The 72,089-nt window shown below is 36.0% G+C and overlaps 1 protein-coding gene and 1 non-coding gene across 5 annotated transcripts; both read right to left on the bottom strand.

Moving 5' to 3' along the window:
* Positions 1–8,043: 8,043 nt before the first annotated feature.
* On the bottom strand, positions 8,044–8,148 carry LOC111767370 (U6 spliceosomal RNA). The gene has a single exon (XR_002799208.1). It is a non-coding gene; the product is annotated as a U6 spliceosomal RNA (small nuclear RNA).
* Positions 8,149–14,354: 6,206 nt separating this feature from the next.
* On the bottom strand, positions 14,355–60,976 carry RAB11FIP2 (RAB11 family interacting protein 2). Of its 4 annotated transcripts, none has more exons than XM_058298301.2 (6): positions 60,159–60,976; positions 52,394–52,836; positions 51,240–51,708; positions 27,536–27,581; positions 21,602–21,751; positions 14,355–17,097 (listed from the first exon to the last, which is right to left on the bottom strand). In XM_058298301.2, the coding sequence occupies exons 1-6, from the start codon at positions 60,509–60,511 to the stop codon at positions 16,990–16,992; spliced, it is 1,569 nt and encodes a 522-aa protein (XP_058154284.1). In that variant the 5' UTR covers positions 60,512–60,976; the 3' UTR covers positions 14,355–16,989. The 4 variants fall into 4 exon arrangements, with proteins under 4 accessions (XP_058154284.1, XP_004471593.1, XP_004471594.1 ...); XM_004471536.4 differs by lacking the exon at positions 14,355–17,097 and adding an exon at positions 17,513–20,916 and having other exon boundaries at positions 60,159–60,975; XM_004471537.5 differs by lacking the exon at positions 14,355–17,097 and having other exon boundaries at positions 21,313–21,751; positions 60,159–60,972.
* Between the last annotated feature and the right edge of the window lie 11,113 nt (positions 60,977–72,089).

Below are 72,089 nucleotides of genomic sequence, written 5' to 3'. Positions count from 1 at the left end.
CACAAAGCAATTTACAGATTCAATGCAATCCCAATCAAAATTCCAACATCTTTCTTTGCAGAAATGTGAAAGCCAATCATCAAATTTATATGGATGGGTAAGATCCCCAAATAGCCAAAGCTACCTTGAAAAAGAGGACTGAAGTTTGAGGATTCACACTTCCTGACTTTAAAACTTACTGCAAAGCCTCAATAATCAAAACAGCATGGTACTGGCATTAGGACAGACATAGACTGGTGAAGTCAGGGCAGAACCCAAGTCTGACTCCAAGGTTGTTCTTTTTCTAAGCCCCAAATTACTGAATAACCACTCCCCCAACATTTGAAGATTCTCCTAGCAGAAAATGGGATATTGATTGGGGAAGGACATGAAGTGAATAGGAGTGAGGTTTTCTGGGATGTGAAAAGTCATTCAAGGATGCTACACAACACATGGCTGTGGGCGGGACTTTGGAATATAGGAGATAATTCTAGGATCAGGGATGGCAAACCCTACCAGGTCCATAGGGTTGGACGGTGGTGGAAATGAGTAAAGCACCAAGCACAAGGCCTCTGCAGAAGGGTAGCAAAGTGACACACCCATTTAAGGGGACAGGTGCTTCTTGGCTTCCACATTTTTACAAAGTGGATATGGGTGTCCAAAGTGGCCAAATCTATCAATTTTTTAAGATAAGCTATGTGGCCAGTGGCAAAAATGGCCACAAATTCTTCCCTCCCACCCAGAGGTGGAGTCCATTTCTTCACCCCTTGAATCTGGGCTGGCTCTGCAACTTGCTTTGGTTTACACAATGCAGTGGAAGTGACAGGGTGTGATTTCTGAGCCCAGGCCTCAAGTGGCCTCCCGTATGCTTTTTCTCTTGCTCTTAGCACCCATGATATTACAGGTGAACAAGCCCAGGCTAGTATGCCGGAGGGTGAGACCAAGTGGTACAGAACGAGTCATCCCAGCCAAGGCATCCTAGACCAACCAGCCTCAGCTGGTCCAGCTGTTGCCCATGAACACATGATCAGAGCCAGCCAAGATGAACTGAGCCAGCCCAGATCAGCAGTACCGCCCAAGCCCAGCCAAGCTGTTGAACCACAGGCTCATGAGCTAGTAAATGGTTGTTAGACAGAAAATGTTACCTGATTCAAGCTGGATATCTGGATTTAAAGATTATAAAATCTCCTGTTTTTAAATGTTAGCAGTGTATTTTAAAAAAGAACAAAACACCTCTGCAGGAGAAACTAAATGATTCTTAGTTCTAGATGGGTCCCAGAAATCACCAGTTTGGAAACAATGCTCTCAAGCCCTTGGAATGAAAAAGAATCTTGTTTGCTGCTTACAACAATCTTAGCACATGGAAATCTTAGTAAACCTAAATATTAATTGAATGTTAGAGTTTAGAGATGATTTACTAGGACTACTGTCAAAAGTCATCAGTATATTTGGGTTTCCTCTTGGGATATGGGGTTTCAACTTTTGTATCTGTGGGATTCTTTGTTCAAGATTAGCTCAGGTTCTGTTTAAAACTAGATTCTTTATGCATCGGTAAAACAAACACTTTTTTTAAAAAAGAAGATAAAAAAATGGCCAAAAAGCACATGAAAAGATGCTCAACATAGCCATTAGGGAAATGCAAATCAAAACCACAATGAGATATCATTTCATATCTACTATTTAAAAAAAGGAAAACAACAAATGTTGGAGAGGATGTGGAGAAATAGGAACACTCGTTCAATGTTGGTGGGAATATAAAATGATGTAGCCATTCTGAAAGACAGTTGGGTATTTCCTTAGAAAGCTAAGTATGGAATTACCATATTCCACTTTTAGGTATATGCTCAAAAGGATTGAGAGCAGGGACTCAAACAGATATTTGCATACTGGTGTTCATAGCAGCATTACTCACAATTGCCCAAAGATGGAAGCAGCCTAAGTGTCCATCAACAGATGAATGGATAAACAAAATATGGTATATATACACAATGGGGTATTCAGTCATAAAGAGGAATGAAGTTCTGATACATGTGACAACATGGATGAACCTTGAAGACATCATGTTGTATGAAATAAGCCAGACACAAAGGACAAATACTGTATGACCTCACTGATATGAAATAATTAGAATAAGCAAACTCATAGAGTCAGACACTAGAATACAAGTTATCAGGGGCTGTGGTGGGAGTAGAGAACGGGAAGTTAATGGTTAATTGGTAGAGATTCTATGGGGTTTATGGGAAAGTTTTGATAACAGATGGTGGAGATGGTAGCACAACTTTTTAAATATGATTAACACCACTGAATTGTATATTTGAATGTAGTTAAAATGGGGAAGTTTTAGATTGTGTATGTATTATTAGAATACAAATTTAAAACAACCATAGGACTGAATGCAAACAGTGAATCCTATTGTAACCCATGGATTATAGTTAATAGTATAGTTAAAATAATATTGTTTCATCAATAGGTAACAAAGGTACCATACTAATGCAAAGTGTTAATAGTAAGGAAAACAATGTGTGTGAGGGGATATATGTAATCTCTGCATGATTTTTATGTAAACTTACATCTTCTCTAATTAAAAGAAAAAATTTCATATATTTCTATTTCTGTCAGTATGGTAGAAGAGGGTCAAAAATGACAGGAAGCATGAATCCAGGCATTTTTTTCTGCATTAGGTGCTGACCTCTGATGATCTAGACCTTTGGTTTTAAAGGGTTGGGCACAATGTGAACAGAAGACAAAGCCTGGTGCGCATCCAAATTGAAGCTTGATCAGAGAGAGACCTCTGCAGAAAGCCAGAACCCCAAAACAGTAACACACCATGTACATAAATTATGAAAAACCCCCACCACAAAATGCAAACAATAGAGAAATTTGCTTCTCTCGATTTGGTTCTGGGTAGGGAGAAATTGTTCCTTAAGGATTCCTAGCTATGTAGCCCATGGATTTGGACAGGATTTATATTCATATCTTGTCCAGTACACCCTCCACCAAAATTTCATTTAAAGTAGTTCAGGTTGGTAGTATTCCAAGGTGGCAGACAGAAGAAAATACAATTTTTTTTTTTCTGGATAAAAGTCCACAATTTTTTAAAAAAATCACAAAACACACAGAAACATGCACCATGAGAAAGACTGAGCAGAAATATCATAATGCAGAATCAGATTACAAAGACTGCACATATTTGCAATTATTCACTATAGAATATAAAATAAATATTATAAAAATGTTTAAGGCAGTATAAAACTACAACAGAGGAACAAGACCAACAACAACAAAAAAAGCCAAGACAATTAAAATTGAAGTTCTAAAAAATGAAAAATGTTATACTGAAAGTAGAAACTCAAGGGAGATACTAAAGAACTAGTTAGACACAGCTAAAAAGAGAATTAGTGGAGTGGAATAAAGCCATGAGGAAATTACACAGAATATAGCATAGCCAGTTAAAATATAAGAAAAAGAGGTTGTGGGATATAGAAATATAGTGAAAAGTTCTAAGATATACCTAATCAGAATTGCAGAAGAAGACACTAGAGAAAATGAGGAAGAGATAATATTTGGAGAGATCATGACTAAAATTGTCCTAGAAAAAGTGTGCTGAAAAATAAAAATTCTTGTTTTCAGGATGCCTGATGAATGCCAAGCAAGATAAATAAAACAAAATATATAATAGCAGAGTTAAAATTCCCAACACTAAGCACAAAGAGCAAATGATTAATGACCCAGAGAGAAATCACAATTAGACTGACAGGAGATGACTTAATATCAATAATGGAACTGAGAAGGCATTGAAATGATGTTTCCCAAAGGCTGTAGAAAAGTAACTGGCATAATGGACTTGTATACTTAGTGCAACTATCTTTAAGAATCAGGATGAAATATAGACAAGTTCAGCTAACAAACAAACAAAAAAAAAACCTTAAGGATTACAACAAACAGACTTTCAGTAAAATAAATTATTTTGGATATACTTCAGTGAAAGAGAAAATAATCCCAAGGGAGAGACAATGCTTCTAATATGTTAGGTTAAAAAGACAGCTGAACAGAAATTGGACAATAGTTTTTAAAGTGATAGAGGGATGACCAGGGTTAACTTATTCTAAAGTCTTCATATTGTTTGAGAAGAGGACAATTTATATTATATCTAGCTTTTAATAAGTTAAATATGCATGATAAAAATTCAAGAGTAATTACAAGAATAAGACTAGAATGTATAATTTCCAACTCTGTAGAGGGGGCATAAAGTAATAAGGGGAAAAATAAAATTTAGTCTAAAAGAAAGAAAGTAAAATATGTGGAAAAGTAAAGAAACATTTAAAAAAAGACATTTAATAAAATGGTAGAAGTAAATCCAAATACATCAGTGGATCTATATACATAAATATTCTAAACTATTCATTCAAAAGGCAAAATTGTCAGACAGGATTTAATAAATTCTGGTTAGAAGAATATGGGCACCCAAAACCATTCTCCCCTAGTATCATAGAAATTAATTGGAGCTAGACCCATAGCTGCTAGGTTTCACTGTATTTCCCAGCCTCTCTTGCAGCATGGATTGGCCATGTGACTGTTTTTGCTATTAAAAGTGATATTGATTTGTGCCTCCTCCACAGTTCCTTGGCTCCACTGTCATTTGGACAATGAAAGCAGTCCAAGGCATGGCAAAGTAATGTCCTGGATGGTGACACTGTACCCTTCAAATATAATTGTTCATCTTTTGCTGTTATATTGGAGAGAAACTTCTTTAATCCACTGGCTTATTATCAGGTCTAATCTTACACAGATTCTTTCAGAATATCAGATAAAGCCAAAGAAGGTCAAGAAAACGTATGTACAGAGAAATTCTATTCAATATTTAAGAAACTGATTATTCCAGAAATGCAAAATCGAACAAATGGAGTGGATAGAATTGAATAAGAATACTAAAGAATACTATAACATTAAGATATCAACTCTCCCTAACTTGATCCGTAGCAATAAATCAAATCAAAATTCCAAAAGGGTGTTCATGGAATATCACAAGTTGAAATTCAAAGGTCCACAAACAGCCAAGATTCTCCTGAAGAAAAATGAGGTGAAGATTTCAAACTCCCTAATGGTTGACCAACTTATTTTAAAACTATGGTAATTAACTATCGTACTGGCACAAGGATAAACAAGCAGATGAATGAAAACCACCGTAACAAAAGAGCCCAGGAAAAGACCCATACAAATATAGGTCAGAGCTAGCAATGAAGACCAGTGGGTACTGGAACAGTTGTTTATTTATATGGGAAAAATTAAATTGAATATGTACCTCACCTCATATTTAAGAATCAGTTTTAGATAGGTCTAATATTTATATGCAAAAGATAAAACTTTAAAACTATTAATAGAAAATATAGAATAACTTTTAGAATAAAATACAGAATAACTATCTTGAGGTAGGGAATTTCATAAATAAGATGAAGAAAATATAGAAGAGCAAAGAAGATATTGATAAATTCAACCTTAAAAAATTGTTAAAAGCACCATAGAGTAAAAACACAAGCCCAAAATAAGGAAACATATTTGCAATGTATGTAATTGACAAATTACTATACAGAATTAAATCTATTACAACAAGAATAAAAAACAAAACAAGAGTCAAATAGACAAAAGACATGGGCAGCCCTTCACAATGGAGGAAATGTGAAAGAACAATACAATGAAAAAAATCCTCATCCTCATCAGTAAAAAACAAAAGTGTAAATTAAAACCACAATGACCTGTCATCTAATATCTATCAGATTGACAAAAATTTTAAAGTCTTGCAAGACTTTTGGCAAGAATGGAACAATGTGAAATTCTGCTGGTGGGAGGGTAAATTAATTCAACTTTAGAAAAGAATTTGGCATTATCTAGAAAAATAAAAACTGTATATACCCCACATTCCTTGTATATACTCCAGCACGTGTGTACCAGGAAATAAGAAAATGTGTGCAAAAAATTCATTCCAGCATTGTTTGCAATGGCAAAATCTTGAAACAGCATCATAACTGTTCATTCATAGGTTAGTAGATAAATTACCTGTATATTCCTGCAATGGAATACTACGCAGTAGTGAATAGGAGCTACAGCCACAAACTTCAGTATTGATGAGGTTTACATAATACTAAGCAAAAAAGTCATGCAAAAATATGGATATCATTATTCAATTTACAAAAAGTCAAAATCAGGAAAAACTAAACAATATATTGTTTAGGGATAAGCATTACAGTAAAAAGATAAAGATTTAAAAGGAAATATTCAACACAAAATTAGAGAGTGGTTATCTGTGGGGAGAGGGAGGGAAGCAATTAAGAAGGGGGCATGGAGGGCTTTCAAAGTACTGCTAATGTTCAGTGTCTTAAGCTAGGTGGCACCTGTACAAGTATCTGTTTTTATTATTATTACTCAAACTGTATTTATGTACTGTATAAATGTTTTATATGTTCTATCCAACTTGCATACTTTTTCCCAACAAAAAGTATCATCTGCTTTTAATTATTAATGGTTTTTATCAGAAATGGGCATTAAATTTTACCAAATTCACCATCTTTGGAGATCATCCTATGACTTTTCTCCATTGGCTTTTTAATATGGCCAGTGTAATACAGTTCCTAATATTGAACCATCCTTGTATTGCTGGAATTATCTCTGTTGGCACAGGTATTTAAGAAACTATTGACTTATTTTGCAATTGTCTTAATTTAGCATTTTCCCATTTACACTAAATGAGAATGGTCTACGGTTTTGCATTTTCTTTTAAAGGATAGGCTTTAACCTCCATTACTTGATTTATCAGTTTTAAACATTATCAGTTGTTTCCTCAGTAAAAAGAAAAATCAACACAACCATATTCCTTTCAACTTCCTCTTCTCCCCTCAATGTATAATTAATTACATGCTGTTGTGCTACTTTACCTACAATTTCCTTAGTTGCTTAAGTAGATTTTTATATTTAAGTAGATTCTGTGCCCACCCCTGCATCAAAATATAACGAAACATCTCTCAGAACTTTGTGTAGATAATGTTAACAATATCTGGCAACTGATGTCAACATCAGATATCTAGGTTCTATACTTTAATTTTAACAAATATATTGAATATTAATATATATACTAAAAGCGGGATATTAGTTCATGTTTGAGCATTGCCTGTTTGTAGATAGTATCACTATTACTTTTGTAATTGTATGTATTTATTTGCATTCATTCTGTAAACATCTCAGTGAATCTTAAAGTTGTGATGTTAAGTATTAGTCTTAACTTCTCTTACTCTTCTATTAACAGTTTCACATACTATTCAAGATTCTCACTGATATTAATGGTTTTTTGTTTTTTTTTTAAGATTTTATTTATTTTTATTTATTTAATTCCCCTCCCCTCCCCAGGTTGTCTGCCTTCTGTGTCTTTTTTGCTGCGTCTTGTTTCTTGTTTCTTTGTCCGCTTCTGTTGTCGTCAGCGGCACGGGAAGTGTGGGCGGCACCATTCCTCCGGCAGGCTGCAGTTCCTTTCGCGCTGGGCGACTCTCCTTACGGGGTGCACTCCTTGCGCGTGGGGCTCCCCTACGCGGGGGACACCCCTGGGTGGTGCAGCACTCCTTGCGCGCATCAGCACTGCGCATGGGCCAGCTCCACACGGGTCAAGGAGGCCCGGGGTTTGAACCGCGGACCTCCCATGTGGTAGACGGACGCCCTAACCACTGGGCCAAAGTCCGCCTCCCCTGATATTAATGGGTTTTTAAAAAATGTTTTATTTTGAAATATTTTCTAACTTACATGCCAGTTGCAAAAGTAATGCAAAACCCAGAGAACCTCAACATACCTCACCCCTCCCTGCCCCAGCCCAGATACAAAGATTGATCAGCTTTTAACGTTACCACACTTGCTGTATCATTCTAACAATCTATTCCTCTATCTATCCATCCATTCCATTTTCTAAACATTTGAAAATAGGTGGTATATATCATGCTCCTTGAACACTTTGTACATTTTCTAAGATAAGGATATTAACTTACATTTAACATTACAATTAACTTTAATTGTAGTTCAGGTGGTTATGTAAGTGAACACTTTACGAATTTGTATGTCATCCCTGAGCAGGGACCATGTTAATCTTCTGGATTGTTCCAATTTTAGTACACGTGCTGCCAAAGCGAGCACCATCAATGTGTTTTCTTAATGCAATTCCTTGTATTGAGAGCATTTGCCCAGTACATGTTATTTGGAGAAAGATTCCTGACTTTTAAAATCCTATCTCCCTTCATGTCTACCCTTAATTTTTAGAAACCAAACTGAAAAATGTCAAGGACATAGGGTTTTCCAAATGCAGTTGAAGTATTATTACTTGTTTTCTCAAAAGAGAAAAAGCAAGTTATTTATATTTTAATCCAATCTATTTGTATGTGGAACTGTGATGATTACATTATCCCTTTCAAGGGTTGAGAGAAGCTACGTATTCAGAAATTTGCTGCAGTATTAAATTTCATCCCAAATGCAACTAAGTTATTCAAGTGTTTATGAGTTATTTCCTGCCATGCCTATCTAGAAGCAATCATCATATAAAATCTCACCAATAATAAAACATTACATATAATGTTTTCTAGTGATAATAGGTAAGAATTCAGTTAGGTCAATAGGTTTCTGAGCACTGCCTTGCTACTATAGAAGATGCTTTTCATCTTCTTAAGTTTATTTTCAATAAAATGGCCAAATTAGACATTAGATAATAGGGATACAATTTTTTTAGTTTAGAAGCTAATGAAAAAAAAATTCCTTTTATATATAACTCTTAATCCACACAGCTATTTGGTACTTATTTTTCTACAAATGAACAAACCCATGGGCCATGGATGTTGATGGTGTGTTTCTTACAACGCATTTTCATTCCTCTTTCATTTCTAAATGATATTGTTGCAATTCCAAGTGGAGAATGATAGTGAGTTCTCTGTAGTACAGAAAAGAATCACAGTAGTCCAATTGTATCATTACTTTTAATTCAAAAATTGTCCTATATTGGGAATATATTTTTTTCAAGCTTGACTTGGAAACATCTACCAGGTTTCAACAACATTTGTTCAAAATTAAACTCACAGGTTAACTAATAAAATCATGAATGAATTCCATGTGAGCTCAAAATCAGTTCTTTATGCTATGGGGTGCATCTATCATTAACTCATTGCCTTGAATCGGCACTGCTTGAATGACATGAAGTTCCATTCTCACAAGAAGATAACACTCAAGTTCTATGAGCTGAGTTCTGATTAACTCAATAGTTCTTAATGTTACTTTAGCTTGCGTAGGCCTTAAAAGATTAAAATGCTTCCCTTCAAAAATGGAAGAAGAAACATGGACTTCATCAGCTCTTAGTGACACTACTAACTAAACGTGACACTACTTTCCTTGGTCCATCTCGTTCAACTCTGTATCATTAGTGTTTAGAATAGTGCTGTGCACATAGCAAGTACATAGTTGCTGAGTAGAAGAAAGGATGAATGGAATATATTGGATGGGATGGGTGAGTGGAGGGGAGAGCCTAAATGAGGCTCACCAACCTCTACAAAATAGCAGCAACTGCTGATGGGTCAATCAGCATTCAAGACGAAAGCTCCCTTCCTGGGCTGAGGTTTCATCCTGGACTCATCCTTTCTGGCTTTTCAGTGGAAGATATGTATATTAAATAAAGCACTTCGATCAATAAAGCCTATCTTGCTCAATGTTCTCATCAAAATGATTTATTTTTGCATTGTGATATAAACGGAAAAACTTTTTTGTATCTAAGTTTCTGTAAGACCCCTAAACAAACAAAGGAGATCAATGAACAGCCTGTTTCAATTAGGGGCCACTCAAGATTTCTTTCTTTCTGATTAATTACAAATATAAGTCAAATGAAAATGGGAGCTCCTCCCTGCATCAAGGACCATAGAAATTGTATTAGAATTATGTTGTAATATTTGAAAGTGCAGATAATTAAAATCTCAGCATGCTGCCATCCAAATCACATGCAACAAACAGGAAAAACACCTTATTTCAAAGAACCAGCCACTAAACTCCTTCCTCCCCTCCTTTCTTTCTCTAACATGCCTTTATTGAGGACCTGGAATGTGACATGTCCTCTGTACACAGTGGGGAAGAAAAGGTGAGCAGATAATTTATGTTCAATATGCATACAGATGAGAAGGGCACATAGACAAGTAAACAGGTATCTACAGTAGAATATGACAAGCCCTCACTAAAACAAAGGAATCTTGCTTATAAAATTTTAGTAGCTGCCAATAATTTGAGAAAAACATTTATTTCTGCCTGGTTCCAGTTTACTCTGGCAATGTTTTTGTGGTAATCCTTTTTCCTCTAGATTCAACTCCTACTGCCTGATTTTAAAAAAAGCTTATTTTTATTCATTTCAAAGGGGTTTCCCTTAGAGATAACACCACTCTCTATAAAAGGTTTTCATAATGATCCTATGGGTCTAAATAAAAAAAATTTGACCACCCATTCTAAAAATATTTACAGAGTTCCAATTATCCAGGCACTGTGCTAGGGGTCAATGTCATTGCTACCATGACCACAGAGGCTCAAACCCTTTCCCAGGAGTTCTTAGTATATATTTTTAAAATCGCTATTAGACACAGAAAAATTAATGTGCAACGTTAGAGTTTGCTGGAGGTCAGCAGAGATCAGATGGGGCACTCTGCTTGCACTGGAAAAAGCAGGACTGGAAGAAATGCCAGATGAAAAATTTATCCACATGATGCCCCATCCCACAAAAGATTTGAGGTGGTTTACCAAAATATATACAATTCATAATGATGAAATAAATAATTGATGGAGTCAATATAGAGAAATACGGATATGAAAATAAACATAGGAATAAATTTATCAATTAGAGATGCATACTGAAATTCATTTATAGTTACAAGAGAATGCCAAACAAAAATGAAGACTAACTCAGGTGAATCTTGTTCACCATACCTGATTCATTCAACAAGAAGGAAGAGCTCCGTTTAAAGTCAATTGAAAGGCATTCATACAATGACTGACTAACCTGTGGGAATCAAGAGAAAGGAGAGTCCTAAATTCTTTTAGGTGGATAACAATAAACAATTATGGAGCCTGCAATAATGATGAAAGAGCAAGGATGGGACAAAAGGTTGGAATAATATGCCAATATCACCATATAGTGATGTATAGGGACTAGTCAATCAGAAATGAAGATGTGGTACACTGTTGTGGTCTTATGGCTTTTGACAAGGCAATGTGCTTTGGGAGCTTGAGGGACAACTCAAACTCTCACTTAAATATTGTGAGACCAATAAGAAACAGGCACTAAAAAAATAGGAAACTTTAATTCCAAAGGGGTTCTGGTATAAGAATCAAACACAGTGCTTCCTTAGGGAAGGCACAATTAAAGAGCGTTTACCAGGAGTAAGACTTACAATGGGTCAGACATTCCCTTGTCCTAGTAGGAATCAGATTTTGCCCCAGCTGTATACCACTTTGGCACATTCTTGGACAAGGCATTACGACAGACATATAGTTTACAGTGCATTGAGTGGTGCAACCCTGAAATAACATGTCTATCAGGAGTAGGTGAGGCTCCTTAGGGTCACTCACAGCTAAAAGATAGGTGGATCGAAGAATCCAGGAGCCTCCAGGCAGTTGAGTGAACCAAGAAACCTCAGTTTTCAATCTTTCACAAGGTCCCTTGCTCTGGGAGCAGGAAGACATAGTTAGAGGACCACACATGGTATCAATCTGCCACCAATTCAGAGGAAAGAAGTAAACAGTCTCAGCTGCCAACAGAATTAGAGTATCCTTCAAGGCCTAGGATTCAGTGGTGGGGCACTACACACAGCGCTGTGTGTCCAATACTACCAAAAATTGAACCTGGTGCTCCCCCAAGCCACTGCCTCCAGGGATGACTCCAGGACACCTAAGTTGTCCCCTAGTCCCCTAGTAGACCCCTCCTGGATCTGCCTCACAAAGCATACTCATTACTCACTGTTCCCATGCAACTGCTGCAATTACTCTGCAATATCTTCTCACACTGATGAAATAATTAAGAGTTCCAATAAGCAAAATTCTAATTAGCATTCATTCCAATATTTTATTTAAATATTCTCACTTAAAGTCAAAATGACATCTTAATGTCATCTCAGCACAGCAATATGCCCATAATAAAAGCTTCATTTTTGGAAAGATTTACTGCTAGTTTTCAGACCCTGTATTTATTTTTAAAATTAAAATACATGGATTGTCTTCATCACAAACTCTTCCTGAATATTTTATGTTTTGTGATTTATTTGCTGTACATATCTTGATAGCACGCATATTATTCAAATATTCTCAACAGATGGTCTCAAGTGCTACATATAATATAGCATTAAGTGACTAACTTGGTAAACAAATGAGTCAAGGATTAAAATATTTTATAGCTTATAAATCACAAAAGATGTTCAACAACAGTGCGTTAATTTTTTTAAAATCTTTAATAAAGGTAAAGATAAAAACATTAAATGATACTATTAGATCAGTCAAAATTATTTATGATAAATGTTATTTATTAGAGAGGTATTTGTCCAGTACGGTCTCACAGGGTATAACCTAAATAAATCCAAGGCTGACAATTCAGTTGCCAGTGAGCCTGGCCTCCTACTTCCTTTCTCCAGCCAATTCCTAAGGTATTCCTGCCATTTTCCCCCTAAAGGAAATGAAACTCATAAGCCAATTTAGTTACTCTTTAAACTATCTTTAGCAAAACTTTGCTGAAAGAGGTTAAACTACAGGTTCAAAGTGAGGATTCTCAATTAACTGTGGCAATAAACTGTTTTTGCTAGCTCCCTAACATTAGGTTTCTATGACAGACTAATGTCTGGCATTGACATTTTCATCGAGGGTATGCATGATTTTAAAAAAACCCAAAAACATCCAAACAACTTTTGTCAGTGTTCAGATATCTCTGAACCCATTTCATATTATTAATGTATAAATGTTTCAGGCTTTATCTCATTGAGAAAAAAATATTCTCCTTTTGGATGTTCTCTCTCACACTACCCTTATTTTGAATTATATCATTTAACCTAATAGGTAATGACCTTTTCCATATCATTTGGTGTTCTGATCTTTGATGTAAGACCTAACAAGACTTTCATATTTCATTCCAGATCCCCTAAGTTGCTGCTACCTAGCCAAAGGTCTCAACGCAAATCAAAGTAAGAACCTGACCCACTTTTGACTGTGAGATGAATGTAAGCTTTTTATAAACCAATACATTATCTGACTAAATGAATAATAACCATAGCAAATTTACAAAGTGGCCGTTAAGTAAAACTTCTCACCTAAAGTCACAAGTCTGCTTCATTTGTTGTATTAAAGTCCAATACACAATTTCAAACACATATTCAAAACTTTATTCTACCAAATTTCATATAAGGCTAGATTTAATATTTCCTTTTGTATGCCAGTATCTTTTAACTCAAAGGATACTGTGAGTCTGAGAAAGATGTTCTCCTTAACCAAATGTGGCAAAGCCAAACCAGTCAGACCAAATAGAACTCCTGGCAGTTTTACATTAAGGTCATATGTATTTTTCTTCTCAATCACAATACCAAATTTTATCACACAAAGAAAGCACATCACACCAATGACTCAATAATACTTACAATGTATCTACAAGCATAATGCATTATTCAACATATCACAATCATTCTAATTATATGAAGCTTCATCATACTTGGATACAGTGTCTTCAAAATACAAATAATTTCATTAAACTAAAAAAAAAAACCAGATTCAGAAATTAAATTGGAAACTGGCAAGGAAAATTAGAGAGAGCCAGGGAAAGCATTCTCTAAACTACATTAAAATAATAAAAGGAGAGAATTTAAGTGGGTATAAGAATCACCTGGAAGGTTTGCAGAATCATTTCTGGGTCCTACCCTCAGAGTTTCTGATTTGGTAGGTCTAGGATAGGGTCTGAGAATTTGCATTTTTTTTTTTTAAAGATTTATTTATTTAACCCCCCCCCCCCCCCCCCGGTTGTCTGTTCTCTGTGTCTATTTGCTGGGTCTTGTTTCTTTGTCCGCTTCTGCTGTGGTCAGCGGCACAAGAAGTGTGGGCGGCGCCATTCCTGGGCAGGCTGCACTTTCTTTCGCGCTGAGCGGCTCTCCTTACGGCGAGCACTCCTTGCACATGGGGCTCCCCTACGCGGGGGACACCCCTGCGTGGCAGGGCATTCCTTGCACATCAGCACTGCGCATGGGCTAGCTCAACACAGGTCAAGGAGGCCCGGGGTTTGAACCGTGGCCCTCCCATGTGGTAGACGGACGCCCTAACCACTGGGCAAAGTCTGTTTCCCTGCATTTCTTAAATGTATCTATATGAGGCTAACATTGTTTGTCTGGGGACAACACTTTGGGAACCACTGAGAACAATCCATTTTTCCTTTTCTGGCTGAAATAAAAAGGTATGGTAAAATTTTACATGGCTGATGAAGAAAAGCAAACAAACTATTGAATTAATGGCCACTATATTTTAATCAAATTATGTATTCTGTACCTTAAAAATAAAATACAAATGCACATTTACTTTAAATTACTGGAAATTATCATACATCACTTGTGATTTGGCCTTAACATGAAGCAATATTACATGCCAAGCTGGTCTTTGGGAGATCTTTGGGACATTAATGGTTTTTATACAATTTTTACCAAAAGCAAGAGCATCAAAAATAAGATATTGGAAAGTCACAGCTACCTAAGAAAGGGTTTATAGAAGATCCTGAGATAACATTCTAAAATGCTCTACACATGAAAGCAGCGGCCTTCGGACTGTAAGTCAGGCTACCTATACTGTAATCAGACAGTTAGGCTCAGCAACAAGCATGCTGGAGAAAGTCTTGAGCTGTGATTCAGTCTGACATATCACATGTACGCCACATGCTCCTCAGCCAGCCCAGTTTTTTATTAAACACAAAATCATTCGTAGGGAAAGTTTTTGTTTTTTTTTAAGTCTGAATTTTTATTTAAAATTTTTTGTCTTTTTAAAAAAAAAAACACATAGATCACAAAAAATGTTACATTAGAAAATATAAGAGGTTACCATATACCCCACACCCCAACTCTCCCACTCCTCCCACATCATCAACCTCTTTCATCATTGAGGCACATTCATTGCATTTGGTGAATACATTTTGGAGCACTGCTGCACTGCATGGATTATAGTTTACATTGTAGTTTATACTCTCCCCCATGTAGGGAAAGCTAAAAAAACATAATCCGAATTATTTTTAACATTATTTTTATTGATGGCACATCAGAAATAATGACCTACTAAGGAAGACATTTTTACCTGGAGGCCTTCAGACTGGCCTGCATTGCTGGAAAAATGTGGAATTAGTTGCCAACATGTAGTAATCAGAGTGCACATAAAAAACTATGTTCTCAATTGGTTAAAAAAAAAAGTTGCTTATAAATCTTTGGAAATGTATAGAAATGGTGGAAGCATACCATGGTGTTTGTAACTAGCAGTACTATTATAAGGGTATGACAGTGGTTGAAAGGGGAAGTTTAAGGTCATGTATATTACTAGAAGGAAAGCTAAAAACTAACATGGGACTGTATGAGATAGTAAAACCTCGTGTAAAACACAATATGGGGGATATTGCATATATAAGACTTTTTGTTTTACAAAATATAAATATAAATGTACTAAAAGGAAGAATAGCAGCTATGAAAAAAAAACAAAAAAAATTATATTCCCAGTTTCCCTAGAAAGATCAAGTTTAGTAACTCTGGGCTTTGCAGTCATTCCCATTTGGCAACACTGAGCTGGAGCTAAGCAGCTGCTGCCCCCTTTTAGGGAAGAAAATGTGCTCTCCAGATCACCACTGTTTTCTACACCCAGCCTGCCTTACTACTATTCACCTTAGCTGCTTGGCTCTGTAAATGTCTGAATTTACAGTCCATGTTAATGATTCCAGTATAATTAAGAAAGTTTGCCAAGAACTGCAAATAATCTATAGTCTCACTCTAACACACATTTCTGTCATTCAATATAGCATAACTGGTGAGTAGCATTATAATTGTCATACTCTTTACTCCATTCCACTTTATAATGAAAAATAAATCACTTGCACATTTTACTTCTCATCAGTAACAAACAGAACCATAGCCTATTATTTGAGATTACACACATAATTGAAAACCTCTGATAGAGAAATTTGATTTCAGCTTCCAAGCATAAATTCCAGCTTTTCAGTATGTCTAATAAACGATGGAGACCATTAAAAACTTGAAAGTCATATGTTGGGATATGAGGAGTAAACAATGAAATCAAGCACTCCCTTCATTTAATTAGAGATACATAATAATATTGCTTAAAGGTGTTAACCCTATATCATCACAAAAAATGTGAAAGTATGACATTTGTATAGTCATGCAAATCATTTAGGGGAAAATGTAAAATGTTGGGCATCCAGGTCACAAGCCCATTACTTTGAAACATTAAAGAATCATTTTTGAGAATGGCATTGCAATGCAATAAAACCTATGTGAAAAGAGGCCACTTTAACAGAATAATAATAGCTCTCCATTTCTAAATTACTCCTTTTATCTTTGTCTCATTAGACTAAGGAAAAATACACGTGTGCTGGGAGAGGTAGAAAGGATGATCAGGGGGAGAAAAATTGGAGGAAGGGGAGGGATAGGGTAACAGGACCCTCCCATCTAAAGGAAACTAGAGGACAAGAAGGTGTTCTGGCCTGCAGAGAAACCTCTTGCTCCAAATGTGTATGATTTCTGTCCAAGAACACATACAGATGGCATCTCATAATCTAGAATTGCACAACTGCCAAAGACACAGCCAGGGTGCAAATACACACATGTACATGTGGTCAAAACACCCTTAGACCAGCACTTGAACTCAACGTCTCAGACAGACAGCTGTGTACTTGAACTGCTGTGTTGAGAAGTCTTGATGTGATCAATGAGTAAGTGTTGGCAAATGCTACGGGTTTGCCACTCCTACTCTATTCTTTCTTGAGGTCCACAAATGGTTCTTCATTAGTTGTCTTAAATTTCCTCTGAAAGCGTGTTCAATCCTTACCTTACAGGGCTGAAGTGAGGAATAAATGAAATAGTACATAAATACATAAATAAGGCATAGGTTTTAGTCTACACATAAATACTCAGATGTTATTTTCTACCAATTCGCAAGCTCCATCCCCATGAGAGGAAGCCTGGTTTCCTCACTACTTTATTCCCAACTCCTAAGCCAAGTACCTTATACAGGGAGGACATTCACAGATTTGTTGAAAGAACATTGACTAGAAGGCATTTAGAAACTACTCTCTAAATGACTTTTCAGACCTATTTTCAAAGTGAAACAAGTGTGTGTGGGTGTTACAGAATAGTTGCTGCAATACATCAAATAACAGGCAGCCTAAGTGTTTATTAAAAGACAAGGACTCATGTACTGATATACTACATTAACACTGTTTTATCAGCAATAAGAAATTGTGACAACTGAATTAAGATTAAATCCTTTAATCAACTATAATAATCAATAATCATTGTATACTATATAAAAATTCTGATTCATGCATCAGATTACATAAATTATACAACTGTCACATTATGCAATGCTTACATTGAGTTTGTACTTCCAAAATGTATGCAAGTTTCTAGAGCATTTACTTATTAAGTAGAATACTCTTCATTATAAATAATGTTTACATCTTTCAAATACCTGCTAAATATATACATTTCAATATCTGCAGCATTGTTTTGTACCTCAAAATACAAACCATCTGGAAGCTTCAAAGATTAATAGGCCCAAATGTATCATTTATTACAGACTTCAATTCCATTGTAAGAGATTTTTTTGACATAGAATATAAATTAAATAAAATGTCAACTCTAGTTTAATGCTTGAAGAGCTTCTACACTTCTTATTCAATACATCAGAGAACTCGTCATATGCAGATTAATTAGTTAAGGTGCTATCTATTGCATATTAAATACTTCTAATGATGGCACCTGGATTATTAAAGTTATAAATCTGTGAAAATGGGGGCTTTCAATGTGTTGCTCACAGACCCTTACATCTACCTTCCTGAACCAGCAGCACCATGATGCTTTACCTCCTACTTCAAAGAGATGGAGTGATGCGCATGCTTTATACTTCACTTACACAGAGGCACCTACCATATCTCCAAGACGTATGAGTACAAGAACATCAGAAAGTTTCAGCTTCATTTACAAACCCAAGTTATTTTTTCTAAAAAGCTACACAGGAAAATTAAAGTTCTAGTGTTATAATTAGTGTAGATATATTAAAGACAGCAATTTTTATTTCCTATAAGAGTCTCCTTGTTAAAGAATAAGCACCCTTATTCTTTTTTGGGGGGGTAGTTGGAAGGGGATTGTGTGGGTGGGGCTATTGGTGAAGGAAGGATGTGAGGAAAGGAAGTTTGTCACTAATGAGCTTAATTTTACTTAGGTTTCCATTGATGAAACCCTTTTAAATACAAGGCAACATTCTTACAGCTGGAAAATTACAACAAAATATTGACTTACCACCAAAAGCAATAAATGTAGTTATGAATAACTATGGATAATACTACATTCATGAGTAGATGACAAAACTGGGCTCAATGCAGAATACAGCAGCAAAAAGCAATACTTAAACATTTTTCATGAATGGATTATACATTATTTTATATACAGTTCTAAGATGTGACCCTGATATTCAATAAATGAAACCTGAAGCAAAAGTGGGAGGACAGTATATTCAATATGTTCAAAGCCGAATTTTAGAACTGGGAGGGTAACTGGTCATAACAATACTGATTATAAAATAACATCAGAAATATTTTAACTATGTAACATAAATATGTTAGCTTAAGATAAATGTGAGATATCAATTTTGTGATTTTTAAAAATCTTTCTGTTGGTGAAATGTTTTTAAGCACGCATTTTTTAATACATAGAAGCAGAAGCAAAACCTTTTCCTAAATCTTTCCTGTGAATTATTTAATGAGTACATATATTTTATTTCCATTTCTAAGCTAACAAAATATACCATTAAAATACTTAAAGTTACATTTTGGAAAAATAAACTAAGATGATCTTTTATTCCACAATGCTAGAAATTAAAACAACTCCTTTACACTTCTACTGAAACACAGGAAATACTGATCTGTTAAGAACTCATTTTCACTTTTTGTTTTTAGTTTATTATATTGACTGATACTCAAAATACATAATAAGTTCTACTCTAAGTCATGAGTGAAAATTCATTAACCTTGGAACAGAAAACTTTCAGGCAGTGATAAATGTACATTCAGTTTTCAATATAATACTTGTCTTAGATTTAAAGATAAAAATATTGATTCAGTTATAAATGAATCAGTCACTATCAATAAGTCTAATACTTAACAGTTTTTATGTAGGCAAAGAATCTCTCCCTAAAAATGAATTTCCTCATAAAAATAATAGCAATACTTGAATCATACTTTTTAATGAGCTCTATTTATGTAAAACATACCCCCACAATACAAAACTGACATCTTGGTTCATCTATAAAGAAAAATTTGGTCAAAGCGTATTAAAATATCTGCAGATATTTGTCATAATACTGAAAACACACGGAGTTTGTATTTTTAAAGTGTCAATTATAGTTACAGAAAAAACAAATGCTAAGAATTTTTGTAATATTTAATTAATGTTAAAATGACATTATGTTAAAAAATACTAATTACCAAAATCTCAAATGGGGAAACAAAATTCTATACTAGATTTTTTGAGATTTATTAAGGAACTATATATGTGTAGGGAAAAAACTGGTAAGTGCTGTTTTTCCTGCTCCATTTCTTAATTTTAGAAATTTATTTTTTTATTTGGGAAAATTTTCAGAATTTAAAAATTGCATGTTCCCATAGGAAAACTAAAGAAACTCAGAAAATATAAATAATAAGAGACTTTGGCGTACACTTAAAAGCTTGGTCAGTATTATCTGATGCAAAATACTAAAATGAGCAAAACTGTTATATCTGCTTTTTATTTTACTTTTGGTGAAATTTTAATAGACATAAATGTTAAAAAACCTGCAGTTTGCTAAAAGATTTGGAGAATATGCAAGCCTCCAGTTACAGATGAATTTTTCATTTTAAATTTAGAAAGATATAGGTAACTCTCAGTGTATTATACTTTAGGTTTTTAAGGTTGAAAAATAAGCACTACATGGTTTTCATACCATTGTTTTTCACTTTGAACTTCAGACAATAATTTTGTACAAATATATAAAGATATCCATGGAAGTAACCAAATTTTAGGAGAGTGGACTTTAAAAAAAAAAAAAAAGATATAATTTCATAATAAATCAGTTCTTAATAGATGTAGAGTAATGTAGTGTCATGCTAGTAAATATCTAAAACCTCACTCTTTTTGTATCTCTTATTTTGGTTCAAGACCCAAAGCAAACCATCTGCTCTATTATTTATGTAACTTGAAACCTAATTCTTCATTCCTAGAATCTGCCCGTTGCATTGAGTTATCAGACATCAGGCAATCACCAAACTGTTATCAGACAATGTGAGGGTACTTTTCTATCACCTCAGAACTGTCTTCAGATATAATTTGTTAATGTTTTCTCTGCTAGTGATATAAAGGCATACAGAATCTCTATATATAAACAAATTGCATATCTTATTTTCTGCTTATAGCTTAAACAAAACTCAAAATGTTAAGATAAAAAAATTCAAAGAATTTCATGCTTTGTGAAGTTAATATAATTTCCTAAAATATGTCATTCTTTAAAAAAAAATTTGGGTCATTACTTTTGGGAAAAAGCAAAAAATTTGATGCTGGAATAATATATGCAGCTCACTTTGAAACCAAGCTTCACATAGTCAAGAGTGATTTGAAGCAGCTTCTGTAAAACAAACCATAATAATAGTAATGATGATTTGTTTGTGTCAAGTTCACACATATTTTCAAATTAAGAAATTGGTATTCCAACCTTAGAGGCAACCAGTTTTTTAAAAAATGTTCCAAAACACATGTTCATGAGGTATATGCATGTATTTTATATACAAAGATATATGAACTTATTCATGTATCTATGTACATAAAATATGAAGGTATTTTTAGTAGTGTTTATAATGAACAGTATTCCTGCAGCTAAGTATGTCTACAATTCTGCTTTCTGAGAAATCTATTCCTGAGGAATAAGTCATCTACTTCTGAAGATATTTCTAGGGTTCTAATAGATTAGTGGGCCAGCACCAGTACCTAAGTAAATCCCAAAGAACTGCTTATTCACCAAAAATCTGGCCCATTTTCACTTTAAAATTTATTTAGCCCACTTCAAAAGTCACTCTTTTGATATGACAGTCCTTGCTAATATTTACAGGTAAAATAATTTTTCACAATGAAACAGGAGACTATGTTATGAAACCTGATGGTATATTCTCACTAATGAGTTTTTCCTTCTTTCCTTTCTTTCTTTTTTGAATTATAAATGCAGTACAATTGGCTTATTAACTATTGGAGAATTTGCCAGCTTTCCTGGACGGTTCATATGGCACTCTGAGAATACTGGGCGTCTCTTCCATTACCCGCACAAGGAGATTGTCGATATAGTCCTCCAGTTCCCGGATGTGGGTGTCTTTCCTCCTAAGGAGCTCTTTGTGTTTCACGAGTTCCTGGAGAACCTCCTCATAGGTCAGACTACGATACCCTGCAGTGGCATCAAAAGGGTTGCTGTCCTAGAATATGAAAAAGACGGTCACTTTAGTAGACAAAAATTCAGGGACAAACATTAGGAATTATTCAGAGCTTTAATTTTGGTTTTTCAAAACCTGAATCAAATTCGTTTGTCTTTAGCTAGAACCAACATGACAATTCACAGATTAACTAGCTAGTTTTGAGGCAAGGATGAGGACAGATACACCTAAGCCTTGATTATAATTCTAAATTCTTCTAAAACCCTTTTAAAATTACGGGCAATTTCCTAATATCAGCATTTCATATGCTTTAAGACTAAATTAAGAGATAAAATGTTTCATAATAAATATAATTAAAATCAATTAAAATTAAAGTCTCTATGAATTAAACTTGGAGGCACTAAAAAAAGAAGTATTGGAAACTATATACTTGAACATTAGTTTAGCCCTCATGGAATTGCTTCCACTGAACTATGATTTGATGGCTTTTATTGAAGACTGTTACAAAAAGCAGCAATTTCAATTCTGCTTCTGCAGTTTGCTATGAAATGTTGAAAGCACTCAGAATTAGATCAATGATCATCCTCATAAGAAGTTCCATGAGAGTGGCTTTTGTTGAGATAGGAAGAGCTTTTTCCCTTGACTAACTGGTTTATTTCTTCCCCCTGGTAAGACACCTAGCCAATTTGTCTTATTTCCCTTTTTGCTATGGCTATCAGGGAATTCAGAGTCCAATTATAACTATGTTAATACTTAAGGTTAGTATATTCACATCATCTCTCATTTCACTTATTTACTTATTTTGTTAGCCATATTTTATTAATAAAAATTCTTTTTAGATAAAAGTATACATATAACCAAGAAACAAAAGAAAAAGGCACTGATTTAATTCATTTTTACTATAAAGCATTATAATATTAATGTCAAATCAAAAGCTAAAGAATAATATTTATCAGGAAGTTAATCAAGAATGTACTGCAACCTTGTTTTCTAATCATAATGTGCAGTGTTTATATTTTCCATTATATAAAACATAATGCCTAAATATAAATTAGCAATTTTTGTGCCCTTTAGTTCTATCATTAAACTCAATCACTTAAAATGAGTTCCATCACTTTTTCAAAACAGTTCCAGTTGGCTTAAAGGAAAAAATTTGAGGAAATTGGTTTTCTTGCTTTTAAGGACTAACAGTCATATCTATTCAGTGGATGGTGCTGAATGCAGAAATTTAAATTTTAGCAAGAATTTAAATTTGACTGTTCTACCCATTTTCAGAGTCTACTTTACTTGTGCCACGTATCTTGGAGTTTTTACCAGTAAAGCCAAAGTATAACTTTTTAACCTTCTGAGACATTAAGATTTTGGCACATCAGAGAAACAAAGACATTAGAGTTCGAATAGCAGTTGAATGCTTGCGTTACCGATACACTCCCTTCTCAAGGATAAAGAAAAAAAGTTAGGACTAAAACTTCTTCAATTCCATAGAATCTCTTGAGTGTTAGAGAGAAGACAGAAAGTACACTAGAACTTCAAAGATTCTGTCAGGTAGAAAAAAGGAATGGGCATTTCAAGCAGAGGGCTCTGCTTGCTCAAAGGAGAAAACAGGTTCAAGTAACAGTGGTTATGAACAGGTAATCAGTTGAGCAGGGCTGGAAAACAAGGTATGGGATAGTGAGCAGGAAGAAGGAGGACACTTTAAAAATGGAAGGCTGGCAATAGAACATCAAGGATGCTGAAAGCTATTATTAAGCGTTTTTAGATATTTTGCTATAGGAAATAGGAAGTCATTGAAACTACCTAAACAGAGGAATGACATTAACGCTATGCTCTAGGAAAATTAAAATTGCTACAGTGGGTAAAATAATTTGGAGGGACTGAGCAGATTAGTGACAGGGCTATTCAAATATTTAAAACAAGAGTTAAAAAAAAAAGTCTGCTAAGCTAACAGAAGGAATAGAGAGAAGTGAGGGAGAGAATGAAGGAGAATGAAAGGTGAGAAAGGAAGTGAGTTTAAATTCTATAAGATATATTTAAGACGACTTATTTTAACATTAGAAACATGGGACATATATAACTTTGTAAGTTATATTACCTTCATCCCTAAGAATTTTTCAGAATATTGCTCTAAAACAATTAAAGGACAATTCTAGAGACAAGTATTGGTTTTACTTTTTAATTCTCCCTCAGATCAAATTAATCACATACTCATAATTTTACTAGTTGGTCAGGAGCAATTTAGAGATATACAACATATTAAAAATTTCCTTAGCTACATTTCTTCAAAGTATGTATTGTTAATCAGGTTTCTACAGAAAAGACATATTATAGAGACAAGCATACTTTAAAAATCTGTTAAAAATAAGCCAAAATTTCTTACTTTAACTTAAACATTTCTGCACAGATTTGAGTCATAATCCAACCTCAGTCTTACTTTCCTTAAATGAAATGTTCTCAAAGTCCCTGATAACCCTAAAATCTATTGATCCACAAAGTGATTTTTCTGAACTACATTTTTGAAAGTAATAAAATCCAACTAATGTGGTTTCGTTCTCCTAATAGCGCATCTACTGAAAAATAGGAGACCTTGTGAGAATCGCAGGGATTAATGAAATTAAATGAAATGAGATTCATTAATGACTAGCTGACTGTTTTAAATTTTTCTTAATGTAACAATACTAACACCTATGCAAGTCTTTCAAATCTTAGGCAAATTTTACATATATGACCTGATTCCTCCAGTGTAATTAAATGATAATATACAGTTAAAAACCACTTACACTGTTATATTCAACACTATACCAAGTACTATTATAACATAGTTTAAAAAACATTTTTAACATTCTTTAAAGACAGGATGAAAGACGTCAAAAATTCTTGTTTTGACATAAGAGCTTTAAATTAATGCTGTGATATTATAACCATCTAACAATTTAACTTCTCAAAATAATCTTTATCCCAGAATATTGTTCAACATTTTAAAACCATAATTGAAAATTTACAGAGTCATTATTTGCCTTTAGAATTATCTAATACGAATGTATAGACAAATTTCCTGGAAGTACACTTCTGGTCTTTTTAATAAATTTTCCATGTCTTTTTATGTGAAAATTTTATCCCAAATTTCTGCATCAAGTTTCTTACCAAAGAAACATCTTAGAAACACATGTACTATAAACTAGATTCTGGAAAGTAACATAAAATAATTAAAAACAGTTTCATGCTTAGTTCCAGCTCTATCTTATATTAGAAAACCATGTAAACCTTCTATTTTTAGGCATCAGATTCTTGAATGGACAGATATACTCAATAAATACATATCCCCTTCTCTCTGCTGTTATTAATTTTTAAAAAATGACAGTTAATATTAATATATACAGTAGGAAATTAAAATATTTTCTAATTACAAAAATTATCTTGTTTAAGGAGGAAAATGCTCATGCAAATACAAAAATTATTTTTGTAAAAGATACTGTTAATATTATTCTTGGAAACATTTCTAAAATGGGGAAACCCCCAAACTGGTAAAGTCTCAAATGCAGCCAACAACAGGACTCTTAAGTACTCAGTATTTTTCCTACAGCACTCCTCCATACAGATAACATGTACTTTTTTAAGATGCTTTTTTATTTTGAAATTTAATGTAAATGTATCCCCTCTCTTCCCCTTCCAAAACCAATTCTTTCTCATTCCTACCCAACCTCTGTTAAAAATCTCCATATGCAGATATTAGAAAATGGGGACTGAGAGAAAAATTACTTCAGTAAATTTTCTAATCAAAATTTGAAATAACAGAGTTGTGCAAAAGATTTTGAGAATTACTAGTGATCTATTTTTACTTTTCACATAGCCTAGCCTTTTAAACTAGGAAATGTATATTTTTTACAATATTTAAATTTAAACAAAAGCAAATTACCAAGACTCAAAATAACTGAAGATTTAAAGAAAGGTTGTCCTGGTAACCAGATATTGGTGGGGTACTAACTGACATCCAAGGCAACTAGAGGAGAGAGAGAGAGAGATAAGATGAAGGCTTGGCATTCTCTGATCATCTCATTATTGTTCTAATGAGGAACTTTGCTCTGGGAATATCATCTCAGCTACTTTCACATCTTTTGTCCTACTCCCTTCATCTCCCTTTCAGTTCTTAATTAGGCCTTAAAGAGCTCACACTGCCCTTTCAACTGGCTACTGCTCCTGTTTAAACACTGTGCTTTCACAGACAGGTGTTGGCACTAGCATGTAAGACATACAAACTTAATTACAAAATACTATGTCCAGAAGGGGAAAAAATAACTTGGTGGATGGCTATTATTGGAGAACTTAATGTAAATTACTTCAAACATCTTATAATCTTCAACAAAAAAAAATTGTTCAAATACTTTTCCTCAATACTGCTCAGTAGGAGGATGAGCTTTCTCCCCTTAATTGTATCTTGAAATAAATTAACAACACCTAGTAATCCTTTAACTGTCATTTAGAATAGTTAGTATTCCAGAGAAAAGTAATCACACATCAAGGATTCTTTTATCACCTTTAAATCCTTTAACTAAAACAATTTTCACATTTTATTTCTTTAAAATCTAAGGATGCATTTACAGCAGTAAATTACAAGATATGGAGAAGTGCATTTACAAACACATGGAAATTGTAATTAAGGTTACTTAAAAAACAATAGCTACACATTCAATCGATTTTTTGATGTTGCATTTTGTTTGAGATTAAGTAACCGCCTGATTGAATTCACTTTACTATCTGATCAAAGGCTGACTTCATATTTTCTGACATTTCTTGCCAGACTGCCATATTAAAAAGACTTGAGTATTTATGAAACATCAAAACTTACAAATCATTTACATAAAACAGGAAAAACACAGTACAAAGTCATCTGCTTCTATAATGTTTTCTACTATTTTAAAGACAACTACAGTTAGAGTGGTTTATAAAATCAACCCTTACACCACCAGGGTTTCTTCTTGGCATATCACATCACAGAAAACTGTGATATGTTATCGCTTAAAAAAATTATTATACATCTGGATCACACACATTAAGGACAGATGGTTCAAACAGCAATCCCCAGCCTCTTGAAAAAAGGTCCTATTTCTGTTGTTCAGTGAGAATTTTGTATTCTACCACATTTTTGTAAAGTAATTATTTTCTAGGTTTAATATATTTAGAATTGACTGCAGATGCAATAGAACTTTGAACAGAGAACCAACACTGGACTTCAAAAAGCAATAAAATGAAATTAAGATATCTGAATCCATATAAAATAGTTGACTTAAGTTAGCTGGTCACTGCCAGTCCTGTTAATATATTTAGTTTTGCTCTGACTAGGAAGATAAGTCTCCTAAAGGTTCTTTGGAATACTTTCCTGGTTAACTGGATCTCTTGCCAAGATTCTTTTGCTATTATTGAATGTTAACAAGCAGCTTTGTTCTTTCTTCAATCCTTGTCTCAACAACAACAAAAAATGTTAAGTCTTCTCCACATGCTCTTATTTCATAACTATAATGTTGCCCTTGACATTCAGCTTTCGTACTAATTTCAAAACAGTCTGCAAACAAAATATGGATATTCTAAACTGGCTTCAATTATAACTATAATGCTTGCCTGAACTATCATAGATCATATAGAAGTTGCATCCTATCATATATTAAAGGTAAGTTTGAATTTCCCTTTCCTTCTTTGTCCCCTAACTACCATGTTAGGTACAATATTTACATAACTGAGGTATTCATGAAGATTGATGCAGTTTTAGAAATGTGCACCAGAGAGAAAACTGGTATTTTCTCTGGGACTTCTCTAATCCCTTCAGGAACTTACCAATATTTTCCTGAGGTCTTCATTGCTTGTTGGATTCATATGAAAACTGAGGATAAAATATAAACATAAATGTTAAAAGTATATCATAGTCCACGTAGAAGGAAACCTATAAACAGAAATTTTTAAACCAACACTCTAGTAACAATTACAAAAGTTCTAAGTCACTCAAGTGAATTTTAATTCAAGATATAGAAGAAAAACAGTATTTCCTCAATATAATTAAAATATCTACAATTTTAAACTTTGAAGAAAAATCTTTCAGTTATCAGAACTGAAAAACTGTACATGTACATCTAAATATATCATTTCTAACTACATTTAAAAGAAGCAATTTTATCCAGCAAGATATTTATAAAATCACTTTTTAAAAATTTTCAAGTATTATTTATTTTATTCACACATGCTCACTCGCCTTGGGCCTTCTGATATAAAACTATAGAGAAGTAAGAAAACAGGATGAAAAAACTGTATAAAAGAGTCAAGTCTAGTGTTAAAAAACACTGTAGATATTAGAAAAATTACTTTTCAAACATTGCCCTATCAATAAGAATGAGCTTTGTATAAGCCATTTCAGTAACTAAATTTGTCATGATTTCTACATAGCTAGTCTTCAAAATTTAAACACCCAAACCAACCAAAACAAAATGAATTTCTTCCATGCAGAAAAGAACACATCACAGCTGAATGCTATAATCATTTTCTTCTTTGAAACAAGTCCATTAGGAAGGGGTTTGTAACCAAAAAGAAGCTAAACATCAAAGCCATCTGATGAGTAAATATTTCATCGATGCTATTCAAGTTTAATTTTTACCCAGCACTTAAGAGTAGCAGCCATTAAAATCTTTTAAAGCATTACTGCCCAAGGAAGTCTTATTTAAAAATAAAAGACATCTGTAAAAAAATACATATATTTCATTATCAATGAATTATAAAAATACACTGTGAGTACAAAGTAATTGGAATTCTTTGGTGTTTTAAGAAATTCACTTTTAAAACTTATGAGGGTTTACACAAAAAAATCTAGACACTAGATATAATGTCTGGAAAATATTATTATGGGAACAAAGCCCAAGCTGTAAATCAACAGAGAAGACATGCATGTATACTCAACCACCTCAAGAGAATTTGCCACCTATCCAAGGTTTCACTTGTTATGACTAAGATTCATAGTACTAGTTTACAAAACCAGTTGCTGACTTTTTCTAGCTAGAACTACTGTGGATAAATCTTGAATTTCAAGAGAGTTTGGGTGACACAGCAAAGAATGAACTATGTTTTAAGTACCTACAGTACACTAGTTACTGGCCTAGGGGACTGACACATTTTCACAGTCCCTGTATCTCACTGGCATCATGGAGTTCTGGTCCTGGACTCATAGTCACTGAACCAACAAAGCCTCGAAAGAGTAGCTAAAAAGAAAACAATAAAAACAAAAGCCAGAAAGACATGACATAGTCATCCTCTGCCTAGAGTGCTGTGGTAGCAGCTGTCAACACCTGTGGTGCATCCACTTGAATCTGAATTTTCTACCCAAGGTAGTCAACATAAAGGTCCAGAGGGATTAATCCCATCTTGCCCCATTATCTCACAGCATGTTGTTTTCTAATATTTCAACACATCCTGCCACAATCTCTCTCCATCTGATTCTCATCTTCTCAAGGGCAAAATGATTCACAGTCAGGTTTGACAGTAGACTGTGGTGGTTAGCAGCGGAACAGAGGAGAAAGACCCTGGAGCCAAGTGCTGTGAATTCAAATCCTGGTTCTGCCCTATACTTGTTGTATGACCTTGAGCAAGTTACATACCTTTTATTGAGTCTTTTTAACTGCTCTTTTGTCTCAGTTCCCTCATCTATAAAATGAGGAGAGCAATAATATCTACCACATAAAGATGCTGTCAAGATTAAATGAGGTAGCAACAAATAAATCACTTAGCATGGGGACTAACATCTAGAACAAGTTCAATAAATTATTTTCCTTAATAAATATTTGCATAGTACTTAATCCCAGCCAGGCACTATTCTAAGCACTTTATCAATATTAACTCATTTAATCTTCCTAAGGATAGCAATTATTACTCTCATTTTCAAAGTAAGGAAATGTGCCACAGAACAGTGAGGTCATAGGGCTGCAGCCAGAGAGCTGCTAAGTGGCAAAGGTGCCTGGCTCCAGGACCTATTTCGCCCAGCACTAGCCCAGTGCGCTGCATATAGGTCTACTTAGTAAGCCTGGTGTACTGCCAACAAAGCCCTGAACACACAGGACACATGGACTAAAGAGAGAGTACACAGCACACTGACATGAGCAAGCACAAGGTAGAACTGCACATGGGGGTTAGGGGGAAGCACATGACATAGATCCATTTTCAGATCACACAGAGAAAAGAAATAGTATCACAGCAATTAGTCAAGGAAGGCCTAATTCATGGAAAATGTTAAGATTTTAAATGAGGTGAAGGATAGATTTGGCAGGCTAGAGAAAGAGAAGTTTGCAGACATATGATATGGCCTGAGGCTGCTAAGCCTGGTATCACCGCAAATGCCAAAGTGAATGGAATACAAGGCAGAAGAGAGGGAAGGAGCCCTTTAAGAGTTTTGAGGCAAAGATGAAAATCTTAGACTTGATCCATAGAGCAACAGACTATTTTTGGACAATGTTAATCTTCTTTCATAAATATTATTCAAATGTTTCATGTTCAGGAGCATAATCCATCTCATTATGTCCTTGAAGAATAAACAATCTTATGACTATATAAATGTCATTATATGTATCAGAGAGAAATTACTAAATTAAAAAAAAATGAATGGCATTATATTTATTGCAATAAGGGTTTTTGAAGAACAGACATTTATAATAAAGATTTTATCAAAATCACAAATCTAACAATATGTAATACTCAACGGATTTAGCCTATGAGACTAAAATGAAGTTCAATGACCACCTGAGAGATGTCTGAGAATTCTTAAGAATGGTTCAATTAAACAGGTCACACTGTAAGGGAACAAGATGTCCAGTGCAGCAAGTGGCAGCTACTTCCCATTATTCTACCTGCCTGGAATAGAGGTCTGAGGCACTCTCTCTGGCTCACCACAAGCAGATCTGAGCTCAAGAGCTCTTTGATTGGATATTGTCTAAAATCTAAAGGCAGAAACCCTCCCTTGTAGTCTGCTTTATATGCACACATTGACATGTCAAACACATGATGAACTCAGTCATTCATGACTGCCTTTTTTGATCTGTCCTTACGTGGGAAAAAAGAGTTAACTGAACTGGATTGAATTAGCTTGGTGAAAAACAAAATGTCTCTATTTATTGAAGTGTGGCACCAATTTGAGATATCTTTCTTTTAGGACTGCTGTCCTCATGTCAGACAAGATACTGAATAATACAATCTGACTGCTCAACTGAGTTGCTGACAGGTTAAGGAAGAATGGTGTTTTTAATCAGGTATAAAATAAATTAGACATGCTCACAATAAGAAAAGAAGCCTATATAAATTTAAACTTGAGAATTCAGAAAATTAAGCTTTAAAAATCAGAACTGAAGGAATATGGGGATTGCAGAAGATTTTTAAGTGACTTTTAAACTGATGAAGTATTTAACTTTCTGAAGTTTTTAGGTAGAAGCTTGCAAATCTTCACTTACTGATATCTGCAAATATTAAAGAATTTTTCCAAGTAAACTCTAGTTTTAGAATTTTAAAATAATACCCCTCAAAGGTTATATTCCTAGGAATTTATCTGTATTTCTTTTATGACACCACACTAACTTATTCTAAAATTGGAAAAAAGAATGAGTAAAGAAATAAGAATTAAATGGATGAGAACTTGAAATGGTCCTTTAACTTATGCAAAAGTCTAGTGTTCTACATATAGACAAGTAAACCAAACCAATCTTAATAAAGTGATAAAACTGATTGCTGGAGTAATCACTAAGGCATTAATCAGTAATCAAAGGTAGGTGTGCTCTGCCTTTTTCTCTTTTTTAAACATACAGATAGTCTTGGGGACAAGAATACTTAAGGGGAAGAGGTTATTTAGAATGAAAAGGTATAAAGTGCTTGTAAAAAACATAAAAAAAACACAAAAGAAAAAAGATCTACTGAAAGTGCTTAACTGAAGCTACTATAAGACAATGCAAACACAACTGTGTGAATTCCTTACTCTAGGATTCTAAATCTTTCAATGAGAAGTCATGTAAGGACGCTTAAACTCTTTTGAAGGCATTTAATAACAAGTATAGAGTATTATTACTCCTTTCATAGTATCTCTTTCCAAACCTCATTACTGCCAAAATTATAAAAATCCATATTGGTCTACAAACTTGAGTCGTTTTGTATTTAATAAGTGAATTCTAGTCATTTGCAAAATCTTAGAGGTGTTCTATCTGCAACCTCCTCCCTTGCGGGGAGGGAGGAGCGAGACAGGAAGAGGGAACTAAAGTGACAACATTCTCAAAACATTTTTTATGGGAAATAAGTAGAACTTTAAACTATCACAAAAGAACTTCTGACATTCCTTTTTTTTTTTTAAACATTTTTATTTATCCCCTCCCCTCGTTGTTTGCGGTCTCTGTTTGTTCTCTGTGTGCATTTGTGTGCTCTCTAGGTCTGCTCATCTTCTCTTTAGGAGGCACCAGGAACCGAACTTGGGACCTCCCATGAGGAAGAAGAGGTGCTCAATCATATGAGCCACCCTAGGCTCCCTGGTTTCTTGTGTCTTTTGTTGTCTTTCCTCTTTGGTCTCTTCCATTGCATCATCTTGTATCAGCTTGCCTTCTCCAGGAGGCATCAGGATCTGTGTGGTAGGAGGAAGTCCAATCGCTTGAGCCACATCCGCTTCCAGACATTATTTTCAAAGGTGAATATTCTATTGATCTTATTTAACTAAAGTGTGAGAAAGTGGGATTGAGAGACCTAGAGCTTCACTTTGGAAATATGTATATTGAGAACTGTAATATATTCTAAAATAAAAACCATAAATGAGTTTGAAAAAAGGAAGTGAAAAGACTCCATTTATCCTGGAGCAGAGGCAGAGAATAATGTACTAGTCCTAAGAACAGCTGATATTTATTCAATTTTAACCAGGGCACCAAGCACTGAGTACTATACACATTGATTCACTTAACCCTATAAGGCAGGTGCTATTTTTATTTCCATTTACAGATGAGGAAACAAGCACAGAGAAGTCAGGAAGCTCTTGAAGTCACATAATAAGTGGCAGAGTCAGGATTCAAAGAAAGGCAGTTAAACTCCATCTTGAACTGCACTGCTTCCACATGGGTGCTCTGAACTGTTAAGTACAAGTACCCCTGAGAGCTCACAATTGGTTGCTTTCTAGGAGTTCAACACAATTTCTTGAGGATTCTTCCAACCAGAAATGATTGAGAGAAGTTCTAAGCTTAGACCATCTTAAAGAGAGAATGATGGCTGAACAGTTAGTTTTGAAATAACTGTGCTCATTATTTACTATATGCCTCTTTTGCTCCACTCTGCTCTGCTTCCTGTACCTGGGAAGCTGACCCCTGCAAAGTATACCACCCGGATCCCTTGCCCTTGGGCTTCCAGTTATGCTCTGCCACTGGGAGGCACCTGCAGAAAACAGGAGGACAGAAAGGAAGAGAGTCTGGCTATTAAGCCCACATCTTTCCCCATTCCACTACCCCCTCAATCTCTCACTGCTGGGCTGTGGTTTTTAGTAGTAGCTACTCTTATGTACAGCCACAGCTACAGTTTACAGCTGTTCCTTCACACTTAAGCAAGGCCCTTGCTTCCAGACATTGCTGGTCCCTGGTGCTATGCTTTCCCTCCTTGATGTCCTTAAACTTGACCACACCTCTGTAAATAGTCTCTACATTAAACTTTCATCAATTATCTCTGTGGAGCTTGTCATCTGTTTCCAGCTGAGACTGTAATACAGGAATATACAATAAATGCTACAAACCATTCATTTAATTATTTAAAATGATTTAAGAAAAGGTTGGTTCTATTTCTCTTCTAGAAAAGAAGAACCAAGGAAAAATAATGCATTATAATTAATCATATGAATTATCTACACTTCCTTCTTCCCTTCAATTTCTGGATTATGCTCCCTAACCACTTATTTTAACACTCTTTTTTCTTCCCAAAATATACATAATCTCCTAATTTGCAAATGATTATTGACTGCTAGCTACTGGTAGACAAACATCCAGCCTTCATTTAACAACACTTCACAATCACAGAGCTACAGTACTTTATGTTCAAAATTATTTTCAATTTAGGATTACATTATTAAAGATTGATTTTACCTACACTTTGGAAATGGTATAATTGCTTAAAGTGATTCTGGTTTGATTACCACTTCATATTTACATACTGCCTTACAGTTTACAATGAATTTCTCTGACATGTTTCTAAGGGAACAATAATCAAGAAGTGGGATAAAACTACTCACTGTCAGAAGTGTTTCATGTCTAAGATCTCATACAACGAATATCCCATCTGATCAATCTCCTTGCCTTTTGATTGTTCCACACTTCCTCATTCCAACTGGACCTCCTTTGTGGACTCCCTCTATCATCCCAATCCATCTCCTAATCCATTGTTTCACTCACCTCTCTCCCCAGAAAATATTTACAACCCATTTTGCCAATTTCTATTACCTCCCAAGTAAACCCTGCTGTTACTATCACTCACTCACCTTCTATAATCTTCAACATATGCCTGTTTCTTCTATAAAGGTCACTAACAAACTGTTTTTTACCTAAGGCAATAGCCACTCTCCTTAACCTTTTTTTTTTTTTTAAAGATTTATTTATTTCTCTCCCCTCCCCCCCACCCCAGTTGTCTGTTCTCTGTGTCTATTTGCTGCATGTTCTTCTTTGTCCGCTTCTGTTGTTGTCAGCGACACGGGAATCTGTGTTTCTTTTTGTTGCGTCATCTTACTGTGTCAGCTCTCCGTGTGTAGGGTACCATTCCTGGGCAGGCTGAACTTTCTTTCGCGCTGGGCAGCTCTCTTTACGGGGTGCACTCCTTGTGCATGGGGCTCCCTATGCAGGGGACACCCCTGCGTGGCAGGGCACTTCTTGCGTGCAACAGCACTACACATAGGCCAGCTCCACATGGGTCCCATGTGGTAGATGGACGTCCTAACCACTGGGCAAAGTCCGCGTCCCCTCTCCTTAACCTTTTATACCAATGACTTTTCTTTCTCTCTTTAGTAGCCTAAATTTTAGGGTGAAATTTATAAGTTTTTGTTAAACAAGGCCTATTAACATACATTTATTAAGCATCTACCATGTCCTGGGCACTATGACAAGTGCTGGGTGGGACAGAAAAGTTTAGTGAAATGTGGTTCCTTTCTCCAAGTGGCTTGGAGGAGTGGAGGATACAAGGTTAAGACAGATAGATTTTATACCAATGACTTTTCTTTCTCTCTTCTGTGTTACCTGGTAGCCTAAATTAGAAAATTTCCAATTACTCCTTTTCCTTGTCATCTTCTTCGTCTTACTCCTAAGTGGGAAAGAGTGGATATTTCATAAGGTTTTGTTTTCAGACCTCTTTTTTACTTTACCTTGGTGACTTCACATTCTCCAACTACTTCAACTATCATCACTATATAAATGGATGACTGCTGCATCTTTCATCTTTAGCCACAATATCTTTATTCTTTACCATGCCAGCTTTATAAATGTCTGTTGAATATCTCAAACTGGATATCCCACCTGCAGCTCAGAACTGGCATGTCCCAAACCAACCATCATTTTGTCTTTTAGATCAACTCTGGGAGATTTTCCTCCTTCTGGTACAGTCTCCTGGCCACCCAAAGTAAAGTCTCTGAAACCTCCCTGACTCTAGCCTTCTGCGTGCAGTCCTTATAAATAAGCTGCCAGATTCTCCCCATCCAGCTTCCATACACAGATCTCTCATTGTTTCCTAGCTGTTATTTTCACTGCTACCTTTCTGATCACAAGACCATATTATCCTCTGCCTGGGTGCCTGCAATGGTCTCTTAGCCTCTGCCAGTCTTTCCCCAACTCACTCCTGAGTATGGCATTCTAAAGCTGAAGTCTGACCTCAATATTCACTTGTCAAAAACATCTGGCCTCCAAGTTCCTCCTGAATAATGACGAAATTCCTTAGTCTGGCATTCAAAGCCAACTGCATTTGACCCAATTTAACTTTCCAGACTTATAGTCCACCATCTAGTGACCAGCGGCAACTTATTTAACTGCTCTAAATTTCATATTTTTAAAAATTACAAAAAACAGAAATGCCACCACCTATTTCAAAGAATCAGGTTTAAAGGAGGATTAAAAGAAACAAATGTGAAAATGTTTTATAGGACAAAGTGCTATTCAAATATAAGAAATAAAGGTTTGCCTTTTATGTATCTAACTTAACCTTGCATCCCCCACCCTTCCAAGCCACTTGGAAAAAGGAACCACATTCATTAAACTTTTCTGTCCCAGCACTTGTCCTAGTGCCCAGGGAATGGGAGATGCTTAATAAATATGGTGAGTAAATAGGCATTGTTTAATGAAAAATTATAAAACTTGGACTAATAGTTGACCAAATCAATCGTAGCTCAGTACAAGTTTTACCAATGAGCTAGATACCAAGTCCCCAATAACAGAGAGAATCATTTGTTCTCTAAATAATAAAGATTATTTATATCTAGACTGGACAGCTTATGAGTGGAATGTTTTTCAGTTTTTTCTTAGAGAAAATAATTCCAATATTTACAATCGCCAATAACAACTTAAGTAATTGCAAGTTTTCAAACCAATGGACTTCCAGGAAAATAAATTCATTAGTCAGTTTACCCAGTACAGTTTAGATACCTGATTACAATACAGATCAAGCTGAGATTTCTCTGGCAAACCCTGAAACCAGTTATTTATTTCAGAGAGGTTACATGTTAAAGGAGTTAAATTTGTGTGTGTGTGTTTTAATGATCCTCTTTTTCAAAAGCCCTAAAAAGTGAACTGCCCAAAAAGAGATTCTACTAATAAGAATAATCTCTAGCACATTCCAATTATGTTTATAACACATGCAAATAGGGATTAAGAAACAAGATGAATTACTTTTCTTCTTTCTTTCTTTTTCAAAAAAGTAAAGAACTCAGTACCAAGTCAAATTAGCAATATTACAGACTAAAATACTATATTATCTCTCCTGGGACTGGGCATGCACACTTAATACCTGGATGATAAAACAGAACCTAACACATAAATGTCTATGGGGATTAACAGTAATTTACTTATTTATATTCTCATAGGATATCTTATATGAGATCTCATAGGCAAGACAATTAAAAATTGTGGTCAATGGCACCAACAATCACGGACAGCAAACTCAGACTTGATGGTTTTCTATCATGAGTAATAGTGAAAAATGTTGAAGGAAGTCCTAAAATTTGAGAACTTAAAAGACATCTATGAAATTAAGGCATGTTTCATCAAGAACATAATATCCAATCAAATTTAACTTACTATTTTCTTTTGGCAATATTCAAAAACGAAACAATTATTGCTAAGATAGGTAATCAAACAATTCACAGATTTCCAAACATTAGCTCTGTGGTTAAAAAGTCTCCATTCCTTTAAAACTAACATTTTCAGTTTTTTTGTTTTTGTATTCCTCTCTACAGTACCTCTGAGAAGAGTAAATTTGGCAACAAGCATAAAATTTCTTTCATATCTCATGTTTTAACTTAAAAATTCAGATAGATCTTTGCATTTCACTCTGTAATACAATGTTTGTCTTCAAATAAAAACATTCTTTACTCCCAAAATCTTCAGGAAGGCTGTCATTCTGGAAAATTGCATTGGATTTATCCTATTCTTGTGAGTAGACCCTGGCCTATGCCTGCCAGCTATCCACCAGTCTTGGGTCTACACCCCAAGATCAGAAGGCCAGCATTAAAAACAGTCTTAGAGAATTAAAAACTTGTTTTAATGGGGCCTAGAAACGCATATCCTGAAAAGGAATATATTGTTCTGAAAAGAATACATTCTCCAGTCAAAAAAAGAAAAGATAAATATAATGATTTTATTGAAATTGTACATTATACTATATATCTCAGCTAGTTGTTTTTCTGAATGGCTCTTCGTTTTAAAAAAGAATATTTAAAATACAGATATCCACTGATTAAAAGAATGTATCCTTATATTGTAAATTTCTGATGCCACAGAATTTGTCCATTGTTCTGTTCTTATAGATTATACCATTAAAATTATTTTTTACTAAGTGCTAAAAGTTTTTGTTCTAAATCTAAGCTCACACTCAGAAATGCAGGCTCACTGCTATCTTCCTTTTATTTCATGTGTGTGACTCTTCTTATTCAGATCCATACCATGTCTGCAATAGCATTGCCTCTATTTTCTCTGAGTTTTCCTAAAATAGTATTTCCATCACATCACTCATATACTGAAAATCTTTACACTTTATACTGTAGCATTAGAAGCAAATTCTTCATTCTGTTATGCTAAATGCTAGTAATACAATCCCACCCTCCACTATTATCTCTGCCTTTAACAGTTCCAGGCAGACTGGTTCCCTGAGAGTTACTCAAATCACTCATTTTTACCTCTTCCCTTTTCTCATATTAGTCTCCATTCATAAAAGCCCTTTCCTCTCATTTCTCATAGATCCATCCTTTGAGACTTTGTAAATTCTACCTTTTCCACAATGCCTAGACTTTCTAACCTCACCCATTTAACCTCCTGCTTTTATCTCCACCATCACTATACCATCCATCAGAAAAATTAATTACATATTTTGTACCTAACTGCCTATGATCTTAAAGACACTGTGCCTTACATATCTTTTTTATCACAATATTAACAGAATTCTTATATGAAAAATGAGAGCATCATGCAACTAAGAGCAAAAATGCCCATCCCTGATTGTCAAATTCAAAACATCTTTTTTAAAAATGTCACCCCAAATACTGACTAGTAGTATAAAGACAATAGGCACAACAGAAGCAGTATAAGCCCTTACCCATCTCTATAAGAAATACCATTCCCCAAAATAAATCAACAACATTTCAAGAATTTTTTAAACTCAAAATTTGGTTACATTTTTTTAAATGTTAAGTGAAGAATATGTATTTTTTAAAATCAGAAGAATGAAAAAACATTATTTCAAGCTTATTAAAGAACAGTGAGTCCTGAAACTATTAAATAGAATCAAAAAAATCTCAGTGAAGAACAAAGAGAAGAGAGAGCACTTTCACTGACAAAGAAATGAGAGTACCAACATTCAGATCTTGGTTAGAAGCAATACACACTAATGCCTGTGGGAACTTCATAACACAGGTATGCTTTTCCCAAAGGAGACTCAGACATGTTCAGTGGACTTTTCAGTAAGCAGCATTTATCCTTTTTACTACTATAGCTTCAACTGCCTTCTTTAACAATTTAATCTGACTTACAGTCATGTGAGTTAAGGAAACATTCATCATGCTTTACTGTAAAGCCAAAGCTAAGATATCTACACTGTACTGTCTTTATTAGTGCTAGGCAAGAGTTTCTGAACACAGAACTTCGCATCAAATATTTATATGCCTTGTAAAGTAATAACATTAATTTGCCACTTAATACAGGGCATACTTTTACTTAACTACTTCATCAAAATTATTACTGAACATACATCTTGAAATAAACTAGAAAAATGATTAAGTTTCTTTTTTCCTGCCAAATGTATGTGCTTTATTGGTCAATAAAAAAATTAAATGAGCTCCTAAATCCCACTTCTGTTAATAATTTTTTTAAATGAGAATTATTGCTTGGAAAAAATTTCATTTAACTTATTTAAAGCAATTGGCATGTATTCTGTAGATGCTGCATACTAACATTACAGTAAGATCATGTGCCAGCTTGCTATGCGCCAAGCACTACCCTCAGCACTTCATGTGCATTATTTAATCTCCTCTACACCAAGACTGTTACCCATTTTACAGCTGAAGAAACTGAGGCTTAGAAAACTGAAATATGGTTATATAGCTATTCAGCTAAGATTCAAACCCAGACCTGATGCCTGAATCTGAATTAGTCACAACTATCCAATATTCCCTTCAGTATTTCTATTATCAGTATATTTATATTTGTTACATTGATAGATTGTTGGTTAGGAATAGAATTAAATATATTATCTGTATCAAATGTTAAAGTATGTTCAGTATGATTTTCATTTTTAATTTCTTTTGGGCATTTAATTCTTTAAAAATGAAACATCTATATAAAACAAATAAATTATACATCTCCAGTAAACAAAATATGTGATTAACCTGAACACCCCCATTTCCACACTAGGCTCCACTACAAAGAATTCATTATATCTAATGCAGAGCTGCTGCAGGGCACACATTAACTGGCTCCATGGTAGCCTAAAGTAACAAATATATTCTTCAGGAACCTCCCAGGCAGGGAACGACAGAATACAGTTAGTTCCATAACTAGAAAAGAAATGGTAAAATTACTAAGTTGTTAGTAAAGAGCTAATTGCCATTGTTTATAAAATATCCCTTCAAAACACATCTGACAATATTTTTTAATGAGCTTTCTTGCTATTTCCTAAAACAGTTGTCTAACTATTCATTGTTCAACTTATAAAATCATATCCATTGGTCATGATCAAGAGCATCTGACTGAAGATGCATTTCCTGATTTCTACTAGACAGAATTGCTTTCTTCTGCCTTTCCACAGCAAACTCTTTACACTTCTATGTGAAGCAGTTCATTCTGTTTTGATTATAAGTCATTTCTTACATAGCGCTCTCCCTAGGTACTGTGGGTAGGACCTGCTTTCCCTCTCTTTGAATGATATTCCAACCTCCCCACCCCATCCCTTGAAGAGTTTTACATGCATGTTTGTTAAAACAATCAAAAAACAAAATAAAACAAAAATTAGCTATCTGAATTAAGTTTTACTCTAAAAAGGGCAAGCTCATCATGTAATTGCTATTTAAGGAGTATTGGCACTTTTATCAGAAAGATTTCTGAGTTTAAAATGTAGTATAAAATGCCATTCAGTGTTATACTTAATATATAAAATCAAAGAGCAATAATCTATTCTTTTTTTTTTTTTTTAAATGGTACCAGGGCAGGGGAATGAGCCCGGGACCTTGTATATGGTGAGCTGGGCACTCAACCACTGAGCCACATCAGCTCCCCTGAGTTAGTTTTTTCATTTGTTTGCTTGTTGTTTGTTTTAGGAGGCATGGGACCCAACCCAGGACCTCCCATGTGGGAAGCAGGGGCTCAATTGCTTGAGCCATATCTGCTCCCTATATTCTTAAAATATAAATTCAAAAAGACAAATGTCAAATGTCTGGATTCATTTGAAAAATGTCAAATGTCAAATGTCTAATATTCTTGTTTAAATACACACAGGAAAATCATTTCATAATCAAATTAATTGCTTTATATCACTGGCAGCTATTTAAAACACCCTGGTCACAAAGCAACATTAGCACCATAAATCAAATATGCAGAAAAAGTACTTACATTTCAAAAGTCAAAGCTTTATGATATGGAAAAAAAATGTAACAGGTAATGTGGTCATAGTGGCCCAAGTGGAAATGCTCTAAACATAGAAACAGAAGGGCTGGAAAACACAGGAAGTGTAAGGCTAAGTATGAAAGAAGTAGAAGTTATTTTCTTAAGAGAAACTGATGATAAGGGGCTCAGCAGGGACAAGATTAGGATAAGCCAAAACCACTGGAGAGAAATACATGTAGTAATTACAGTACTATAATAAAAATACTTTAAATGCAGAAATCTATAAAGTTATAGAAATTTGCAACCTTATGTTCAGAGGACAGCATGTTTCAGTGCTCAAAAACACTTTTCAAGAACTGTACCTGCTAGTCTCAATCAACTCCAAACACATAATTCCTATTCTCTAAAAAAAAAAAAAATCCAATATGGCACGTAATTAAAAACAAAAACTCAAACCTTTCCATCAGGACCAAAATCCCAACTTTGATTCAGACTACAGACCTGATATTGTTATACTAAATGAAATACACTAAATGCTGTGTTTCATCCAGTTTAAGACATTGGTTGAAGATACAACACTGGAATAATCCTTGTTGTTTTAACAAGAAAAATAGTCCCAGAGATATTCCCTTCTTTTCCATCCTCATTGCCATGTGAATGCCATCAACTCTCATTTCAACATTATTATAACTTCCAAACTAGTTTTCCTGCCTCAAGTCCATCTCCTCCCTCCAACTATTCCCTGGCCCTGACAGGTCATCCATGCTAGCCCAGGGTTATCTGTCTAAAACATTGATTTGATCATATCACAACCCCACTTAAAACTCTTTCTTGGTTCCCCAATGTCTATACAATGTCCAGGCTTTGGCATGGTTTTCAATTCCTTTTCAACTAGTATTTACATGCCTGTTTCAATGAGCTCAGAGTAGGATTTGTGTTTTAATAATCTCTGATTTTTCTGTATACAGTACACATTCAAAAAATCAGTGAAAACAGAAAATACAAATGAAATAATCATTTGAATGTCAGATTTAAAACTTGGAAAACATCATCCTTAAGGACTGGAGTAGCCACACTGAGATGGGAAATGACAAAATGAAGTACAAGACACGCAATGGCCTTCTTTAGAGTCCTAACATTTAAGAGTATAACATGTTTATAAGAATGTTTGCTGAATGTTGGGGGTTTCTGAACCTAAAGTCAAATTTCATACCCCAACAATTTCAAGTTTACACAAGGAATGACTGAACCAAATATCTGAAATTGGGAATATCCCCAAATTCTCAAAGGATCGTTACTTGAGGAACTGGTGCCTCCTCCGGGTCCTTCTGCCCAGATCCTGCCAGTTTTAAAGCAGGCGAGGAGAGCAAGGTTAACCTGGAATAGGCAATTTAAGTTTACAGGCCACAGGTAAAAAAACCAAAAAAACAACGAGCAATAAACGTTTAAAAATCATTTAGAATCACATAAATTATGTGTTTCCAATGTATTTTTCTCAGCATATGCATGCTCACTAATGGCAATTAAGAAGGATTATTAATCTACATGTCACAATTTCCCCTGCCTCTTGGTTTTACAAAGATTTAATCCTTCAAATTCTATCTTAGAAATTAAACCAAACCACCTGCATTTTGATTTACAAACACTAATGCATTGGGTCATTGGAATTTAATCTTAATTTTTTCCTATCAGAACCTCTTCAAGAAGACTCATACACTGTATCTTGTGTTTGGTCACATTACAACCTGTTCTCTTTAACTACTGGACTCGCTATGTGTTATCCTGTGTCCAGTGCCTAAGAGCTCGTTAATTACCTAAACTATATCTCCATAGGTCTTGTTAATTACCCGTCTCCTGTCTCAGAGGACCTTGTTAATAACTTGTACAGTCTCTCTAAAGAGGTCCTAACAACACATTAAAATTAAAGATGCTTTTCTTTTAGCACCTGTCAAGTGCTGTAAATTGAGAAATTTTCACATCAGTTTATTAGCCTACAGTAGTTTTTGTGGGGTTCTTTTTTTTTTGCTTGTTTTCTTCTCTCACAGAATCTCTCTGCCTCTCAATCTCTCAGTTCAGAAAAAAATAACTTAGCAAAGTTTGTCTTTTTTGGTACCGAGCTTTTTTTGTTTTCAATTTTGAAGACTATAAATATCAATTTGCATTAGTGAGCTAGAAAGGATGGCATAGTTGGTAGCTGCAAATTAACCCTTTGGGAGCAGCACCAATTAATGAGAGCTATTATAATGAGTATTAGGATGACAAAGGGTAAAAAAGTTTCAAGTAGTATCTGGGGAGTTAAGCATAAAAGTTCTCGTTACTGTTAAGGGAACTAATCACATGGCGTATTTCATGTTCCCAGTCACTGTTCCATTGGATACATTCTGTAAATCCCTGGGCACTAATGGATTAATGCCTCTAAAAATCATCTCAAAAGTTTTTGTTTTCTGTCTCATAAATGAGGCCACAAATTTTCAGCCCTGTGAAAGATTTATAGCCTGCCATGAATAACAAGCAAATTATCTTTAATATTTTCTTAAACAAAAGAACATATATGAACAAAAAGCAAAAAACTTACTATTAAAATAAACCTGACACATGTTAGGATATATTTAATGCCAAAGACTGAGCTTTAAATTCATACAAGAAAAAAGTACATAAAAATGTAGTTTTAAAAACTATGAATAAATCTTTAGGATCACTTGCTTACTATCCCTTTTTTTTTTTTAATCAAAACTTAAGCTTACGGTGAAAAGTCCATCATTTATTTTTATGGACATGTTAAACAGCCTCATAATAATGGTTACACACTTTATAGACCTATAGTGATTTTTGAAAATTAGAAACACACTTAACTATACCTTCTAAGTCAACAATTTCTATTAGCTTCTGAAAAAGGTATAACACACCCATAGAAAGGAAGATTTGTCCAGAGGAAGGAAGGCAAGAAGGATGAGTTACCTTGATCCTAAAAGTCATGCAAAATTATAAAATAAATCATAATCTTGATCTATTGATCTATTTTTGTACCACCCTAAAAAAAAATCTGGTCTAAGTTTATCAGCTAAAAAGTAGGTAGGCTCTAGTTACTATGGCAAATATTTCCAATGGAAATATATGCACTAATATAGTTAATCATACCAGAAATAATATTATAAAACATTAAGCTATACCAGAACTACCTCAGAGTTTGCTATGTAGTATTCACAACTAGGGTAAAGCAGAAAATAATAAATGGAAAGCACATTCTTCATGCAAGTCACTAATAGAAGATGTTCCCAAAGCAAAATTTTCCGTTAAAAATACCTCCCATAATTTCTAATGAGTGGTCCTTTTGACATCAAACAACAATTCAGCACACAGAGCATGTTTATATGAGTGACTCCATTTTTTTTAAAGAAAATTTTAAAATAAGACACAAAACCAATTTTCTCTTAGTGACTTCTCTTAACTAGGTGGAGTTCTTCAATCCTAAATTTTTTCATGGAGCCCATATCCCTCCTTTGAAGAATATCCATCAGTTTCTCTTCAATTTACCATGTGTAGTCAACAAATATAAGCACATTTAAGTATCATCTATCACAACTGGTGCCCATGCTTTCCCTGAATCCTGGGGAACAATTTATCCACAGATGTGATCTTTTACAGTCAGACATTTCCACCTGGCTTTCAAGGCCTACTACAATGTTTCTTACCTATTCAGCCAAATTGCTAGCTTCTCTCCACATCTCTATTTTAGTCAAGCTGATTTCACTGTGCCCTCTATTCTAGGTTCCTGTATGTAAAGCTGAGGAAACTAAGCTGTCTATTCAAATATGGGTTTACCAGCAAAACTTTTTTTTTTATTGACTTTATAATAATATTACATTAAAAATATATATGTGAGGTCCCATTCAACCCCACCCCCCCACCCTCCCTCTCCCCCCCCTAACAACACTCGTTCCCATCATCATGACACATCCATTGGGTTTGGTAAGTACATCTTTGGGCACCTCTGCACCTCATAGACAATGGTTCACATCATGGCCCATACTCTCCTCCATTCCATCCAGTGGGCCCTGTGAGGATTTACAATGTCCGGTGATTACCTCTGAAGCACCATCCAGGACAGCTCCATGTCCCAAAGACGCCTCCACCTCTCATCTCTTCCTGCCTTTCCCCATACCCATCGTCCACCATGTCCACTTTTCCCAATCCAATGCCACCTCTTCTATGTGGACATTGGATTGGTTGTGTCCATTGCACCTCTATGTCAAGAGGAGGCTCAGATTCCACATGGATGCTGGATGCAATCCTCCCATTTTCAGTTGTAATCACTCTAGGCTCCATGGTGTGGTGGTTGTCCTTCTTCAACTCCATCTTAGCTGAGTGTGGTAAGTCCAATAGATCAGATTGTAGGTGCTGGAGTCTGTTGAGGCTCAGGACCTGGCTATCACATTGTCAGTCCAGAGATTCAAATCCCCTAAATATATCCTAAACCCCAACATTAACTGCACCTCCAGCACATTAGCATGAAAGTCTTATGAAGGGAGATCCCATCTGAGTCCAGATTCATCACACATAAACACCATTTCCAAAGAGGGGCCATCTGCCCTGGTAGTTAACCCCATCGGCCATGACCATAACTCCCATGGGTCTCTTTAGCCCTCAAAGGAACCAATATCTGGGGGTTGTATCTGCTTTATCTGTCTCTCTGACTCTGCTCAGTTGTGCATGAGGGCAATCCTTCTGCCAGCCTCCAGACTCTTTTTTAGAAACTCGTAGCCATATAAACTCATTTCTCCTTTCCATTTCCCCCTTACTTTAGGTCAAACAGCATTTTAAAGTCATGGTATTTTATGTAGACGTGGATATTCTGCTGATCCGCATTGAACCTTCCGTATAAGGTCATTTTCCAGTTGCATCATCAGTTGGTAGTTGATAGTGGTCCCTCGTTGCCAGGGAGGCTCATCCCAGGGTGTCATGTCCCACGCTGGGGGGAAGGCATTGCATTTACATGCTGAGTTTGGCTTCGAGACTGGCCACATTTGAGTAACATGAAGGCTGACAGGACAACTCCTTATTCCTCTTCATCAATAAGTACTTCCTGAACTTCTATTAAATAGGTAGTATCACTTAAATCAGCAATTTCCAAATCTGACTGATAACCAGAATCACACAGGAAGTTTTTTAAATGTTAATTTTTCATTTCAGAACCTCACTCACTGAAGTAGTGTCCAACAAACTGTAGTTTAAAAAAAAAAGGAAAAACTCAGGAGAGCTTAATGATCACCAATGAGAGGACATGCACTGTTCTAGGCAGCATGAGGCACCTGAGAAAAACAGATTCAACAGAACTGTTGAGCTTATACAGCTTAGTTAGAAAGACTACAACCTAGACATAATAAATATCATACGGAAAATATGTTCTTCTATATCAGGAACAATTTAAAGAAGGGAGATGCCACACAATTAATGAAGAAAGACCTACCAAGTCTTTGGCATCAAGGACAGACTCAGACATGCCTTCCAAGACTGAGCCAAGGAATGGAAATGGCATAATTTACAAAGGCCTCTGGATAAAGAGGTTCCATAAGAAATTAATTTTCCCAGAAAGGAAAGATAAGGAACAGTAGGAGAAAGGTGAATAAGAAAGGCCTAGAAAGTTGGAAAGAAGAGTTTGGATTTGGTGGTATAAACCAGTGGTTCTTATCCTTTTTTGGATCTAGGCTTTCTTAAACAGAAAACAAGGTGCTATGACCCACTTGCCCTTCTTATTAGGATAAATTATGCTAAGTGCTATAATAAATAAATGCAAAAAAAACCTCAGTAACTTACTATTCTGAGAATTTATTACTCAAAGCCCAATCAGTTATTCCTCATCAGGTGGCCCTCCACATGCACGCAGGGCCTCTGGCTGCCCCTATCTTATGACACCACCCTCATCTAGCTACTCAAAGATCCTCTCCATGCAGCTAGTGAGGGATAGGCAAACATTTTCTGTAAAAAGCCAAATAATATTTTTGTCTTTTCAGGTCATAGGATTTCTGTCACAACTACTCAACTTTACTCTCATAGTACAAGAGCAACTGTTCAAAAAAGAAGTGTGTTCCCATAAAACTTTATTTACAAAAACAGACAGCAGGCAGGATTTGGCCCCCAGGTGTAGTTTGTTGGCCCTGGTCTAGAGTACAGTGGAAAAGAAGCAACATGGAGGATTGGCTTGGAAGTGGTATATGTCTCTGACATTCACACATCAATAAGCCCAGATATTGGTCACATGGCGCCATCTCAACAGAAGGATCTAGCTATATGCTCATTAAAAAAAAAAAAAAAATCAGGTTTGGTGAACACAGTGGAAAACAGCCCAATGTGAAAGAACTGATCGTGAACAATGGATGAAAATGGTAACTGGTATAACATCCAGGCCTATTTCTTATTGGACAATTACATACTGCCAATGAAAGTAAAAAAGAAAGCATTGCTTAACAAAGTGTGGGATTAATCAACAAAGAAATTAATTGATGCTTGTAATGTGAAACTACCTGTGATTTATAATTTAAAAGCAAGAGAAGCAGCAATTTTAAAACACAAACTCAATACTAACACAACTGAAACAACATCATTCCTGAAATTTACAAGAATTCCAACTAACTTTTGTGTACTTGTATGGTAGGAGTTTTGCAGTTATGCCAAGTGTTGAGCCAGCATCCAAACTTGTCAGGAGAAAGCTGAAATGGCATCAAAGGCCAGTTCACAAAATGCTCCTGAGTACATAGCTGAACCATATTTCTCACACCCACAAAATGAGGTTGGGATGTGACTGCGTTTTGGCCAATGGAACATCTATGGAGGTAATGTACACACTACCAAACTTGGCATATCAAAGTGTTCAACATGGGATTCTCCATTCTTTTCCCCTTCTGCAGCAACCTGGGAGGTCATGTGTTAAAGATGGTGGTATTCCAAGAAGGCGGGAGGCTGATTCTGCAGTTACTGTATGGATCTGACCATCTGCATAGAGCAAGGTACCTGCTTCCTCCACCCCCATCATCTCTCTGTATTGACAAGAGTGAGTGATAAACTTTTACTGTGATGAAACACTAACTTCTGGGCTTGAGTATTACAGCTGATAACCTACCCTATTTAACAGAGTTCTTAATAAACAGAAATGTGCTATTTAGGTTATGAATATTAAATTTTAGTCATTCCTTAAAACACATTTCGATATTTAACTACATTTAGTTGTGCATAAAAATGCACACATTTGCCCTTATGGATCTGTTCTCGGTCTGTATCAGAAAGAGCTTCATAGCCCGTGTCGGACTGGAAGCAGAATGACAGAATGAAAGTACCATTTTAGGCAACTGGTCTGCTATACTATGGTCATTCATTCAAAACATGCTTTTCTAATAACCACTAATTATCAAGCAGTATAGTGGAGATTAAGGGGAAAAAAAAGAATGAATGCAGGCCACACCCACAAGATGTTCATGGAGCTAGAAGAGGAAAAAGTAGCTAAACTATTAGGAAACACTGTGATGCCTACTAGATAATACTGCTCAACTCAAGGAATTACCTCTCCCTAGAAGGGAAGTGGGTTTCAAAGAAGAGGTGATATGTAAGAGAAGAGAGACTGAGAATTAGTAAATAAGAGTAAAAGTCTCTTTGGTCAAGTTGCCCAACATTAAGCTTGACTAATTTTCTCTAACAATTTTATGCAAGGCTGAGACCTAGTCCAAAAACAGTAAAACACAGTATTTTTTAATGATTTATAAGGCAATTTCTTCAGGCAGACTTCACTACACAAAGAAATAAAAACTCTAACTCCTAAACAGTGTACCTTAGTACAGTCTCAATTTTTTAACATAAAGGAAATTCTCCAGTTTTAATCGTACACATTATTTACTCAGGGGGAAGTAACATGGTTCCTTGCACCTGGAACCTGTGAGCTGGGTCACTCACAAAGAACAAAATTCAGTTCCACAGCTATTTTACCTTTAACTTTGGGCAGTATTTCCACAAACTTTGATCATAAGAATAAGAAGTCTCTGTAAATAGATCTATTTAGCACTACTAGGAAAATAATTCACAGCATGTGCTCCAATGATGTGAGTCCATCGCTTCAAATATGCATGGGGGAGGAGGGGGGAAAAGATACAGCTCAAGCAGTTGAGTGCCTACCTCCCACATGGGAGGTGCTAGACCTGGTTCCAGGTGCCTCCTAAAGAGAAAAAAAAAGTGCATTGGGTTTGAATTTCAGTGTGAGAAATCTAAAATTCCCCATAGTAACTGAGTGAAAGTATTAAGAAGATAATGGAATATGCTGTTATATAAAGACAAAACTACCTTGACTACATTTTCCCAAAGTTCACTCAAAATAAGCTGTTTTCCAAAAAATTGAACTCTACACTCTTCCTAGGTCGATTTATGTTCTATCCTTTTTTATACGATTAATTAGAGGAAGTCCTTTATTGCAAATGTTTTACATTTACCACAAAGATGGTTTGTAACTCAAAAGGAATAGTATCTCCCAAGGAATCTACAAATGTTTCTGTCCTTTTATCTGGCATCTCATGAGTATGGAGGAGAGAAAGTCCTCAAATTAAAAAACTTATATTTTACATATTTATAATCATTTTATACATATATAGTGAAACATTTCTAATTTTGATAGAAACAGTAATACTGAAGTCACTCAAAACAAAGACTAAAAATGCCATGCTCACACTTTTAAAATCCATGGTGGTCCATGTAAATACAAACTAGGCAAGTCAAGATTTGAGAATACTTACTCTTCCATATGCTGCCATAATTTAAAAATACTATTTTCCCGATTTCTCATTTGTCTTTGTTTTCTTTGACTCTAAAATTACCTAAATTACCCAATTCTAAATAATCTCAGTTTTTACCAATCTTATGCAAAAAAAGTTCAGTAAAGGGGTGGTGAGGGAGCTAGTAATAAAAATATATTACAAAATATTTCTATCTTCCTCTGTAATTTAGGGTTTCATGCAATATATGACGCACACTATATAAAATACCAAAAAAAAAAAAAAAAATCTTAGACCAGCTGATCAAAACTATGGGCTCTCAATAAAGTATTTTTTTTCTCTTTTTTCTCACTAAAGTATTAATACAATGTAATAATTTCATTTGTATAGTCTTTAAAGACTGAGCAATACTTTCTAAAGCCACAGCAAATATTTCATTTATAGATTAAAGAAAACAAAGAATGTACTCTGCCTTTTGAAAGTAAATGTATACTTTTTAACATGTCATTAGAATATACCAGAGAGAGGTAAGAGAGCACAGCCTAAAAGGATTATGGTTAATATCACATTTCCCACTTACAGAAGACAAAGTAACATGTGTTTTTGAATAAAATATGACATGACAGTACATGAACCATAACAGCAGTCGCTGTTTATGGATTTCCTATTTGAGGCCTGGCTCTGCACTATGTACTTCTTCACCCAATCCTATCAGATAGATATTATTTTCCTTGTTTCAAAGATGGAGATGCTGAGGTTTATAGAGGTCACAGTGCTACTGAGCCAAGATTCTCATTCAGGTCTGTACAGCATACATTATTGCTACAAGAAAAAGCCTCTGTGTTACAGAATAAAACTTCTACCAAACTTTTTTTGTGGTAATTACTTAAGATTCCAATTAGTTCATTTTATTCTGTGCTTGAGGTTCCCTTAATCAGTTATTCCACTGTTCCCTTCTGCCAAATCTATAATCATATTTAAATACATATAGTTCCAACTTTTATCAAGAAATAAGAAAACACCATTGTATATATAACAGAACTCAGAGTTTGAAAATCTAATCTTTATCTTAATGATGACAATCTCAATGACTATAAATCATCATATAGATACCTTTTGGTATGTTTACAGTACCCAAAAGGTAACTAATTTCAATAAATATTCACAAATAAAAATGATTTCTAAGTGGTCATTTAATAAGGATAGTTAGCACCCATTATAAAAATTATTCATATTTAACTTAAGCCAGTATTTTTAAAGAATAGCCCACAGGCTGCTATTGGTCCACTAATCCTCTCCAGATAGCCCATGAATTAATCCCTAGAAAATCATATTGGAAGATATACCATAACAACCTAAATTTCTGGCTTGCATTAACACCCATTGATGAGTCACTCTATGTCTGACATTTGATACTTTCAAGTACAATATTTTTCCAAATAGCACAAGTCCCCATAATAAGCTTACCTTGAAGATGGCATTATATTTGAAACCCTGAATTTTGTTGTAAACGGATTAGTTGACTCATAATCAAAATAGTCCTGACGATTTTCACTAAATGCATTAGGCGATTTCAAGTCACAAGGGCTATCTGCACCCTCACTGTTAAGTTTATCTGATCTTCTGCTATCTTTTTTTCCAGTCACTCTTTCAAACAGGCTAACTTTCTCCCTTTTCTCTCTTTTATTTTCTTTTTTTACTTCATTTGATTTTGAAAATAAATTCATGCTACTGTCCCATAATTCACTGCTTTCTTCAAATGGATTTTTCTTCCTTGGCAGTGTAGCAAATTTTTGGGGTAATGAAGCAGTGATGTTTGTAAATGGGTCATTTTGTCTTCCAAAAGACGATTCACCTTCATCTATGCTGTTGTCAGGTTGGTTCACTTTAGAAGTATCAAAACTTAATGTTCTTCTGTGGGGAGATTTGAGACTTCCTGCAAACAATTTTGTAGTTAGTACATAATCAGTGACACATTACATCACAGTACTTGACACATTCAGTGTGCCTACTGGTTCTGCTTTTAGAAGGAGAGCAATTAGCTACTTCACAATATTAACCTTAAAAATAATCAAGGAAAACAATTTTAAAATGCTAAGGTATAGCAGTCTGAAGTATGTAGGTAGTAACAATTAGTGTATTCCTAGACAATTAGTAAATTTACTCAGCTCAGAAAGAAACAATCACATAAATAAACTATATGACCAAAACCAGAGGTTCTTCTTGGCATGATGATGCTATAAATTGTCAAAGTTTTTTTCCTTCTCCGTCATTTAGCATTAAATTTACTTTCTTACTTCTGAACATGAAAAGCTCTTTCCTACGTACTTTCTGATGAAATATGCTTTCCAGATAGGAGAAAGAGCAATAAAAAGAAGCCAGGCCATGAAAGGTGACCAGGGCTCATTTTATTATCATTTTATTATTTAGTAAAATAAATATGAATTAGACAAATTCTGCCTTTAATGAACTTATCAATTTAAATAACTGATGAATGACTAAACAGAATATATTCCACAGAAACTGCAATTTTTATTTTCTAACTTTAGAAGTTAAACTTTAAAAATTAAAAGGGTACTTCAGACCACTGAGGATACAACAGAAAAGAACAAGTCACTTACCACTTTCTGGAACTGCTCCAAAGGAATCTATTTGGCGCCCAAGAAGATGTGTTTGACTAACAGTAGCAGACTTCAATTTCTCAGAAGACACGTGGGACCCAGTTAAATCAGACATTGAATGCGCTGAAGAGAGTCGCTGAGGACCCAAAAGAAAAGGCTTTTTTGGTTTAGATTTCATCTGTATTTCACCACTTGAAAATTCAGCACTGGCATCAGGCATGTGAGTACTTGGAATGATTGCAGAGGATGTATCAGAAAATGTCCCATCATTTTTTCTACCTTTCATCTTATCTTTTAATTTTGCAAAAGGAGATCTTGTTTTGTCCTTCATTGATAAGTCAAACATACTTGCTGTCATATTATTCCTCATAAATTGAATACTGACCTTTATCTCACCCCTGTTTTTGGCTCTTTTTCCTTGTTTGGATTCTAATCTAAACCACCTTAAAGAGAAGGAAAAAAATGGGTTGTAACATCTAATCAAGAGAAGATACCCAGATTCATTATATACCAATAGCTTTATAGACAAGCTATACATTGAATGAGAACCTATCAGACAGAATATTTCTGGTTTGACTCATTGTTTTAAAAAACTGGTCATTATTTCTGTGATGCAACATATACATTGCTAGCAAGTGAGGTTTGAAAAGAAAAGGTTTCAGACAACCTTTCTTTTATGATCTGAAAATCATTCATCATGGAAAATTCTTATCAATAATAGCTAATTATGTTTCCAATTGGAATATAAGTCATGATAATGGCCAAAGAACTTTTTTTTTTTTTTTTTTGCATTTCTTGGTATATTCCAAAGGGAAGTCTGAAAGTATCCATGATACAATACAGGTTTGTCTGTTAAAGGTAAAATATGACAAATAGTCTAAATCTCCCTGCTATTTTATTCAACAAAAAATGATTCACTTTTACAAAAATTTAGAAATGCTTCATTTAACATTCCTAATTTTAATATGGAATTCACTTTTTAAAATAAGGGTTATGTCTATAATAAATACAGAACTTCAATTCACACATTTCTAATACTCCATTCATATCCCACCCAGTCAAAGAATATTATGGTTAACTTAATATTTTCCCAAGAATATATATTAACATTAAAAAACACTGAGGTAAAAACTCTGACAGCATTCATCAATACAAATTATTTTTGAGTACTATAAAATGACAAATGACCACATTTTTAATAAAATCAAAAATGCTTTAGTCCCCACCCCAAAGTATTACTTAGGTAAAAGCATTAAAAGACTTTTGTTGGGAAACGGACTTTGGCCCAGTGGTTAGGGCATCCGTCTACCACATGGGAGGTCCGTGGTTCAAGCCCCAGGCCTCCTTGACCCGTGTGGAGCTGGCCCATGGGCAGTGCTGATGCGCGCAAGGAGTGCCCTGCCACACAGGGGTGTCCCCCGTGTAGGGGAGCCCCACGCGCAAGGAGTGCACCCGTAAGGAGAGCTGCCCAGCGCAAAGGAGGGAGCAGCCTGCCGAGGAATGGCACCGCCCACACTTCCCGTGCCGCTGATGACAACAGAAGCGGACAAAGAAACAAGACGCAGCAAAAAGACACAGAAAACAGACAACTGGGGGAGGGGAGGGGAATTAAATAAATAAAAATAAATCTTTGAAAAAAACAAGATTTTTGTTCATGTTGGAGACTACTATATTCAGTTTGCTAATCATGCAGATTGCATATGACATAATTTACATTAGATTTACATAAAATGGATCAAAGGCTTTTCCTGAATAAAATTTACAAAATAAGTAAAATGGAAGAAGTAAATCTTATGAAGCATTTTGGGTTGTGACTAGGGGAAAGTAAATGCTGAAATGCTTCCTCCTGCTAGAATCTCTTTGCTTCACTTACTATTTTACTATGACAATACTAAATAAAAATTATTTGAATGGAAACAAATATTACTTTCAGTCATTTCGTTGTATTACATTGTTAATTTTTCAATGATATACGAAAAGCAGAATTTATTTTGGTTTTGTGTACAATATTTTCATCCATGAGAAATTCTCCAGTTGTCAGTATCACAAGTGGTCATTCTACTGGGCAAAAAGCCAAAAAAATTGCAAAATAGAACCTAAAAGAGTTTTTATGCTTTCACATTACTTAACAAGGAAGCATAATATCCATTCCTGCAGACAGGTTATTATTTAAATATAGCTCTAATCAAGTGTAACAAATTTTCTTAGCTACAAAGGAACTCTAATCTAATTTTATATTAGTTATTTCTCTCATTGTTACCAACAGGATATGCCAGAAGAAGATTACATTTACATTTACTTAAACATCAAGTGGAAGACTGGTTCTCAGGTCTTTCACGCAGGAGAGAGAATTTGCCCATAATATACAATATCCATCAGCCATGTCTTAGCAAACTGACTATAGTATAAATGGCCTACAGTGGGATATTTAAGATGAACAGTACATTAATACATTTTAAATAATTACACAAATTTTCAGTCACTTCTGAATAGATCAAAGCTGTATTTTTTGAGAATTGCTGAGAAAAAAATAAACACTGACCTATATTACCATCAGTCTCTCCCATTGTTATTTTTTTAGTGAAATTACTTTGCAAATTCTTGCCCATTATTCCAGGAAATTAAAGCAGTTAAGAAGCAACTGAGCATATACACCTGGGCTTGGAAACTTTTAAGAAATATCTGAAAAAAACTTCCATTACCAAAATTCTAAGAGCACTCGTCCATGATCCAAGAAGTCTGATTTTAACAAATGAAACTCAGAAGCAGCAGCTATAGCGGCACCATATGAGTGCGTGGTCCGAGGTCCTAAAATACGCTATCAGCCTAACAACTGCCCCATCCCAGAGCTCATTGAGAAGAGTGAGAATGTGAAATATCCTTAACATTTTCAATATATCTATACCATCATCAGTCTGATAAATCTACAATATGGTATTTTAATGTATCCCCTTTTTATTCTACTATCTTTATTTTCAAACTCTAGGAACATATTCAGAAGTTCCTTAGTTAGGTTGATATATAATAATAAGTATTATTAAATAATTAAAATTTAAAACCTAAACAGTTTTGAAAGAAAAATATAACCCAAAGACATCATTTTCCCTTGTTTTAATACACAAGTCAATCAACTATCTTAACTTCAAATAAAATATTTTAATACATTCCAGAAGTCTTTCTTCATCTTTAATGAAGATGACCAAGTGACATTGTATATTATTCCAAGAGAGTTTCCCTAGCAACCTTCAAAATCTACAAAAAATCTTAAATTACCTTAGTTGGGAATCATGTGGATGAGGCCCTAGTTAAAATTAATTCCACAAATCTGAGCTACCAATCCCTAAATGAGAACCAATAAAGCAATAAGAACAAAGAAAATCTATCCCTACCAACAACTCAAAACATCATAGCACATTATGAAGAATATAAACAAAAAACCCAATACTTATGACAGATTTCAGACTTTGGAGCTGGAAGAAATGCTATCATTACTCTAAGTGTGATCATCTGAGAAAAATACGGTTTATAAGGTAGGTTCTTTACATTTATTATTCTTCCTCATGGATAGAAACACAGGTGCCTTACTACTGATCTCCATTATCAATAAATAAAAGCAGTGGGAAGCTCTTTACATTGTCCTTCCAAATGACCCTAAGATTCTGGTATCTCATTATTTAACAATGAAATCTTGAGTCAATCTAGTGTCTTCTAGATTGACAATTCTCATAAATTGATCATTAATTCTCACAAATTAAGTAACACACAAGAAAATGACTTGCTTGACTAAATGGAGCAAGTCAGCTAATTAAGATCCAGGTGATTCAAAGCAAGCACCTTGTCTTTTTTTTTTTTAATAGAAAATTTTATAATAGAAAGCATTAATTAAACAGACCCTAAACTGAAAAAAAATCCCTAATATGAGGCAAAGGTGAAATCTGAAGACATGGGGGTTAATAAGAAATCACAGCTATAGACTGTGGAATGAGTAACACAAAACTGAGCACTCAAAAAGCCTGGAAATGAAACAAGGCTAGGTACCCAGTTATTAACTCATAGATCTGAAAACAAAGCCATTTTCAAAAGAGGTGGGGTGGGGAATACTTCTGAAGGATGGTACCTCAGAAATACTAACATCATCAGGTGACACAGAAAACAGGCAGATACACCTTACAGGAAACGTACCAAAACAGCAGCAGCAACAGCAAAGAAGCACAACAAATCAAAGCAGATTTAAGAAGAAAATAAACCAATAACCAAGGGAAAGGAGGGAGCGTGAGGGTAATCAAAATTAATAGAATTTTAGAAATAAGACCAAATAAGTCATCTACTTTAACAACCTTATCTCACAGATGAGAAGACCAAGGCACAGAGAATGCTAAGTAACTTCTCAGTGTCAGGTTAAAGTCAATAAGGAAAAAATCCAAAGCTGATGAGTAACAACTGTAGGAAAAAAGAGATTCTTCCTATTTAATGAACCACATATGTTAATAAGGTTAACCACAAAGCTGGTCATGTATTTCAGGATAGACACTGTATATAATAAGGAGACACAATAGCCAAAGAGGAAAGCAATACACATTTTCTATTAGAGTGTAAGCTCCTTGAAGCCAGTTTGCCTTTCACTAAATAAATGTTTCTTGAATTTTTGTTTTTAGAACCATATTTCTAAAACAACCAAGCTACATCTCTCTGTGTTTTGAACTGCTTTGTTCTGGTTTTTTGGTAAGGAACTCTAAAGACTTAGGGTAAGCCATAAAGAAAAGAGCAAGTCAGTATTTGAATATAAACTGTAAATGCAGTATATTTTCTCTATCTCTTCCTCCAAAAAACTGCAAGGAATTTTAACAAATATACTAAAAAATGCAGGCAAGACAAGTAACTTTAGCCGCTTTGTTTTGAAACTGATATAATGAAGTCTTAATGAGACCTTCAAGAATCATTCCAGAGATAGCAATTGTTTTCCCAGGTTTCATAAAGGTAAAATGAAGACATAGCATTTGGGGCTTAGTGGACTAATGCTGATTTTTTTTTTCCACCTCTGGAGTGCTGGATTTAAATTATATATGGCCTCAGTTCAAATTTTAGAGGGCATATGTCCATGTTCAAAAACCATGACACATGTGGAAACTATTCCCAAGCAATTGGTGCTGTGTGGTCAGAAATGGGGCAAGATTTGGCAGTGAGGGTGCCAGAGGCCAGCACACAGGTGTGGTGCAGGGACGCACACGTAAGTCCTAAAATCTGTGTTTGAGTCATACCTAACTTCAGGGACTCCGATCATTATTATTTTTCATGAGCATTAAAAAAAAAAAAAATCGATATCACTCACTTGTAAAAAATCAATAGATATTACGTAACAGCATGAACTATTTTACCATTCTATTATTAAACACTGTACTATTTCCTTAAATTTCATGCCAGGAACCCGCTAAAGTGGGAAATACAGTTCTCTTTCTAAGCCCTACTCAAAGTAGTCTTACACAAGTCCTTCCCCCCTTTTCTCCTCCCCTTAAAAGAGGGGGGTGAGGAGGAAAGGCTTTTATTTTGAAGGTATAAAAATAAGTAAGATTAGTTTCAGCCATCACCCTTCTTTGCCTATCATGACACAACTGGAAGAGAGACTGTAAATACTTGTCTTCAGTGTCAAAAAGTAAAAAGTGTCACATCCCACAGTTTCATGGGATTTCTAAATCAGCTGGTAGCCTTCATCACTCATACAGGTTTTCTAAAAAGCACTTGGGAATATGTTGACAAGGTTCAGCAATATGCAGAATATTAAATATCTTTCTTGCAATACACCGGTGACGCAAGTCTGTCTCTTACTGCACCACATGTACAGCTGTGCTGGAAAGGAAGCTATTAAATATATTAAAAAACTGGAAATATTACCAATAAAGATACCTCATCGAATACATGGTCCGCATTTATCCACAAAGAACGAACATATTAAGCATATAGTAACAAATGAAAATCACTTTGAAAGCAATAACATCACAAGCACTGCTGATAACATTTAAAAGCATTTTTCCCCAAAAAGTTCCAAACAATTTTATTTAATAGTCAGTATAGAATTTCTGTAGGGAGAGACTACATATTGGAGTATTATGGGAACTTATGGGAACTTATGGGAACTATGATGCTGCCGAAGAGGAGGTGCAAAACAAAAAGAAACTTTAAAAGGCTATTTCACCTTTAGATTCACATTTGGGTCTACTTTCACTTGGAAAATTTATATTTCGGAGAAGGCCATTAATATATGATTCATTCATATTAAAAATACTGTAAATGCAGTGAGAACTTTAAAGTTACAACATATTTTAAAATTTACATTCAAAAAACACTTTAAAATATCCTGTCACCCCAAATGGCAATTTTGAAACAAATTATTTGGTGATTATCCACTTTTCATTTTAAATTTGATGAACGAAGAGGAAAATAAAATACTACTTTTTCAGGTATCAAATAGTTTTGCCATTAAAGTCATCGATAAATATTCAACTTTTTCTCTTTTTCTTAAAATAATTTCATCTCCTTAATTAATTTAAATATTTACCACTTTCTTCTTACATTCCTAGTACTCATCTCCCTACCCATTTACCCTGCAATTAAATCTTATGTAAAGACCTGATAAAAAGAACTCTAATCAAGAGAAGCATGCAGGCAGATACATATAGAAAAGTACCAAAGATAGTTATTTCAAAAAATAAGAAATTAAGATAACTTTAAGAAAGTTATCATAAGTAGAATTTTAAAGGAGTAAATAAATTTCAGTTACGACAGAAATACAAAAGCCATTACAGAAATTTAAAGACTTCAGGTTAAACTATTTTTCTCCCATTAATTTCATTAATCTTAAGGTTTTCTCAAAATAGAAAAAGTACATATTTGAGGAAGTGGTGAGTTTACCTATCTCTGAAAACATACTACTTTTCATTTTCAGATATAGTATTCTAATGTTAATTTATATTGCTTTTTAAAAATTAATTATCTAACCCAAGCTTGAAAGTCAGACTAAGACTGACTTTCACTGACAACGTCATTAAATCATTTCATCACAAAAATTAAGTCATTGTCACTAAACACACTGGCTTTGCAGAACTAATTTCAAAGTAATACACTATCTCCAATTATCGTAAATTCCAAGGAAAATACTTTTACAAGATTGTGGATGTTTGTACACACTTCTAATTTTTTTTTAACAGCTTTAGATTCCATCAACATGTATGGACCATGAAAAATGGCTGAGCTAAAATGAAGGCCAATTGTATTTATAATTCTGAAATGAAATACTGAGTTCTAAATTTGGTCATTCATCTTTTGACAGCTTCAGAGTTCAACATTCATAGTAAAATGTTACATTGACAGATTTAATTTTCTGATCCCACGTGATGAAAAACTCTGTTTTCATAATTTATAATAATTTGCAGGCATATTGTTTTAATTGGTCAACACTGCGATCCAGGCTTCTTACAAATAGCGAAACAATGTTAATTTACTTAAAATCCAGTGCAAAATAGTCAATTATGTAACAGCTGTTTACCTCAAACAGAAATGAGAGAAAAACCGATCATTAATGACTTCCTGTAAGTGTTTCTTCACAGAAGCTTATTTTTACTTCAGACCCATGCGTATATGGTGTTTAAAATTGGGACATATTTCAATCAAAAAACCCCAATGCCCCAAGTATACAAATAATTTCTAAAAACAGAAAATCCATAAAACATACTTAAGCTCCCCAAATTTTAAAATAAATTACATAACTTACTCTGTTTTCCTTCTTTGTTTGTCCTCAAAGATGTCATTGAGATTGATTGCCACCTGCCCTAAAAATTTATCCAGACCCACTAGGGACCTGTGCATAACTATGAGGAAAAGAATGTACTTCTCTGGATTCCCCTGCATTAGCAAGCCAGGTAGCTCAAAAGAGGCCTCTTCCTTCCAGACCGGCTCAAGGGTTTTCTCAGCCACAGAGGTGGAGTACTTCTCCTTGCCCAGCTGAATTATAGTGTATGTGTCATTGGTGCCACTTTTGCCTTTTGGTTTAAGATCTTTGGCTTGGAGCACTGTCACCTGCACATGGGTGGGAAACCACTTCGGGGCTTGGTCTGACAGCATCATTCTGCCCTCTTTCTCTACACCGAGTCCACTAGCACAGGCAGTGCCCCTCCAAGAGGGAGAGCCCAATTCTTTAATCACTGCATCCTAAGGGCACTTCACCGAGAGCTGCCCAATTTCCCTAGGGCTGATGTCAAAACGCCAGCCGGACCGGGACAGCCTGGGAGCACGGCTGTTCTGGGGGTCCCCTTCCCTCTGGAGACGCACAGGGGCCCACCATCACCTGGCCGCGCGGTCCAGGCCTCCGTGCGGACCCCTGCGCCTCGCGTCCCCACCTTCACGCTCCACCGGCCCCAGGGACCGGCCCTCGGCGGCGGGAGGCTGCCGGGGCTGCGGGTCGGTGAGGCCTGGGCCGGGCCGAGGGCTGAGGTGGGAGGGAGGCCTCTTTTTAAATAGGGACCGCTAAGCCCTCCGCCCTTCCGACTACAGCTCACCCGCCCGGCTTCTGCGGCCCGGGCCTCCCACCCGCCTCCCCGCAGCCGGGCCGCCTCCGCCTCCTGCGCGCCTCCCGCCCTCCCCGCGCTGGTCCGCCGGCCCGGCCGGGCTCCTCCTCCCGACCCGGGTAATACGAACCGCCGGCGGCTCGCGCGGCCTGACTCCCTCTCACACACCGCTCCCTCCTCCTCCTCCACCTCCTCCCCCTCTCGCCTCAGCTCCTCCTCTCGGGCGGGGGCAAGGGCGGGTCGCCTGGGCTGGGAGAGGAACGGGGGCGGGGGGGCGCGGCCGCCCGGGCGGCGGCAGAACGCGGAGGCAGCCGCCGGCTGCGGGGCTCCGGCCCCGGGGCTCGGCCTCGCTCGGCCCGCGGCTCTAGTACCCGGCGGGCGGCGGCGGCGGCACTTCCGGGTTGCCCTTCTCCATCTTGGTTTCGGGAACGCGAAGGGGCGGGGCGAGGAGAGGCCGCGGGGTCAGAGGTCAGCACCACCCCGGTTGCCGTGGCGACCAGGGGCGCGCATGCAGGCTGCGTGGAGCTTGGGGAGGGTGCTGTGGGCTGGAACACCCCACCCGGAGGCGCGGTTCTGCTCGGAAGGATGCTGCGCCCGCCTCCCGGGCACAGAGCTGGGCGGTGGGGGCGCGGGAGCCGACGAAAGCAGACTGGGTGCCCAGGGCCTGCCCAGAGCGGGCGTTAGGTGAACGGTGGTGGAATGAACGGGTCCCCTCCACTGACCGAAACACACATTTCCCCAGGCCCCTCACCCACCCCTCTCTTTCTGAACGGAGAGAAGACTATGACAATTGACTGGAAATGATATACCCACCCAGGGGAAGGGAGAGAGGGAAGCAGTACGAAGATTACAAAACGAACATGTGGATTAATAAAAATCGCGGGAGGCGACTGGGTTGGAGTAAGAAAGACCTGGTTCCGGTCCCGCCGCTGCCACCACCGGTCAGTTAGGGCGACCTCGGTCAAGTCATTTCACCTCCATAGGTATCATTTTCTTCACGAGTGATCTGAGGTCTCCATCGTGTCTAAGACCCTACCGCGCCTCTATGGACTCATAGATCAAAAGTGCCCCCACCCCATCCTCTGCGACCGCCCCCTCGCCCCCCGTCCCAGGAAAGCACCAGCCTTATCTAATGGGAAGAGTACCGGTGGATCCAGAGATTTGCCTTGTGTCTTGGCTCTGCCAGAAATTCGTTTAACTGCGGGAGGGTGGCAAACGACTTAGCTTCTGTGAGCATCAGTTTCCCTATCCATAAACTAGATAAAATGCCCATTATAGGGATGGAGGGAGTATTATGAGCTAATGGGAATACGTTTCCTAGCACAATGTGGTAGATAATTCTACCTCCCCTTGCCTCTATTTTTCAGCTACAAGGGTCACTAACATACTGCTCTTTTGCATGTATTTCTGGTCATGACTTCTCATCAAGGAGATTCGTGCATCAAGGAATCCCCTCATAACATGACCTCCACACTCAGTTTATTGAATGATCTAATACTTTTTCTCCTCTACAATGCTATTTTGAGATTAGATGTGAATGCACTTTTCCAACTTAAAATGTCCACCCAAGTGTAAAGTATTGTGTTTGTAATTTTCAGGTAAAGTTCAAAACTTGTCCACTGGAGAAAAACTTTCTATGCTCCATGTTTCCTCAGTGCCTCCACGTTTACAGTATCCTAGCCGCAGCACTCAAAACTCTGAGAAACAGTGAAGTGAAGGGTCTTTACTTTCCATTAAATATTTTTTGAATGGTGGTATGTGAGGACCCGTATAGTTAAAAAGGGCTTTGGGACAGGGTGGGTGTAACTGTATGCATCCATTTAATATTACAGAGGGAAAATACTTCCTTGACTCTGAAGGATAACACCACAAACCTCGAAGATGGCCCCGAGTCCAGCACATTCTTTCTGGGGTTCACTAATTTGTTAGTGTCCATAGGTCCATTTATTGTAAACTTCAGTGTTTTAGTCTGCTTAGTGCATGTTCTGCGCGAGTAAGCACTCCAAAAAGAGATACTGGGTTAATTTACCACAAAGATCTTCTGGAATTCTAACTATGGATGCATCTTGAAGATACTAAGCTAGATACTATCTAGGGATGGATCAATCTGAGTTTTAGGTCATCCTAATGAAAATTTACCATGAAACAGAAAATTAACCATAAAAGGGGGAGGGGAGGTAAGAGGCTGAATTTTTCCACTTCTGGGAAATAGTGTATGAAAAGACCAAGTGTGGAAAGCAGAACAAAATCCTAATACTACAAATACAGCATCTGGATCCCAGAGAGAGCAACTGTCAACTTTGAAGAAAAATATTTGTAGGGATTTTTAAAAGAGTACATTTGAACAGTCAATGGTGGAATTTCACCAGCATCCCAAGGGAAAAATAATTTGATACCTAAACCTTTTAAAAGCAAAATAAGCATCTCAAAATGAAAATTAAATTTAAAATTTTTATAAACTGCATTTTGACGTGTTCATGTCTCTATTAAAGGTTATAATTAAACAATAGGCAATCAATTATAATTCTGGATCTGTGTTTCTAAAGAGCTTAAATTGTTTGGTAAGCTTTATTAATGATTATAAACTTGTTTACAAGTATCATTTCACTCATCTCTGAAATATAATCATCTCTAGGGTGGAAGTTGGCAGCCGTAGTTCACAGCAACCCAATAACAGACTCCAACACAATTCAGAGAATACTCTAAAGTATTTGACCTGAGGATTTAACTCAAGAGCTGAGCAACTGGAATCACTAAATCTCTTCCTGTAATACCTAAATTTCTTTTTATTTTTCCCAAAATCTGGCTAAAGTCAAAATTGCTTAGTTTTACTATCTGGCAAGATCAGAAATTACGACTTTGTATTTGTAAGTCAGAATAAGAAAACAGCATATTTTTGTCCTTGAGGGGAAAGAAAGAAAGAAACAAAATGGGTTGAATAGAATCTGGAATTACGTTATAAAAATAAAGTAATTTCCTTTTAGAAAGTGTTTTCTTGTGTTACTTTGTTTTGTTTTTTGATTATATTAAGAGAGTTAAAACATAATAGTTGGGTCAACTATGTGGTTGGCTCAAAGTGAAAAATAATTACGTAAGATCTAGGATCAAAGTGGTTCTGCCAAAATGTTTATTGTGTTACAGTTAAAAAATTTTTTTTTTACTAATTTTACTATATACTTGGACAGTAATTTAAAAAGGGGAGAAGGAGTGCACGCATAAGGACTGCATGCCAGAATCGAAGAAAGTCACTTTTTTTATTATTCTATGACTAATGATCTGTCCAGAAACATTTGGTACAATTCCAAAGTCAAGCGCTTGGGAAAATAATATATCTTAAAGGGAGAAAATGTTGAAAATTCTCATTTTAAACTGTTAAAATGCCTGCTGTAATAAATAAGAATCATTAGACCAGAGTGTAAAAATAGTCAATCCTCCTCAGTAGTGGAGGATTTCACAGAGGAAAATATTTACTAAGTGTTCTAAAGCCCCATAAGGGGACTTAATATTATGGAAGATTTTCTCTTTGGACATCAACATCTCTATAATGACATCTTTCAAATCCATTGTAGGACAATTATAATGCTCTCAGTGTGTAAATATTCCACTTGGTCCAGAGTGTCGATGCTGCCATATATGTCTTGTAATGGATAGTAATTATTTCCCAGATGGAAATTCAGAGACACAAGGGCAACATGAATCTTTCCCAAAGCTTCATTACAATCTTCAGACTCGTGTGTATGTGTGTCTGTGTGTGTATGTATAGTTCAAATATATATGCAGCTCAAATGTGTATAACATTCATTTACCTATGGCAAAGCTCCAGAGTTATTTTGGAATAGGTAGATAGATAAATCCAACTCCATATAACTTGTAAAATAAAGTAATAGGCAAATCGATTTGAAATTATAATAGCAAAGGTTTGTTTTTGGTAATTTGTTTTGTTTTGTATTGATCACTAAACCAATTAATTTGTCTGCTGGGATTGGGTAGGTAGATGGACAGTTTGGGTTACGTGAGAAGCAGAGTGGCTTGTAGAGTAAAGGGCCCAAATCAGCAACCTGGGTCTTAATCTGAACTCTGCCTTAACTAGCTACTATCTTTAGAAAAGTAATCTTCCCTCATTGGGCCTTTCTTCCTCTGTAAGATAAGAGTTTGTAAAAGAGCCACTACAGCATCCCTAACATTTAATAATTCTAAGTAGTATATCCCCAACACAAAGAAGCAAATCACATTGTAATTATCTGCTTGAATTTGGTCAAAACAGACCCCCTGTTTTTGTAATTTATTAACAAAGATCCTCTAATTTGGGAGGAAAAAAAATCTTCAAGATGTCCTAAGAGCTCTCTCTCCCAAATGAAAGTAATTAATGATAACAGTAAGGAAGGAAATATAATTTTTATTAATAGGCTCTGCATGAGGATATCGATGGCAACAGCTCAAGATTTGGAAGAAATTGCATTCAGGTGCAAGTGGTTTTGAAAAGCCTTAAACTTTTCACTTGTAATAAATATAACTTCTCTTCATATTATTTGTAACTCCTTGACCTATGAATGCATTCTGAAAGCAAAATATCTGTTTGCACATAAGAATTTTTCTTGTGGATGTCTTTTTCTTTTCACAGTATCATACTGTTGTGCAGTTTCTGTTCCTTCAACAAAATCAATGCATGTGAATATACAGAACACTCGAATTCATTCACTGTAAAGGTGTATGGTTTTGGGCCATATGAAAGCCCCATATGATCTTTTCTCCTTCCCAAGGACATTTAAGTTTTTTCTAATTTTTCACTACTATAAACTGGGCTGCAGAGGCATCTATAGCTGTCTCCTTCTGTACATGTATGGGGAATTTAATTGTAATCACACCTCTTCTTGGCAATTGACAGTGAAACCAGTGGGAATTTGTGAGTGATAGTGTGGACAACTCACCAGCTTGAACTTCGGAAGACCTGAGTTCTAATCCTACCTCTGCAGCTAAAGATTTGGGGATTTAGCAAGTCACAATATTTGTGTGCCTATGAAGTTCTTTCCAACTCCAAAATTCTCGAAGTTCATAAATATGGACTTACATATTGCATATCTTGCTGTTGGAAGGAGGCTTGCTTGCCTTCAAGTTTCAATGGTCTCACCATGACGAGTCTTTCTGAAGTCGTCTAGAGCATTCCTACTTCTATGGATTTAGTTGAAGGTTAACAAGGACTGGGTAACTTTGATTATTACTGAAATAACGTGTTCTTATACTTTGTAAACATCTATTAATATTTTTTATGTTCTGTCCAAGATGTGGGAATTTTTTAAAAACAACTAGGGAATTAGCTTTACTGAATTTCTGCAACTAATATGTTCATTTGGAGAACATTAAACTGGTGAGCAGCTGGCAAAAGCTTTTGGTGGTGTTTTTGGTTTTTTTGTTTTTTGTTTTTTTTTTTCCTGCATAAGATCCAGTGCTCACTCCCTTTCTACTTACTAGAGCTATGCTAAACAAAGGAAAGGACTTTTAAATAATGTATTATGTTTTGATATCTGATATAAAGCCCAGGGGGAAAATGGCATTTTGAGGAATAGATCAAAATCTTCTTTTCCAGGGCCAGATTTTAAATCACTTCTCCCAAGCAGTTTTTAACTGGCCTGAACAATGTTTTGGTCCATCTGAATATCTGATAGTAAAAATAGTTTTGGCTTAGAACTAGATACTTTTTTTTTTACATGTTTTGAATTAGGTCACCTTCAGGGCATCTATAGGTTATGATATAGGAAAGAAGTGTTACAAATTTATATTTTAATCATTTTCTAATTACTGGAATAATGATGGCCAAAATTAAGCATAGGATTTAGTTTAGCAATGTAGACAGAAAAGAAACATCTTCTTCCAGGAAGTTAGGTAGTACAGTGGAAGGAGCCTTGAACTGAGAGAAGAAATCTGTTTAAACCAACTAACAGTGTAGAGGACCTTGAGCAGCTACAAATCTCCCTCAGTAAAATAGTGTTTCTAAAGCTTCTTCCACTCCAAACTAAGATCTCAGATTATTCCAGAATACCTTCCCAATAGATCCAAATCAGTGTGTAACAGTGTTCCTGCTTTGTTCGAATTTATGCAGGAGGGTAAAGTAGGTAGATTGTGTAATTCGTGCCTGTAACCTGAGGTCTTGAGAAAGATAAAGGAAGTTTTTAAAAATATTCTCTCCAAACAATGAAGTGTATAGTATAAATTTCTAAGTTAAGTTTTGCTTAAATTACCTTCATAATTTTGAGGGGTTTGTGTTTGTCATTTTTCATTTTCTTTCTTTCTTTTTTTTTTTTTAAAGATTTATTTATTTAATTATTTCTCTCCCCTTCCCCCCCACCTTGCAGCCCCGGTTGTCTGCTCTCTGTGTCTATTTGCTGCGTGTTCTTTGTCCACTTCTGTTGTTGTCAGCGGCACAGGAATCTGTGTTTCTTTTTGTTGCGTCATCTTGTGTGTCAGCTCTCCGTGTGTGCGGCGCCATTCTTAGGCAGGCTGCACTTTCTGTCACGCTTTCCTTACGAGCGCACTCCTTGCACGTGGGGCTCCCCTATGCGGGGGACACCCCTGCGTGGCAGGGCACTCCTTGCGCGCATCAGCACTGCGCATGGGCCAGCTGCACACGGGTCAAGGAGGCCCGGGGTTTGAACCGCAGACCTCCCACGTGGCAGACGGATGCCCTAACCACTGGGCCAAGTCCACTTCCCTCATTTTTCATTTTCTTTTGTCGTTTTTCATTTTCTTTTTTCCTTCTCTGTATACTCATAGGCATTTGAAAGGAAAGGAAGTAGCTTTGTAAAAGCAAAGCCTGATGTGTTAGACATCTGAACAATCAAGGGTTTGCAACATTTTCTAAATCAGATTTTCTCCAAAATTCCTTGGATAGAGACAATTAACTTGACTGCTCTCTTTAAGACTATTTGTTAAGAACTACCTCAGGGCAGCAGACTTGCCCAGTGGTTAGGGCATCCGTCTACCACACGGGAGGTCGGCGGTTCAAACCCCGGCCTCCTTGACCCGTGTGCAGCTGGCCCATACGCAGTGCTGATGCACGCAAGGAGTGCCCTGCCACGCAGGGGTGTCCCCCGCTTATGGAAGCCCCACGCGCAAAGAGTGCGCCCAGTAAGGAGAGCCGCCCAGCGTGAAAGAAAGTGCAGCCTGCCCAGGAATGGCGCCGCACACACGGAGAGCTGACACAGCAAGATGACGCAACAAAAAAAAAGGAAACATAGATTCCCATGCCTCTGACAACAGAGGCGGACAAAAGAAGAAGATGCACACAGAGAACAGACAACCAGGGTTGGGGGTGGGGGAAGGGGAGAGAAATAAATAAATTAAAAAATCTTAAAAAAAAAAAAACTACCTCAGGAGTTCCTTGTGCACTACCTACTAGTGTGACCTCTGCAAAATGGGTTGTTAGGAGGAATAAATGACAGTATCAGGTGTGGAAGCAAAGGGCCTGGTTACATAGGGAAGTGCCCAAAAACTGTTTATTGCTATTGGGTTGATGCTGTCATCTCCCTGCTCTTTGCAACTGCTTTCCTCCCATCTGAAGGCAAAGGCTAGATCACCTGGCTGTTCCAGGCTCTTCCTTACCAGGGAATTAGGACTTGATTTTGTTTCATGCAAAACCTGATATTATTGGATACTCTTTTTCTAAACAAAAATAAAAACAAAATAATCCCTTACTAAAACTCCAACACCTTCTTTGAAATTGAATAGTAGCTCTTTAAGTATTGTTTTAACAACTTTATGAGTGTTAATCAGATTTTTGATGTGCAGAAAAATAATAAGGCTAAACTATATACCTTCTATAAGTAGCTGAATTAGAAATTTAAATAATAGATCATGTGTCAGATAATATTTTAATATGCTGGACTAAAGAGAGAATTGCCATGAATTTAAAAGCAAAATTATGTCATCTTTTGGTACACCTAGTAACAAACATTCTGCTAATCAGTGTATTCCAATTCCCATTGACCACGCTTTTAAATCTGCCACCTCCATTTTAATAATAATAGCTAACTGATTATTCACCATATGTAATCCTTTATCATCACCATCTCATTAATTTGAAAGAAATAAAGCTATAGCCAACATAAACATACAATTGGTTTTTCTTAGCCCATTACAAAGAATGAAGTAAGACTGTGTGGCAGACTTCCTCTTTAGGCATTGCTGTCATCAGGATGTGGCTGGAAACTTGGAAACCAAATCCTTCATATCCTTTGAACACCTCTTGTACTTCAATTGGCTTTAAGCATTATCAGAGCATCCTTGACACAATCCCAAGGCCTAACACTGCCTTAGTGACAGCACCAAGAGAAGCAAAAGACAATTGATCTATTCAAGGCATGCTCAGCATTTTAAGCACTTTGCAGTTCTATGGTCTTTGGCACCCACAAACTGCAGGAACATTTGAAATGTGTTAGGGAGCCCTATACATTAAACAATGTCAACTTGACATCTCTGGACTCTTCTCCTCTCAAAACCAAAGGACAAAATGCTAATAATCTGTGCCTTGTGGGAAAGTTTTCAGGCAGGAGACCAAGGCTCACACAAGGCTTCAACCTACATTAGATATTTGCTGAAAAGAAAAAACAAAATAATGTATGTAAAGCGTCTTTGCAAATGGCAAAGAAATTTACCCATAAGAAATTTTATCATGAATTTCAGATTTGTATCTATTAAATGTGTACTTATTAGCAGTGATATGTTTCCTCTAGCCTCAATGGGTGCTAAAAATGATCAGTTGATAGCAATGCAACTGGAAAAAGGCCTTGACCAAAAGGGAGAAAAGATAAAAATAAATGAGTTTATATGGCTAAGAGACTTCAAAGTGAGTCGGGAGGTCATTCCAGAGGTTATGCCTATGCATGTCTTAGCAGGATCTAATTGACTGCCAAAGTAAATACTACCTCAATTAGTGGGGCTCCTGAATGTTGTGGAGACATTCAGACATTATAGGCAGGGCAGATAGCTCAGGAGTTTTGTCCCTTGCCAGAGACCCTACTTTGGGATTTATGCTCCACCGTATGACAGAGATGGATTTAGTCATGGTTTCCTTAAACATGCTTCTTCTGACCTTCTATCTGAACCTATAATTAGTACTAGGGTTGATAGGTGTACATGCAAGAGACAAATCTTTGGGCTGTTCATGTGTCAACTGGGCCCTGAATCTCAACAGAGTTACAACACCTACTCCCCAGTTCACTGGACTCACCCAGGACAACTAACAAGGGTATGATGATGGACAACCATCATCCCAAGGAACCGAGAGAGTCTATAACTGCAAGCAAGAAAGTCTATCCATCTGTCCCATGGGATTGAAGCCCTGCCTCAATTAGAGGTGGAGAGGGCATCACCATCCCAGAATCTTCAGGACTGGGGAATGAACGGTGGACTAACGTAAACTGCTGGTATTCTGCTATAGACTTATTGTGATTCTAGCAATGGAAGAAGTTATATCATTGATGTGAAGGCAATGGCCCTGGAGGTTCTGAGGGCAGAGAGAGAGAAAAACATGTATAATACGGGGGCATTTTGGGGACTTGGAAATTGTCCTGAGTGACATTACAGTGACAGATACAGAACATTCCATTTCTTGCCATAACCTATGAAATTGTGTGGGAAAGAGTATAAACTACAATGTAAACTATAATCCATGCTTAGTGGCAATCCTCCAAAATGTTTTCATCAATTGTAACAAATGTACCCCACTAATGAAGGATGTTGATAATGTGAGAAAATGTGGGAGATGTAGACAGTGAGGTATATGGGAATCCCCTATATTTTTATGTAATATTTATATAATCTAAGTATCTTTTTTAAAAAATAAAAAAACATACTTTAAAAAACCTTTAGTTGAACAGATTTAAGAGCAGGAAAATCCATCCAATTATGAAAATCCTGCTCAACTTTATTAGGTAAGGAAATGTGAGGGATAAATAAGTACTTGATAGTTAAGCAAATAAATATATGAGATGGGTCAAAACTCATTGATTATTGCAGAACAGACAAGATATACAGTATTAAATTTATTGTGAAATGGCAAATTCATTGCCCTTCTTGGAAAAACACACCTTAACAAGCTTATGTGGGTGTAAGGCTGGTATCTTGATAATCTGTGTTTCTCCTTCCTAGTAATCCTTTTTCCTCTTGTGACCTTCCTCTCAGCTTCAGGAAGCAGCTAGGGGAGTCCAGACACACTGCTCCAAGGAAGGGAGGTCAAGGCATACAAGAGGGTCAATTGTCAGCTTTCCCTCTTCCAAGGAGATGGTAGGGGAAGAGGTAGCAAGAACCAAAGTTTATGCAATAAACAAAGAATTTAGTAATAATGCAATTTATGAAATTGCTAGACTTGACAAAGATTTCACTGCTGAGAGAGAAGGAAAACAAGGAGACTAGTAGAGAAGCTCAAGAGGGATTGACAGGTAGAATAGACCTTTCTATTCCATTCTACTTGTATTGAGCTAAGGAATTGAGCAAGTTGAAGATAGTGCCTCTTGATGAATCTGGGCATCCAAAGGCAGATGTCACTGGTATCTTGTTTCCCAGGAAGACCTTGAAAAGTGAGCAAGGTCCTAGAGCTTCCCAATCTCGTGCACTATGACAGCTGGGAGTGCAACAATAACAGTAGAGTAATATAGCAGGGGAACTCAAGATAGAGAGGTCTGAGGCAACCCTAAGTCTTCTGAGCATCAGGGAGGTACCAGAGAACCCCAGGGAATTTCATCTCCCCCTGACAGGTGTGAAAATGCGTGAGAAAGGGTCCTTGAAGTCCCTATAGGACCTATAGGGTCCTTGAGGTCAGGATGGGGAAGATTCAGAGTACATGGAGCAGGGATCAGGGACCCAAGGTGGCACACACACATATTTATATAAATAACAAGATGGTAGCAGGAATAGCTGGTGACAGCCCTTGTGACTCCCCTGAGGCTCAACTTCTGTTCAGCTCTTAGAACTTCAGCTCTGTCCCAGGGAGAAGGAGAGAGAAAAGAAATCCTGGCTTAACTGCGTTTAAAACCTGAAATGACTGAATTTATCAAGATCTGACATTTTCTGGATGAATTTTGACAGAAGTGGAGATGAGGGAATCAAAATAGAGATTGAGTAATAAGAAAGTAGAGTTACATTTC

Source organism: Dasypus novemcinctus, chromosome 6 (assembly GCF_030445035.2).
Source record: "Dasypus novemcinctus isolate mDasNov1 chromosome 6, mDasNov1.1.hap2, whole genome shotgun sequence".
Lineage (NCBI taxonomy): Eukaryota > Metazoa > Chordata > Mammalia > Cingulata > Dasypodidae > Dasypus > Dasypus novemcinctus.
Note: the sequence above shows the minus strand (reverse complement) of the source record. Positions and strands in the feature narration are given on the sequence as shown.

Bases quoted from the DNA above. Each gene is read 5' to 3' on its own strand.
- RAB11FIP2 (XM_058298301.2), bottom strand. From the start codon at position 60,511: ATGATGCTGTCAGACCAAGCCCCGAAGTGGTTTCCCACCCATGTGCAG. The intron at 21,752-27,535 runs GTAAGTTCCTGA...TTCATATTCTAG, and splicing joins AAGACCTCAGGAAAATATTG to GACAGCAACCCTTTTGATGC. The intron at 17,098-21,601 runs GTAATGGAAGAG...TCCTCACTTCAG, and splicing joins TCGACAATCTCCTTGTGCGG to CCCTGTAAGGTAAGGATTGA.